Source organism: Schistocerca piceifrons, chromosome 1 (assembly GCF_021461385.2).
Source record: "Schistocerca piceifrons isolate TAMUIC-IGC-003096 chromosome 1, iqSchPice1.1, whole genome shotgun sequence".
Classification (NCBI taxonomy): domain Eukaryota; kingdom Metazoa; phylum Arthropoda; class Insecta; order Orthoptera; family Acrididae; genus Schistocerca; species Schistocerca piceifrons.
In genome coordinates this window covers 334,285,702-334,357,790 of record NC_060138.1, presented here as the reverse complement: position 1 = coordinate 334,357,790, position 72,089 = coordinate 334,285,702, and the positions used below count along the sequence as shown (strand labels likewise).

Below are 72,089 nucleotides of genomic sequence, written 5' to 3'. Positions count from 1 at the left end.
CTTGCTCCGGACACTGCGAGAGGGCTGTACAAGCAATGATCACACGCACGACACAGCAGACACACCAGGAACCGCGGTGTTGGCCGTCGAATGGCGCTAGCTGCGCAGCATTTGTGCACCGCCGCCGTCAGTGTCAGCCAGTTTGCCATGGCATACGGAGCTCCATCGCAGTCTTTAACACTGGTAGCATGCCGCAACAGCGTGGACGTGAACCGTATGTGCAGTTGACGGACTTTGAGCGAGGGCGTATAGTGGGCATGCGGGAGGCCGGGTGGACGTACCGCCGAATTGCTCAACACGTGGGTCGTGAGGTCTCCACAGTACATCGATGTTGTCGCCAGTGGTCGGCGGAAGGTGCACGTGCCCGTCGACCTGGGACCGGACCGCAGCGACGCACGGATGCACGCCAAGACCGTAGGATCCTAGGCAGTGCCGTAGGGGACCGCACCGCCACTTCCCAGCAAATTAGGGACACTTTTGCTCCTGGGGTGTCGGCGAGGACCATTCGCAACCATCTCCATGAAGCTGGGCTACGGTCCCGCACACCGTTAGGCCGTCTTCCGCTCACGCCCCAACATCGTGCAGCCCGCCTCCAGTGGTGTCGCGACAGGCGTGAATGGAGGGACGAATGGAGACGTGTCGTCTTCAGCGATGAGAGTCGCTTCTGCCTTGGTGCCAATGATGGTCATATGCGTGTTTGGCGCCGTGCAGGTGAGCGCCACAATCAGGACTGCATACGACCAAGGCACACAGGGCCAACACCCGGCATCATGGTGTGGGGAGCGATCTCCTACACTGGCCGTACACCACTGGTGATCGTCGAGGGGACACTGACATCCAAACCATCATCGAACCCATCGTTCTACCATTCCTAGACCGGCAAGGGAACTTGCTGTTCCAACAGGACAATGCACGTCTGCATGTATCCCGTGCCACCCAACGTGCTCTAGAAGGTGTAAGTCAACTACCCTGGCCAGCAAGATCTCCGGATCTGTCCCCCATTGAGCATGATTGGGACTGGATGAAGCGTCGTCTCACGCGGTCTGCACGTCCAGCACGACCGCTGGTCCAACTGAGGCGCCAGGTGGAAATGGCATGGCAAGCCGTTCCACAGGACTACATCCAGCATCTCTACGATCGTCTCCATGGGAGAATAGCAGCCTGCATTGCTGCGAAAGGTGGATATACACTATACTAGTGCCGACATTGTGCATGCTCTGTTGCCTGTGTCTATGTGCCTGTGGTTCTGTCAGTGTGATCATGTGATGTATCTGACCCCAGGAATGTGTCAATAAAGTTTCCCCTTCCTGGGACAATGAATTCACGGTGTTCTTATTTCAATTTCCAGGAGTGTAGTTCCGCCAGAGTTCACCACCTGTTTGCCTGTCCTGTTTTACCAATCTGCCCAGTTCAACATCTGTAATGAGGGTTGGCCACCCTACCACAAGACGTCTGGTTGTGGTTTCGCCTTGGTTTCGTCATGTGTTGAAGATACTCATAACAGCACCCCTCGAACACCCGACAAGTCGTGCAGTTTCCGAAACACTCATGCCGAGCCTCCAGGCCATCACAATCTGCCCAGGGTCAAACTCAGATAGATAGCATACCTTCCCCTTTCTACACATGGACAGCACACTCACTGATACTACATGCACCATGCGTGTGGCTGAGTAGCGGTCATTCCTCTCCAGGCGAAGCTGCTGTTGCCTGGACGGATTTATATCGATAGTAGGCCGATAGTCATGATGTTGTGGCAGATCAGTGTCCTGTCTGTAAACGTTGATCGTGAAATAAGCGTTTCATTTTGCAGAGAAAGAAAAGCCAGGTAGTCACAAACTTACCTTAATGTAATCATACAATGAAGGCATAAGAGGTATAAAATTCCGTGTACTTGTGGCAAGGTCTATATTGGTACTACGAAAAGAAGTGTGAATACGAGGCGTAAAGGAGCATAAAAGTCTTTGCCGACTGGGAAAAATAGATAAATCGGCCGTTGCAGAACATGCATTTCAGTCAGGTGACCATGTAGTTAAGTCTTCTGGGACTACAGTTTCAAGTGCTACCACGAACTATTATCCACGACTGTATAGGGAGGCTATTGAAATTTATAAACATGAAGATAATTTTAATTGAAAAGAGGAGGCCTTGAAATTAAGCGACATATGGACAGTGGCTTTACAGAATCGATAGGTGATTTTTATCTATGACGGACTATTATCGATAGTTACATTTTATCTTTGACTAGTTTCTCTCTGCTACTATGTGCAAGCTAGACCACGCCCACTTTCCTCGGTATTTGGGCCGCTCTCCGACGCCCGACTCGTCAGTCAGCAGGACCAGCCATACCTCTGAGGATGTCCAACGTAGTATTGGACGAAACGTTAGGAATAGAATAATTCCATGGACCACGGCCATATAACCCGGAAGAATTATCAACAACATTACCTTAATGTAGCTTTCATGGGATTTCACCAGTGCCTGGCAAACTCTGGGATGATGCTACATTTCTATGCAGTAGATACCTTGAACTGGAACTTAAAGCTGGGATAATTATCTTCGGTAGCAAAAATTCGAAGTGTCATACCGAACATCATCGCCACTGGTATAGCATCTCTGTGTTTTGAATTTTCCTTCACTTTCTTGTGGTCTGACTTAGTAGAGGCAGAAGACAAGGAAATGGGGCACAAAATGTTGGGTAGCAATAGCTCTAGGTTTACTCCTGTAGAACAAACGATGGAAAATTGAGCATTTCATAAAACGAGATAAATGTAGTATCCTATGAATGTAATATCAATGAGTCACTGTTGCAATCGTCCACCTCATACAAATACCTGGGTGTAACGCTCTGCAAGGATATGAAATGGAATTATTACACAGGCACAGTCGTGGGTAAAGCAGGTGGTAGACTTGATAGAACACTGGGGAAGTGCAGTCAGTCTACAAAGACGATTGCTAACAAGACGCTTTTGTGTGGCACCCATACCGAATAGGATTAACAGAGGATATTGAACATATACAGAGAAGGGCAGCACGAATGGTCATAGGTTTATTTAATCTGTGGAATAGCGACAGAGAGATACTGAAGGAACTGAACTGGAACACTCTTGAAGGTCCTTCTAAACTTTCTCGAGCAAGTCAGTTTCAAGAAATAGCTTTAAATTGTGACTCTAGAAATATACTACAATTCACTATGTATCGCTCACATAGGGATCGTGAAGATAAGATTAGAATAATTACTAAACGCACACAGCCATTCAATCAATAATTCTTCCCGCACTCCATACGTGAATAGAATGGGAAGAAACCCTAATAACTGCTACAATGAAACGTACACTCTGCCATGCACCTCACGGTGATTTGCAAAATACAGATGTAGATGAAAAACAGTGCTAAAAATTTTCAAGCCTGCCTAAAACGCAACCTCAGAGTAATCGATTACGTAAAGCCTGAAAATTACGAGACCCTTACCCCACACTCAGGGAATCGAAGTGAAAGTGATCACGTAACTTCCTTTGCAGAATACAGTTCAAAAAAATTAGGAACCTTAACTGAACACACCTCCAATCTGTAACAGAAATGCGCGTCATTAAAGTACTTCTTGATTTACAAATGAAATCAGAGACCTAAATCTAATGTCTGGTATTTCTTCATTACCCTCCAGCGAGTTATTGTAGGTTGCAGGTACATATACTGCAGAAACACTCCCTCTTTGCTTTACAAATTGCGGGTACCGTAACATCTAGCTTAGCCAGTAAATCGAATTCATCAACAAAAAATGTCCAGGTGTTTCAGACTCCATACCTTTAGCCTACTACCTTTCCAAATGCAGCAAAAATATGCATTCATAATAGACTCTACGACAAAGAAAACGATGCATCAACCACAGGGACATAATCGGAATGGAACGGAAATCGTTAGATGTGAAGCACATGTACAGACAAACAAATGATCACAATTTCAGGAAAATTGGACAATTTACGGTATTCACGAGAAAGAGCTGCACAAATTAATCAAGTCAATAACATAATGGTCCACCTCTCACCCTTTAGCAAGCATTTATTCCGTTAGACATTGATTGATGGAGTCTTTGGATATCATCCTGAGGGATATCGTGCCAAATTCTGTCCAGTTGGCACCTTGTATCGTCAAGGTCCCAAGATGACTAAAGGGCCTTGTCAATAATGCTCCAAACATTCTCAATTGCAGAGAGATCTGGCGACCTTGCTGTTCAAGGCAACCACGAAGACAAGCAGCACAAATTCTCGCCATGTGCGGACGAGTATTATCTTGCTGAAATGTAAGCCTAGGATGGCTTGCCATGAAAGGCAACAAAACGGAGCGCAGAATATCTTTGACGTACCACTGTCCTGCAAGGGTGCAGCGGATGACAACCTATGAAAAGAAATGGCACTCCGGACCATCACTCCCGGTTGTCGGGAGATATGATGGGCGACAGTCAGGTTGGTATCCCACCACTGTCCAGGATGTCTCCAGAAAAGCCTTTGGCTCGGAATTGACTGGAGTGGAATTGTCTTCCCTAATGAGTCCCACTTCGAACTGAGCCCAAAAGACCAGCGAAGGCATGTCTGGAGATGCCCCAGACAGTGGCGGTATACTAGCCTGACTGTCGCCTGCCATATGACCCAGCAACCAGGAGTGATGGTCTGGAGTACCATTTCATTTTATAGCAAGACCTCCTTGGTTGCCATCCTTGGCATCCTTACAGCACAGAGGTACATCGAAGATATTCCACACCCTATTTTGCTGCCCTTCGTGGCAAGCCGTCCTGGGCTTACATTTCAGCAACATAATGCCCGCCTTCACACGCGGCGAGAGTTTCTAGTGTTTGTCTTCGTGCTTGCCGAATCCTATCTTGGGTAGTAAGGTCACCAAATGTAGGTCAGAGGTGGGCCAATGCGTTATGGACTTGCTCAAATTGTGAAGCTCATTGTCTTGAACAAGTCATCCAATTTTTCTGAAATTGTAGTCACTTCTTTGTCTGTACATGTACATCATCTCTAACGATTTCCGTCCCATTCGGATAATTCCTTCGTGATGCGCCGTTTGTTTTCTCTTAGTGCGTACACTGAAGCGGTAAAATTTATGGGATAGCGATATGGCCCATATACAGACGGTGGCATCATCGTGAACGAAAGGTATAAAAGGCCTGTGCATTGGCGGAATTGTCATTCGAACATAGATGATTCATGTGAAAAGATTTCCAATGTGCTTATGGTTACACGACGCGAATTTACTGGCTTTAAACGTGGAATTGCGATTGGAGCTACACGCATAGGACATTCCATTTCGAAAATCGTTAGGGAATTCAATATTCAGAAATTCACAGCATCAACAGTATGCCGAGAATATTAAATCTCACCACAGACAATGCAGCGGTCAACGATTTTCACTTAACGACCGCGAGTAGCGACATTTGCGTAGAGTTGTTGTTGTTGTGGTCTTCAGTCCTGAGACTGGTTTGATGCAGCTCTCCATGCTACTCTATCCTGTGCAAGCTTTTTCATCTCCCAGTACCTACTGCAACCTACATCCTTCTGAATCTGCTTAGTGTATTCATCTCTTGGTCTCCCTCTACGATTTTTACCCTCCACGCTGCCCTCCAATACTAAATTGGTGATCCCTTGATGCCTCAGAACATGTCCTACCAACCGATCCCTTCTTCTGGTCAAGTTGTGCCACAAACTTCTCTTCTCCCCAATCCTATTCAATACTTCCTCATTAGTTATGTGATCTACCCATCTAATCTTCAGCATTCTTCTGTAGCACCACATTTCGAAAGCTTCTATTCTCTTCTTGTCCAAACTATTTATCGTCCATGTTTCACTTCCATACATGGCTACACTCCATACGAATACTTTCAGAAATGACTTCCTGACACTTAAATCAATACTCGATGTTAACAAATTTCTCTTCTTCAGAAACGCTTTCCTTGCCATTGCCAGCCTACATTTTATATCCTCTCTACTTCGACCATTATCAGTTATTTTGCTCCCCAAATAGCAAAACTCCTTTACTACTTTAAGTGCCTCATTTCCTAATCTAATTCCCTCAGCATCACCCGACTTAATTAGACTACATTCCATTATCCTTGTTTTGCTTTTGTTGATGTTCATCTTATATCCTCCTTTCAAGATACTGTCCATTCCATTCAACTGCTCTTCCAAGTCCTTTGCTGTCTCTGACAGAATTACAATGTCATCGGCGAACCTCAAAGTTTTTATTTCTTCTCCATGAATTTTAATACCTACTCCGAATTTTTCTTTTGTTTCCTTTACTGCTTGCTCAATATACAGATTGAACAACATCGGGGAGAGGCTACAACCCTGTCTTACTCCCTTCCCAACCACTGCTTCCCTTTCATGTCCCTCGACTCTTATAACTGCCATCTGGTTTCTGTACAAATTGTAAATAGCCTTTCGCTCCCTGTATTTTACCCCTGCCACCTTTAGAATTTGAAAGAGAGTATTCCAAACAACATTGTCAAAAGCTTTCTCTAAGTCTACAAATGCTAGAAACGTAGGTTTGCCTTTCCTCAATCTTTCTTCTAAGATAAGTCTTAAGGTCAGTATTGCCTCACGTGTTCCAGTGTTTCTACGGAATCCAAACTGATCTTCCCCGAGGTTGGCTTCTACTAGTTTTTCCATTCGTCTGTAAAGAATTCGTGTTAGTATTTTGCAGCTGTGACTTATTAAGCTGATAGTTCGGTAATTTTCACATCTGTCAACACCTGCTTTCTTTGGGATTGGAATTATTATATTCTTCTTGAAGTCTGAGGGTATTTCGCCTGTCTCATACATCTTCCTCACCAGATGGTAGAGTTTTGTCAGGACTGGCTCTCCCACGGCCGTCAGTAGTTCCAATGGAATATTGTCTACTCCGGGGGCTTTGTTCCGACTCAGGTCTTTCAGTGCTCTGTCAAACTCTTCACGCAGTATCATATCTCCCATTTCATCTTCATCTACATCCTCTTCCATTTCCATAATATTGTCCTCAAGTACATCGCCCTTGTATAGACCCTCTATATACTCCTTCCACCTTTCTGCTTTCCCTTCTTTCCTTAGAACTGGGTTTCCATCTGAGCTCTTGATATTCATACAAGTCGTTCTCTTATCTCCAAAGGTCTCTTTAATTTTCCTGTAGGCGGTATCTATCTTACCCCTAGTGAGATAGGCCTCTACATCCTTACATTTGTCCTCTAGCCATCCCTGCTTAGCCATTTTGCACTTCCTGTCGATCTCATTTTTGAGACGTTTGTATTCCTTTTTGCCTGTTTCACTTACTGCATTTTTATATTTTCTCCTTTCATCAATTAAATTCAATATTTCTTCTGTTACCCAAGGATTTCTACTAGCCCTCGTCTTTTTACCTACTTGATCCTCTGCTGCCTTCACTACTTCATCCCTCAAAGCTACCCATTCTTCTTCTACAGTATTTATTTCCCCCATTCCTGTCAATTGCTCCCTTATGCTCTCCCTGAATCTCTGTACCACCTCTGGTTCTTTCAGTTTATCCAGGTCCCATCTCCTTAAATTCCCACCTTTTTGCAGTTTCTTCAGTTTTAATCTACAGGTCATAACCAATAGATTGTGGTCAGAGTCCACATCTGCCCCTGGAAATGTCTTACAATTTAAAACCTGGTTCCTAAATCTCTGTCTTACCATTATATAATCTATCTGATACCTTTTAGTATCTCCAGGGTTCTTCCATGTATACAACCTTCTTTCATGATTCTTAAACCAAGTGTTAGTTATGATTATGTTGTGCTCTGTGCAAAATTCTACCAGGCGGCTTCCTCTTTCATTTCTGTCCCCCAATCCATATTCACCTACTATGTTTCCTTCTCTCCCTTTTCCTACACTCGAATTCCAGTCACCCATGACTATTAAATTTTCGTCTCCCTTCACAATCTGAATAATTTCTTTTATTTCATCATACATTTTTTCAATGTCTTCGTCATCTGCAGAGCTAGTTGGCATATAAACTTGTACTACTGTAGTAGGTGTGGGCTTCGTATCTATCTTGGCCACAATAATGCGTTCACTATGCTGTTTGTAGTAGCTTACCCGCATTCCTATTTTCCTATTCATTATTAAACCTACTCCTGCATTACCCCTATTTGATTTTGTGTTTATAACCCTGTAGTCACCTGACCAGAAGTCTTGTTCCTCCTGCCACCGAACTTCACTAATTCCCACAATATCTAACTTCAACCTATCCATTTCCCTTTTTAAATTTTCTAACCTACCTGCCCGATTAAGGGATCTGACATTCCACGCTCCGATCCGTAGAACGCCAGTTTTCTTTCTCCTGATAACGACATCCTCTTGAGTAGTCCCCGCCCGGAGATCCGAATGGGGGACTATTTTACCTCCGGAATATTTTACCCAAGAGGACGCCATCATCATGTAATCATACAGTAAAGCTGCATGCTCTCGGGAAAAATTACGGCTGTAGTTTCCCCTTGCTTTCAGCCGTTCGCAGTACCGGCACGGCAAGGCCGTTTCGGTTATTGTTACAAGGCCAGATCAGTCAATCATCCAGACTGTTGCCCTTGCAACTACTGAAAAGGCTGCTGCCCCTCTTCAGGAACCACACGTTTGTCTGGCCTCTCAACAGATACCCCTCCGTTGTGGTTGCACCTACGGTACGGCTATCTGTATCGCTGAGGCACGCAAGCCTCCCCACCAACGGCAAGGTCCATGGTTCATGGGGGGGTTGCGTAGAGTAGTCAGTGTTAATAGACAAGCAACAGTGCGTGAAGTAACTGCAGAAATCAATGTGGGACGTACGACGAAAGCATCCATTAAGACAGTGCGGCGAAATCTGACGTCAACAGTAGCAGACGACCGATGCGGTTGCCTTTGTTTACAGCACGACATCGCCTGAATCGCCTCTCGTGGGCTGTGACCATAACGGTTGGACCCTAGACGACTGGAAAACTGCGGCCTTGTCGGATGAGTCCCTACTGGAGTTGGTAAGAGCTGATGGTAGGGTTCAAGTGTGGGGAAGACCGCACGAAGCCATGGACCCAAGTTGTCAAACAAGGCACAGTGAAAGCTGATAGTGTAGTGTTGGCAGAAGAGCCAACACTGTGTTTCTAGAGGAGGCCAAAATGCACGCGTTTAATTACACGCTGACTGGTGTGAGGTCTGGAACAGGACAATATCTTGAGAAGTGCAAATAAAGTACGTAGATGAAGTAATACTTAACTTTTATCCACAATTGTAGAACATCTCTCTTGATGATACATGCTTCACATAATAAAGATCAATTGAATATGGCGCCTTGCTAGGTCGTAGCAAATGTAGCTGAAGGCTATGCTAGCTATCGTCTCGGCAAATGAGAGCGTAGTTGTCAGTGAACCATTGCTATGAACGTCGGCTGTACAACTGGGGCGAATGCTAGTACGTCTCTCTAGACCTGCCGTGTGGTGGCGCTCGGTCTGCTATCACTGACAGTGGCGACACGTGGGTCCGGCGTATACTAATGGACCGCGGCCGATTTAAAGGCTACCACCTAGCAAGTGTGGTGTCTGGCGGTGACACCACAGATAGTGGCTCCACAATGGTGTGGTATATGTTTACATGGACTGGGTCCACTCGTCCAACTGAATTAATTATTGACTGGAAAAGGTTATGTTCGATTGCTTGGAGACCATTTGCAGCCATTCATGGACTTCATGCTCTCAAACATGTCACTGGGCCACTGTTGTTCGTGATTGGTGTGTATAATATTCCGGACAATACGAGCGAATGATTTGGCCACCTGGATCATCAGATATGAGTCCCATCGAACATTTATGGGACACAATCGAGAGGTCAGTTTATGCACAAAATCCTGCACCAACAACGTTTTCACAATTATGGATGGCTGTAGAGGCAACATGGCTCAATATTTCTGCAGGGGACCTCCAACTACTTCTTGAATCCATGCCACATCGAGTTGTTGCACTACTGTGTTCAACAGTAGGTCCTACATGATATTAGGAGGTATTCCACGAGTTTTGTAACCTCGGTGTATAAACTGAAGGATTTTATAAGCCTATTGATTTTATGACTGTTAATTTTCTTTTAAACATTCAGTTTTTCTCGTATTTGAAATTGATCATTATGATATGATGTTTTATGAGCTAAATAATACACAGATACCTACTTGCATAGTATTGAGCGGTTCATTATAAATGTTAAAAATCTAGCAAGTTTTTTGTTTTTCACAGAAGCTTTGTAAGTAATGGTGAGTGGTTCTCAGCCTTCCTTTAGAGGGCACGCTTATGTTGCGGCTTCACTAGTGTACGTCGCTAGCAAACGTGTATGGCACTGGTAAGCAAACCCATTGTCCAATGGCCAGTCACACAGGTGCATTTAAACTGCAACTGCAACTTGATTATTAGAGAAGGGTGAGTGTTTATCTCTAGTGTGGATGTAACCACTGATCTATACGTCCTGAAAAAGAAGTAGGACCTAACGCACGCCACTGCTTTCGTTAAGGAGCGACTGCAGGGGCACAGCGACTAGGCGCAACGAGCACGTATGAAAATGCAGCTTTAGTCTGGCCAGCTAATACTGTTATACTCGAATGATTTCTATTATATGATAAAACAGAACGTCTTTTGTCGAAAATATTGTTTCAACCCAACATTCAGAACGTGAAAAAAAAGTAAAGAAGATGCGTAGTACTTTTCCGTAGCATGTCAGAGGATGTGATGAGACACTCCTAGAACCCCTACTGACTCTCACCAGCTACATAAACATAAAAGATAACTGATTACGCCCTCTAAAATAGCAAATTACATCTAGAAAAGTGTATCTAACAACTTGCAGCAAGTTTTAAAAGACGGATTTTTCTAGAGGCTTAGAAAAATTGTATTTGTACGAAGTTAATAATTTCGCACATTCTATGGTTTATGAACTACTAGCAGATAAACATGTTTGTATAAATCTGTCAGTAAACATACCTTATCTTGCAGACGACAGACGTTTTGGCACCAAAACGTTGTTGTGTCTGGAACAAGCATCTAGCCTACAAGACGACGGCGTTCCTTTGCAGGGCCAGTCCAACAGTCTGCCATTGTAGAACGAAATTCTTAAGTGCTGGGAATGTAAACAATAATAGTAGGTACGGTAGCTCTGTTTCAGCGCTATTCTGCAAAGGTTCGCATCTTCATTTAGATTAGATGAGAGCAAAAACGCAGCTACGCCGGGGCAATGGCGTAATTTCCCGTGAACAGTGTGACAACCAAACAAACGTAAGCTATGAAGCTATGCTGTGGTCGTCTACATTTTGCTAGAATTGCCTAAACCTGATGTTTAGCGGAATCATAGGTATATATTTCTAGAAGTATAAAAGAATTCTGTGGTGAAAAGATTCCAGAATGGGAGAGGGGACAAGTTCTCCCATTTGTGGACGCCCAGCGAAGTAGAAATTCCCAGTAACAGACTTGAAAAAAATTGTTAAAATGAATAAAACGTTAAAATAAGGTACGTCAATAAGTAGCAAAATTCTGACATCGTGACTAAAAGACTCATTGAACTTATGCCATGCAGCTGACAGAGTGTGTGCACCAAGCTCACTGAAAAACGTAACATCATGTAGAGAATTATATGTGCATTACAGAGTGCCAGGACAGGCTGTAGTGGAATAAGTGATGAATCAGAGGCTACCTGATTCACAGCTGTACATTTGGTGGTATCAGTTTCAGGCGCACGTGAGATTAGCACCCTTTACCACACCACAAGTGAGAATCAGCAAATATGTGCACCAGATAAAAGTGGCGAGCTCTAGATAAGGAGCCCGTATTGATCCTCCAAAGTGAAGAGAAGAGCTCTTCCCTTTGTGAAAACACGTTTAGTTCTGAGTGGGAGGCCTCGCGTGATTCGTCGGAAAGGCTAGATGGAACAGTCAGACCAATTACACACCGAAACGCAGTGAAGGTGTATTACGTTAGATGAGATTAACTAGCCGCCTATGTCTCAAACATAATGGTTCTCGGGTTGTGAGTTGAACAACCAATAGCTCTGCTCCCCATTCTTCCCGGAAAAAATTTCTGAAAATATCCAAAAGAGTTTCGGAATGCAAAGTTCAGGATGTCTTATAGAGCTGTAAAATCGTTGACATATTATGGGAGCGGAAGAATGCGGTGGTAGTGTGCTCGTCAGAAAAACTGACTTAAGGATACACATACAGCCAATATTTCTGTGCCAAAAATTGGAATAGAAGCTTTATGTGATACAGTGAAACATCATGGTAAGCATAAAATCGATTGAGTTTAGTCTCGTTCGCCAATTTGTCAAGAGTGGAATCACTGACAAGTTTCTACACATTTAGGTAAAATCGTTTGAACGATTTGAAGCAAATAGTATGCATCGTTTCTACTTACCGCCAAAAAGGCGCTTCGTGTATTCAAATGGTGACGAGCACATGGTTTTGATCACCTTCAACTTTGAAACTGACCTTCTTCCACTTATGTCTGTGATCATAATTGATGGGTACATCCTCGGTATTAGGAAAACATTCTTTGACGTTTTGAAATCGAACTCATTTCAACCTGGCAAAATTGCGTTAACCATTCTTTTAAAAGTAGTAGTAATTTTGCCAACTGAAGCGCGGCACATTCGACCGAGATGTGTCTCGGAATTTGACGCGAGACAGCGCTTGGCTTGAGAAATGAGTATTCCATTAGTTCATATCAGCTGTCCACTGACAAATGCGGCCCAATAATCCAATAAAAAACACTAAGTCTACGCTTTTTACGAATTTAGCGGGTCCGCGCCACAGTAATAAAACAAATACTTTCATATTTTACGTTTCTGTGATGTGGCCGCCTAAGCTTCAGCCAAATTAGCCTGTGAGGAAATGCGGCCCTGTGATAAGGTGTAGGACGTTCACGCCTCATCGCTGAACGCGCAGCTCAGAGGTCTGCCTATACTTTAAGTAGAATAGGCAGATGAAAAGACAGTGTGGAATGCTGTTACAAGCAGAAGTGTTTCGGAGCACACCGTTTGATGCACATTGTTAAACGGTAGACGACCCCTACGAGTACTCACGTTAGCCTATCGACATCGTCAGTTACGATTGCGGGGGGCAAGGAGTCATCGAGACTGGACCATGGATCAATTGAAACGAGTCGCGTGATGGATTAGTATTTTCTTCTTACACCACGTCGATGGTTGTGCACAGATACATTGTAAAGTAACACTGTTTTGTGTATATTTTGAGTGTAAGGATTAGCGAATTTCGTTGGCAAGCTGAGTCTTTTTGTCCCCTAAAAAATAGAAATGTGTTTCAAAAAAACTTTGTAGAAAAAGAGGGAGTAGAAGCTAATCATCTTTTTCTCATGCCGCAAAATAATGTCTGCTGTACACTTCGGAGAGAGAGAGAGAGAGAGAGATTTGGTGTGAATGATAATGACATGAAAGAAAGAACATTGAAAGTCGACGCGAGTGACAGCTAAGAGCGAGTAACATGAAAGTGAAACCAGTAATTTTTAAAATGTGTTGCAGCAGTGTAATCATAATTAATTAAATGTATTTTTGCTTCAGGTACATAACAATCGATTTGTGGCGCTGACCACCTTAAATGTCTAAAACACACCATCGTCGATTTTGAGATCGTAGCATGCATGCACGCTCCTGACAACTGTAGGTCTTAGGGTGAACCAACTACATCAGTGCTGTATCCCCACACTATATATACGAACATTTGTGCAAAGTTGTTTTCCTGTTTCGCTAATATTTACTTCCATATGGACCAAAGCACAAATTTTCTGTACTGCAGGAACACTCAGTGACTACACTGACACCTACTCTTCATAAAAGCTGCAAGCTCTTGAAGGAATGCCCCACTGTAACCTCACATTCCTTGGTTTCAGCATTCTAGTCTGTAAAATGAATGACAAGGATTTCAGAATCCTTAAGACTGTTACTGATCTCGCTACCAAACTAAAAGTTATGTTCTTGGTAAAAATGTACATTTGAGAAATTTTAAAATGTTGAAGTTTTCAACAGGTTGGTATAACTGTGTTTTAAAATAACAAATTCTTCATTGGAGTAGTGGAAGTCCACAATATTCTTCAAGTCACGTTGAGGGAGACCATAATTTGTTATTTCCCGCAGTTCGTAGATGCCTTGCAAAATCTAGTGTCCAAATTCGTAGGTGGAAGGGAAATATTAACGTTGAAACTCAAAGGTCTAACAAAACTACTAGATCAAGCTTGAAACACATGATTTAACAAAACTACTGCTACATGCTGAAGTGAATACACAGTTTCATCTTAACCTCAAGCCAGAGAATGTGCTTAATGGGACAGGTCATAATAATTTGTGTGGTACATGTAGTATGTGTTCTTTATGTTCTGATTATAGTTTCACATTAATTATGAACTTCACAACAGTCAAAAAAACACAATTGCCACTAGCCAACATATGAAAATGTCATGAATTAACATTAATAATAATAATCCTAAATATTAATTAAAGTTTCATAATGTAAAATGAGCACATTATTTTTTTTTTAGGAAATCTAAGATTTTGAGACTTTGGTGAAAAATCAGTCAAACATATGAGACTTGTGGTTTGCCTATAAATTTGGTTTTCACAAACATCTATTTTTCTTAAAACTTTGTGTCTATACTTCCAGCCCTTGTGGTCCTCAGTGCCTCGGTTATGATTTAGTTTATGTATTTTCATGTTACGATGGAGAAATTCTGGGTTTTTCCGAAATAATGATGTTTGTGAATGGTCATCGAAAAGGATTTTTGGAGATTAAAAAAGGAGATGGGATTGAGCGTCCGTGACTCGAGGTTACTAGATGGCATGGGATTCGCATTCAAAAAAGTAACCTGCAAAGTGATTTTTGTGTTTTTTGGGACAGAGACCATTATTAAGTTATGTTTGCTCCTTGGGGCTGAGATTAATTTTTATTCAGCTTTGACAGTTGTAAATTAGAGCAGTAACGTGATTAATTAATTTGCTACATATAGCATCATGCAAGACAAACTACAAACTGGCGATCCCAAAAGCAAGAAAAGGAACACGAGTGGAAGAAACTATATGAGGTATTACAGTATCAGCGTATCAAGATGCAAAGCAAAATTAAATCGAAATGCAACTGCGTAAGATGCAAGAAGAATTACAGAAACAAACTGAAGAACTACAGGCAGATTAAACATGCAGCATAATAAAGTCGGCTCCACGATTATTAGAAATTTGATGAATGAAGGTCCGAGGAGTCTCAAAGTAGCGATCATGGAGGATATGGATGGGGATTATGGATCGATGGCGCTAAGTAGGAATGTGTGTCGCCCGAAAGGTGTACCGAGACAGTCAGCGCAGTTGTGACAAGCACTGTATCCGGGTGGTGGAGTGGTTAACGCAACTGCCTAGTAAGCAGGAGATCCTGGATTCGGATTCTCGTCCAGCACGCACTTTCACTCGTCGCCGTTGATTCTTCTTGACGTACCAATGCACTGACATCGAGAAGTCCTTCCATTTCGTTTCTCTTATCCTCCTCCACCTCCAATTTACGTAATACTTACTTAAGCTCGTTTGCCATCTTGTCACGTGACACAACATCAAGGCTCTTAGCACATGAAATCAAAACTATAGCGTCTATGACGTTAGTGTTTATGGGATAACGGACCGATATGAGTGGTAACCATTTTCCTGCCACGCTAAAAAATTATGCCTCTTGTTTTTGAAAGAGCATTCATCTTACGTCCACCTCATCTTCAGATTACATTTATTTACATGTCGTGAATATCGTTTGTTTACTTATGACGTTTTACAAGAGCTGTCTTAAAAACTTCCATTGCAAAATTCTGCTGCATCTCGCTTTCTCTCCCACGAATTGCTTCCAAGTGCTGGACCGGGTGCACAGGCCACCAGTAGTAATGTAGAGGACAGAGTGGCTAGTATAGCACTGGGTGTCATACTGGGGCGAAAACACTAATCAAGCATCTACGCAAGCTGGTAGAACAACAGCAGCATCAAGATGCTGAACAGAACTCTGGCGCCGCAAACAAGGGATTGTAAGTGAAGAAGATTTGTCAGACATAGTGTTGTGGCAGATATGGATGGCGCAACTCTTAGTAACAGTCAAAGAAACTGTGGCCACATATCAAGGAACCAACATCACCTGGTTCACTGCAAAACCAGAAAAGATAGTAGGACAGCAGTGTCGATTCCTGCCCTGAAAACGATCTTATCACATTTGGTCTCATGTTACACATCCAGAGTTGTGTTACACATCCAGCGTCAGGCTACACAGTTGAACGACTTATATTCAAGGTCACCCCCACTCCCTCTCCCCAGGGAACCACTGAGAATTGATCACAGTCACCCAGGCAATACCCTCACAGACATTACATAATCGTGTGAGCTATATTCAAGGTCATGATGTAACTCTGTATAGTGCTCATGTGATCCTACCCACATACCATATGCAAGTAGACTCCATACTGATCACATGATATCAAATTGGCAGGAACCTCTCTCAGCTAATGGGAGCACAATAAAATAAGGAGAAATCCAATAGACCGATGAGGATTGAGCTTTCCCTCCTCCTTACCTTTATCATCCTCTCTTGTAACTGGGACACTTGAGTGAGAGGGATTCACTTTGCAGTTGAGCAGCATAGAGAGAGGATGAGATTGTGTTTATTGACCAATAACAAATTACGTGAAGTTATGTCACTTGAGTTCCATTTGTTAACAGCAATTTAATATTGCTTCATCCGGGACACCAGCAAAGACCAAACGCAGGTAGATGTGTAGGTACTCTCGTATTTATTCATGTTTTTCGTATTTTCCCCAATTTTACGTATTTTTTGCCCAGTTTCGTATTTTCCCAGATTCTCCACAATTGTACGTATTTTTACACGTTTTATCCAACGACCCTTCCCACTGTTCCCGACGTCACGCCGACATTATGGTTCTCTCAGGCAATCACAATGTGGTATGTCCTCCACTTAGTTATCACTGCTATTGAAGCGCATCTCCCAATCTTTTTTTTTTTTTTTTTTTTTTTTTTTTTTTTTAACTGGGACACTCTGCACCTTAGCTGCAAAGGGAGAGGAGCAGACTGTGTCCTTTTGTTAGTAACAAATTACGTTGGCTCACATCACTTGAGGTCTAGGCTATGATTGTTTGTTAATAGCAATACAATATTTCATCATTAGATGCACCAGCAGAAGGCCCACCCAGTCAGATATGTAAATACTCTCATTCTTCTCAAATTTTACGTATTTTCCACAATTTTACGCATTTTACCCAATTATGTGAGTTCTCACCCACTATTCTAGACATCACATTAATATCGCGTCTCATCAGGTCAAAACCTTGTGTTGTGGCATCAACAGCGTCATGTCAAGTCTCGTAGTGCCACAGAGTCATGTCCCGTTGACGTCATGATGCTGTCAGCCAAGCACAATGCAGTATGATCCCGATTTATGTATCATTGCTAAGCCAACACTCCATTACTATTGTGTATGTGTGAAATCATAGCTATGTGTGTTAGAAGTTGATATTTAGTTAGAAATAATTACATCATATCATATAAATGACGTCATAGCAAATTCTATAATCATCAGGTGCAGATCCAAGGAAGGTTTTCTTTACTTTTGTAAACAGAAAAAAAATTGATCGTGTCTGGAAATACGGATGTTGGGCATCTTTACAGTATTTTTTGGCCTAAAATTTGCGAAAAACCTACAAAGTGTGAGCAGCTTATTATCGTGATCTGAAAGCCATGATCTGTTACGCCACAAATCCGACTGTTATGTCGTTAAACTTGTAAGTAGTCTAGATGTAGTCATGATACATGTTGGGAACCTGTGAAGCATCTTCGATAGAAGTAAAAAATTATTGAAGTTCAGTCATTTATTCATAATGTTAACAAGTTGTCGTTCTCCGGCACCAGATTTGGCTGTTGCTCATCCAGCTGTGTACTGGATTCTAGCTGACATTCGTCAAGTCACCTCAATTTCTTCACGCCCTGAATAAGAAATTGTTCAAATGGCTCTGAACACTATGGGACTTAACTGCTGTGCTCATCAGTCCCCTAGAACTTAGAACTAGTTAAACCCAACCAACCTAAGGACATCACACACATTCATGCCCGAGGCAGGATTCGAACCTGCGACCGTAGCGGTCGCGTGGTTCCAGACTGTAGCGCCTAGAACCGCTCGGCCACACTGGCCGGCCCAGAAGAAGATGTCAGTGACCCTGGGGCCACGCCAGATTGTCGGCAGGCAGACGCTGCCACTGCACAGCAAGAAGTGATTCTTGTGCTGGCTGCTGGAGTGTCCTCAGTCCCACTCCAAATTCTTGATGACCCTTAATGACCCAGGGATGATGTATCTGGGCCGGCCAGTGGGCCCGAACGGTTCTAGGCTCTTCAGTCTGGAACCGCGCGACCGCTATGCTCGCAGGTTCGAATCCTGCCTCGGGCATGGATGTGTGTGATGTCCTTAGGTTAGTTAGGTTTAAGTAGTTCTAAGTTCTAGGGGACTGATGACCTCAGATATAAAGTCCCATAGTGCTCAGAGCCATTTGAACCATTTTATGTGTCTGGTATTGGCAGTCTTGAGGTTGGTTGATCTCCTTCTTAAACCTGGTAGGTGTCAGCATCTGAAAGTACCTGAGTGTTGAACAGGAACATGGACCTTAGAGGCCCTGTTCCTGGCTTCTGTGTTAAAGTGTAGTTCTGCCAGTACCCTACGATGTGGTGGTGTCAGAAATGAGGCAGTTCCTCCATCAGTAGATGCCAGGCAGCGAGCAGCACATGTTCATCAGGTGAGGGCCATCATCTTAAGTATATCTTTGGCTAGTTCATAGATTGTGCTGGAGCATCTAGGACATAGATTCATTACTGTACCATAATCATGGAATCGGGTGCTATTATCGTCAATGCCATCAATCCCAATGATCAACGCATAACGAGAACTGGAGAGCTGAAGTATTTAAAGCTAGCTAGCAAGAGGCTATGATGCTGGGCTCAGTTTGTAATGTTCGTATGTGTTCTCCTTATTCTGATATATTCGCTCAACAGGTGTTAACTACTGTGTCGAATCCTTGTTGTGTGCTTTTGTGAAACAGACAGAGTTTCTTGCAACATGTCTTATGTGCTAAAAATATGCATGTCTTGCTTCCTTCAGTATTCTATTGCAGTCTCCTTTGTGTTGAATGTGTGTCCTCACTCAGTAGATCGTGGTGTAATTTGTCATCGGCCTGGCCCACTCGTGAACACTGGCTTACTTCCCGCTTCTCCATCTATCTCTGGCATGACTTGAGTTTGTCTGTGGCAGAGTGAAAGAGCTCTATCAAAATTCCCTAATTTCTAGTGTTTAATATTTTGTGCCATAACACATCCCTTGTCTTTAAAAAATCATCTCGAGTTTTCCTTTTTTTCACTTACTACTAATTAGTCTATATCTGCCTTTTATTTGAAAATTTGTCTTGAACTGTCTACTTTGTCATTCTGTCCTCATTGCATACACTATCTACACTTTGCTCTTACATTACTTATGACTAATTCATGTCCATTTTGCCAGTATATGATGTATCGTTGCCTAATTTGGATAAGATATCTTACTCTATTACACATAAATAAGTTGCACAGGTGAACACTAGAACCAAGATTAGGATTGTCATTCGTACATTGAAAACAATTGATTTTCTCTATGTTTTCACAATGTTGTATCGTATGTTGCATTATTTGATTGTTTGAAATTTGTCCTTCTTCTAAAATTATCAGTTCATCTAGGGATTGTAGCAAAGTGGTACCTATGGTATCATTAATAAAAGTTAAGTTTTATTAAGGTAACATGTGTGGTGGTTCTTCAAGCCAATACAACACTGGTCGAGACATGTCAATTATTGTTGCCTCCTTGATGGTAGCTGGAAGGTGCAATTTTCTTCCTGCTATTTCATGTCTAGTTCCATTAATCAACAATCTGTTGCACTTTAATTCTACTTTAATTACCCTGGTTGGTTTACCATTTCCTTAGCAAGTGATAAGTACTGCTTAAAGTACAAACATGGAGTAAATCCAATGCTCTCCCATTTCTGGAATTTTGGCTGAAGAGCTAAAACATTTTTCTTCTATTCCACTGCTTTCATTTTCCCTTAGAACAACTGCATTTACATGACTGGTTGTTCATTTGTATCACATTTGTTCGACAAATAATAACATCTTCTCTAATGCAGTCTTTTAAATCTGCTGCAGACATAATGACATGACCATCTCTCCATCTTGAAACTAATAACGCTTCACGAGTTTATATCTGTATTCATTTCGAAACTGTGCTGTTTAAATGTTTGATATCTTCGTTATCCATTGTTGCGAACACAGTTTTAAACAGTTCCCCTCCTTCATCTGACAAACATCGTTTTTTATGTATTAGTATTTGTGGCACTATTTCTATCAACTGTTGCAACTGAGTCCTTAGTTTTTCACAAGAGAGTTTTAATTCCTGAGAGGAAAGGAAGTACCATCAATGCCCTCCCTCCTTTATACAAGTAAATAAATACAAAACACGACCATTAAAGAAAATTAAGACTCACCTAAACAACTAACAAATGCTATATATGCATTTTACATTAAAATTGCACTATTTCCTAGACCGAAGTGCATGAGGGTCATTTCTCTGAAGTTCCTTTCTTCTTGGTAACTCATCTTTTTCCATGACAGTTGCAAAAATCTGTGGCACTGCATCAATACCACCTCTAAACGGTTTGACTGTACTCACATGGACTATAGAAGCTTAGGTTGTCAACTGCAATTTTACGAGTGTAGTAGGGCAAAGGGGATATGGGTGCATTCGGTTTGTGCACATTCAGGGGCATGCATACAATCAGGGGCAAATGTATTGTTCTATTGTTCTCTTAATTGATTTATGACCTCTGAGAAATCCTACATCCCCTCCCTCTCCACTTCCAGCGTCCCCATCCCTGTAGGAAACTCCCAAGCCCCCCTCCCCCTTTGCCATATAAGCACACTTTTGATATCTGCCTAATTAATTAAATAACCCTGACCACTCTTGGAAATCCCCCAGTCCCTCCCCTTCACCACTTCTCCTTTCCCTTTTACACCAGGAAACTGGCAGGAAAAAGTCTCAGCCTGTGCTGGAGAGGAACGATCTCGTGATATGAAATTGAAATTGATGTCAATTACATAGCATGGGATATATTGTTTAATCATAAAATTCAATTCACAGGAGTTGGACCTCTCTTTTATTTGGTGGGAATAGCTCATCATCCTCTGCTGTTTATTTAGTTTTGCAAGATACAGGTCTGTAAAATACATCGAAAAGAAATAATTAAATAGCTCACCTTTTTCGACTGTGCAAGGAATACCATCACGAAATCGACGTCATCATGACTCACTGCACATAATTACACTGATGAAAACCTCCCAGTTGTGTCTTTACACTTGTGTACATGCTGTCCTCTCGGCTCTGCCCCCCACCTCTGCCCACCATAGTGCTTCAAGCCACCACAAAACTTGGACACACCTTCTACTGGAAGTCGTGGCACACCTGGACTCGCAACACCACACTGCACCACAAAGGACTGCCAGTCATCTACCGTTCAGTGCACATCTCCCTGTATTATCACACTGACCATACAGAGACTGTCAATCAATATTGAAATTACATGATGTGTAGTGAGCACCCAGAGAGCTCTACTGCCTGTGATAGCTACACAAGAAAAATTTTCTGTGACTGACTGGCAGCCAGGTCACCCCATAGCTGCAGTCTCCTTTGCTCGTGGTGGTGTCGTTTGCTGGGGAATTCCCATCTCAAGTGGCTACTTCCAGTTGTACCATCTGCACAATCTGCTTCCATACACACACCTTCACCCCTAGTCAGTGGAAGCAGCTGCTGAATGTGCTCATCCTAATATGCAGATACTGACTGAGTTAGTTCACGATACCACCAGCAGAGGAGAGTGTATGATACAATCTTCCCAGCCCTCCTCCCTCCAATTCCCCCCTATCCTTCTCCTTGTTCCTCCAGTTATTTCCTGTTGGACAAAGCTTCAGGTGGCAGCAACTATTTGATATTGATATCTGCGAAATTCGTGTCGAAACACATACTCTCTCTCTCTCTCTCTCTCTCTCTCTCTCTCTCTCTTTCTCTCTCTGTCTCTTTCTATTTCTTTGTCGCCCTCTCTCTCTCTTTCAAATGCGTACTTCCCACCTAGCGACAGTCTATCATGTATTGCACTAGCTGGTCTATTGTCCTGAACAAAGTAGTGGATACCTGGCAAATCTCATGGCGAGAAGTAAATTCATGATTACAAACACAGGATATACTGCTTATACACTCCTGGAAATGGAAAAAAGAACACATTGACACCGGTGTGTCAGACCCACCATACTTGCTCCGGACACTGCGAGAGGGCTGTACAAGCAATGATCACACGCACGGCACAGCGGACACACCAGGAACCGCGGTGTTGGCCGTCGAATGGCGCTAGCTGCGCAGCATTTGTGCACCGCCGCCGTCAGTGTCAGCCAGTTTGCCGTGGCATACGGAGCTCCATCGCAGTCTTTAACACTGGTAGCATGCCGCGACAGCATGGACGTGAACCGTATGTGCAGTTGACGGACTTTGAGCGAGGGCATATAGTGGGCATGCGGGAGGCCGGGTGGACGTACCGCCGAATTGCTCAAGACGTGCGGCATGAGGTCTCCACAGTACATCGATGTTGTCGCCAGTGGTCGGCGGAAGGTGCACGTGCCCGTCGACCTGGGACCGGACCGCAGCGACGCACGGATGCACGCCAAGACCGTGGGATCCTACGCAGTGCCGTAGGGGACCGCACCGCCACTTCCCAGCAAATTAGGGACACTTTTGCTCCTGGGATATCGGCGAGGACCATTCGCAACCGTCTCCATGAAGCTGGGCTACGGTCCCGCACACCGTTAGGCCGTCTTCCGCTCACGCCCCAACATCGTGCAGCCCGCCTCCAGTGGTGTCGCGACAGGCGTGAATGGAGGGACGAATGGAGACGTGTCGTCTTCAGCGATGAGAGTCGCTTCTGCCTTGGCGCCAATGATGGTCGTATGCGTGTTTGGCGCCATGCAGGTGAGCGCCACAATCAGGACTGTATACGACCGAGGCACACAGGGCCAACACCCGGCGTCATGGTGTGGGGAGCGATCTCCTACACTGGTCGTACACCACTGGTGATCGTCGCGGGGACACTGAATAGTGCACGGTACATCCAAACCGTCATCGAACCCATCGTTCTACCATTCCTAGACCGGCAAGGGAACTTGCTGTTCCAACAGGACAATGCACGTCCGCATGTATCCCGTGCCACCCAACGTGCTCTAGAAGGTGTAAGTCAACTACCCTGGCCAGCAAGATTTCTGGATCTGTCCCCCATTGAGCATGTTTGGGACTGGATGAAGCGTCGTCTCACGCGGTCTGCACGTCCAGCACGAACGCTGGTCCAACTGAGGCGCCAGGTGGAAATGGCATGGCAAGCCGTTCCACAGGACTACATCCAGCATCTCTACGATCGTCTCCATGGGAGAATAGCAGCCTGCATTGCTGCGAAAGGTGGATATACACTGTACTAGTGCCGACATTGTGCATGCTCTGTTGCCTGTGTCTATGTGCCTGTGGTTCTGTCAGTGTGATCATGTGATGTATCTGACCCCAGGAATGTGTCAATAAAGTTTCCCCTTCCTGGGACAATGAATTCACGGTGTTCTTATTTCAATTTCCAGGAGTGTATATAACACTCCATTCACAGGGATTGGATTTCTCTTTTATTTGCTGGACTAGCTCATCATTCTCCACTGTTTATTTAGTTCTGGAAGATGTAGGTCTTGTAAAATACACCGAAAAGGAGTAATTAAATATGTAAATTGCTAACTTTCTCCTCATCGCCCAAGGGAGACTGTCATGAAATTTACGTCAACATATTAAACTGTTAAAAATCTCCCAATTACATTTTCACACACATGCACACAGGCCGATGTCCAGCACAGTGCTCCAAGCTGGCTGAGTGGCTTGCACACGTCATCCACATGAAGTCACAGTGCGCCCAGGCTCACAACACCACACTGCACCACAAGGGACTGCTGGCTATCTATCATTAAGCACACACCTCCCAGTATTAGCACGTTGATCACATAGAGAATGTCAGTCAGTACTGAAATTACACAATGCATGTGATGATATGCTTATATCAGTGAGGGGAAGGGGGATAGGAGAGTGATAGGGGAGGTGGAGGGGGAGGAAAATGAGTGTGGGGTTTTCTCAGAAAGATTGATTATCCCCAGGGGGTCATAAATCAGTTAACAGAACAATAGAGTTGCCCCTGAATGTATGCAACCTTCACAAACAAAATTAACCTGCATCTCCTTTTTTCTGCAACTTATGATGGCTGGCAAAGTGATTTTGATAATTTGGTAAGTTCCACAGCATTTCCCATATGTCACCCTGGGAGAAGCCAGTTCTGACATGAACTCCTAATTACATGCACTGATGATGAAACTTACATAGACATCTCAAACTGAATGCTGTGCATTTACATAATGGCTAAGCAGTTTGGATAATATATGATGAACATGTTCTGTCTGTCCATTCGTTTGAGGATGGAATCAGTTTTAGTTTCAGTAATCGGCATAATTGTTCCATTACTTTGGATATGAAGTTATTTCTCTGATCTGTAATAAAGGTTTCTGGTGCACTATATTTCAGTAACCTGTTGTTTGTCATGATCTGTGCTACCATATTCACCTTCTGATCTGGGATGGCTACCATAATCAAACATCATATAAATGATCTATGATCATAAGGACACATTTATTGCCCACTTCTATCCTATTGGCAGGTCCTAGGATATCCAGTCCTAGCATAGAAAGCGGTTTGTCAACATCTGGTATCTCTCTAGCTCAATTTTCTGATGACTCCAGTCTGCTCTTTAAGCACACAGGATGCAATTTCTTACATATTGTTATACATCACTGCAATGCATTTTCCACCAAAACCTTTCAGCTGCTTCTCTATCAGTCTTCTTTTCCTTCCATGACCTGATAAGACATGGTCGTGTACTTGACGTAATACTTCCAGTCTTAGCATTGCAGGAATTACAATGTGAGGTCAGCTCTTTATAAATTTGTATAGTAAGCCTTCTTGTATTTTAAACTGTGCGTCTGTTCAAAATAATTGACACTCACTTTCAGCTGATTGTGGCCTTATCCAATTAGCCTGACTTCGAGCCACTACTTGAAAAACTTCTATCTTCCTCCTTAGGGTAGGTCTGACTTTTGGATTTTTAGCTTCTTCATGGTCGAATTCAATTTTAACAAGCATCCCATTAGTCGACTTGATGGATCTTTCAACCCTAGTAACCATTTTAAATATGTATTGTCTGTAATCACTTTGAATTTCAAACAGTAAAAATAGCAAACAAAAGTAAGAGACTCTGTAAGTAACTGCTAACTTTTCTCTTTCAGTTGTTGAATAATTAGTTCCAGCCTTATTCAATTGTCTGGAGATATATGACACCAGCTGTTCTTTCTCATCAACATTCTGACTTGAAATACAACCAAAAGCATTGCTGGAGGCATCACATGAAAGCATGATCTCCTGTTCGATGTCAGGAAATATTAACACAGGGTTTGATATTGATCTGAAACCACACCCCTGATGGACATAACAGCAGAAACGATGGCAATGGCATAAACTGGTATATGGATATCACACATCAGCTGCCAAGGATGTCAGGTTGAATTGGTGCTTTTAATGAGTGGTGTAACCTTTGTAGTGTGCAGCACAAAGGAAAGATTAGTGGCACCATACACTTAGGGCTGCACTAATGAGTCACACTGGCCACTGTACAGAGTTATTAGCTTAGGTGCTGCTAGGTGTATGCTCCACTTACAAAGAAGATCTCCACACCTCCATAGCAGAGGTTCTATACACTGAGGCACTCAAGCTGCCAACAGATACTGTGATACCTGTACAACCTCAAGAGACCATAGAGCTACCTTCCTGCATGAAATGGGCTAAACAACAACACCATCACAGGTGCACAGCACAACAAAAGTTTTTATTCATAAAGCACTGGCAGACTGTGACTCCATCATGTTACAGGTTGACACCATCTGATTCATACTGTGGCCACCTTACCCTGGCCCATACAAAGTCGTTAAAGGGGGTACCAATACATCCAAGACCATTCTCCAAGGGAATCATACCACCATGACTGTCAACTGTTTTAAACCCACATGGACCTTGTACACCATCATAAATACTGATGACATGGAGGCTGCACAAACTGATGTCACCATACATGTCACTCCAACAGCGCTTCCCCCACTACAAATATCAACAACACACTCACAGTAAAACTCGATATACAACAATGCCTGCTGGATGATATTCAGATCAAACTGGTAGAAAACTTCCTCGTGGTTAAAGGGAAACATGGGGAACATGAAGTCAACACTGGCTTTATCACTAGACATATCACTCATGGTTATTAACTTCAGCCATGATAACATGCAGTTTTTCGATTGATGGTTTTCTCACCATTACAGCCCCCAAAACACCATGAGCAGCTACTACAATTACTATGGATGCTGATATCACCCCTCCCCTTCCTTGCCACACACACAAATCAGTTTTGCATTAGTACCAACAATTGTAGATCATTTTCACTATGTCCACAGCTCATGGTCTACTAGCTAGCATTGCTGCCTCTGGATCATGAGGTCCCGGGTTCGATTCCTGGCTGGGTTGAGGATTTCTCTGCCTGGGGACTAGGTGTTTGTGTTCTCCTCTCATCATCATCATCAGTGAACGTGGCTACATTGGACTGTCTAATGATTGGGACTTTGTAAAGGCATTGATGACCCTGCAATTCAGCCTCCCACAAACCAAACATCATCATCGTCATCACAGGCGCCGACTATATGGGGCCTGAGAGGGCCCGAGCCCCCTCAAAAATTCGTTTGGGGGGGCGGAGCCCCCACTAATTTAAGAAAATATAATTAATAGTTATATTATGTTTTGTAAAATTACAAAATTATGTTGGAATTTTTTATTTTCCTTGTTTGACACTAGTTACCTTTTAAAATACATTCAGTAATGAGTTAAAACAAATAGTCATTATGGTAGTATGCAGGTTAACTGAAAACGAGTGGTGTGAATCGTAATAGCGTAAATGTACTGCAGACACACTTAGAATTTTTCCCGGTGTGCAAACCTTCAGGTAAAGTCTGGCGACAGTGGGCCAGCGTTGCGGCCGCCGCGACATCAAAAGAACTGGAACAGAAGTGCTTGGAACCCTCCGCCTTGCGTCGCCTTGACGTTTCGAGACATTACAACGCCATAGTTATATAAACGCCACCCTGCTGTCCCAGTCATTCAATGTGGATAGTTTCGTTCAGTGCATGCTGCAGACGTGTTTAGTGTTCCGACTTTACTGTCTAGTGGACTATTTTACATGACTATATTTTATTCGTTTACTTTAGTCACTTAGTGTATTGTGAAGTAAGTTTGCAATGGATAAATTTGTTACCAAAAAGGTGCGCTTGGAAGTTGATAATACTGCAGTTCAACCTCCAACAATTATTGCGTCATCAACTGCTTCATCATCTTCAGGCGAGAATGGTTCACTGCCAAAACCTGGGCAATCCTGTAAGGGAAGATCATTTCAGAAGTCTTGGTTGATCAAATACATGAAACATCTACCGAAAAAGTTTTTCGCAAAACCTTGGTTGATCAAATATATGTGGCTAGAATATGAAGCATCAACTGAAAAAGTTTTTTGCAAAACCTGCAAAAAACAGATGCTACAAATCTATTACAATTTTCTTCAAAAAAAGAAGATGCACTTCCTTCTGTTGAGGTTTCTAACTGGAAAAAGGCTTTGGAAAAATTATGTATTCATGAAAATACTTTTACGCATAAAGAAGGTGTTCTGAAACAAAATTCTGTCACTAACCGAAGTGTGGCATCCCAATTGAATTAACAGTGAAATTAAATGATTGTATGGCATTTGTTGGCTGGTATATCCCCTTCGGGGTTAGGCCGCCTTATTGCAAGTTTTTTTAGTTTTCGCAACTTTGGCTACTTCCATGTCAATGATGATGAAGGACACACAACACCCAGTCCTCTGCTGGTAGGCAGTAACACTACCGCTGCACTATGGAGGCAGACAGTGAACAGTTAGATAGTGATACAAAGAAAGGCCATTTAGCTCTTGAGACAATTTTTGCTACCATGCAATTTCTATGCCAACAAGGACTAGCAATAAGAGGGCACAAAGATGTAAACTCAATTTTTTTTTCAATTGTTAGAACTCTGAAAGAGTGACATAACTGAGTTTAAAGATTGGTTAGGGCGATTGGGGTATAAGTAGAAGTCCCACGATATTCAAAATGAGATCTTTGATCTACTAGGAAAGTCTGTGTTGAGGAAGGTATTAGCTTCAGTCAAGAAGACTGAACATTTTTCTATTATGGTTAATGAAAGAAGTGATTCTTTCATTCACAAACAAGTGTCATTCTGTATTTGTACAGTCGATGATTTCTTAATCATCAATGAAGACTTTATTGGCTTATATGAGACCCACAGAACAGAATCACAAACTCTGTTTAGTATTTTAAAAGACGTTTTTGCTCCTCTTGATTTGTCAATGGATAACTTAAAACGACAGTGCTATGATGGTGCCTCGAATATGAATGGTAAGTTCAAAGGAATAAAAAAGCTAGTTTTGGATATACAACCAAAAGCATGTTATATGCACTGCACTGCTCACAGTTTAAACTTGGCAGTTATAGACAGTCTCCACCATCTTACATACATGGAGGATATTAGGGCTTTAGCCAAGGACTTAATAAACACCATAAAGGAACCCAACAAAAGGATGAGACTTTTCAGAAGCATACATTGTGAGAGCACCAACGATCAAGCTGGCCTACAACCCCTTTGCTTGACTCAATGGACTACGTGAGCTGAAAATATTGTAAAACTTTGAAGAACTTCTAGAGTTTTTTGAAACATTTTCTGCAGAGGACAAAACAGAGGCAGGTTACAAATGTGCAGGCTACCTTGAGTCAGTGTTACAATTCAAGACTTATTTCTTTTTACGTCTTTATTGCCATGCAATGAACCCAGAAGAGGACGAAAAAATTCAGTGCCCTCATCTAAGTGTTGCTGATCTGTGAAAAGTATATGAGGGCTTGATTTATATATTGAATGGAAGGTGTGATAGTTTTGAACACTTTTGGGAATTGTGTTTAAAAGAAAAACCTTCGCAAGTTGATGATCCTTAGCTTCCTCGGAATTGAAGCATACCACAGAAGTATGATAACAATGAAGCCAGCTCACCAGACACTTTAAAAACCACAAATGAATACTACAAAGCAGTTTACATTGAAGTTTGTGAAACAGTGCAATCTTGCACTACTGAGCGGTTTGCCTCGACTGTACTCACACAGGTCATTGCAGTTGAGCAAGAGTGCTTGCCTTTCGTAAACAGAGGTGAACAAATTTGGAAAAATCAACTGACTTTTTCAAAAATGAACTAGACGTCGAGATACTGCGCTTATACTTGACTATGTTAGCCGATATCGCTAATAAAAAACAACTGGTCTTAAAAAACATGTGTGATGTAAGAAAGTACGTTACACAGAAGCCTGCAGTTGGAGAAATGTTATGTGAAGTAGTGAAGTGCATTAAGCTTCTCCAAGTAGTTCCAATCATGACAGCAAACAGCTGAAGGGTCATTTAGCGCTCTTAGACATCTGAAGTGATATCTCTGATCAACAATGGAACAGAAGTGATTGAACAACTTGGCTGTTCTTCATGCCCACCGAGATGTTTTGGATGAACTGGATATCCGACCAGTCATCAATGACTTCATATTCAGTAATCCAGTCAGACGGTCGACATTTGCTCCATTCTAAAGACACTCTAGGCCTAATAATGGCATGTAGAGCAATATTAAAAATCTTTATTAAATAGAGAATTAAATATATACAAGTTAAATTTTCAGTTTCGAAATATTAGTACTAGTTTAGTACTGAATTATTACTATAGTACTGCATTAGTTGCTTTCAAATGCTTAAATATTTTTAGGGCGTAAGACCCAATTAAAACCCGCTACTTACATACTTTTTGACTGAAAGAAATCAGCAAACTGTATTGACTTTATCAACTATATTAAAGCATTAACTTTGGTATGTTGTTTTTATTTAATGAACCCTGATACTTACTCAAAGTAAGCTTAAATTATCTATTTCACTTATTAATCAAAGTACTATTACTGTGTGACAGCAATATTTTATGTTTTATTCTTTTAATGATAGTTTAGGATTTATTTAAATATAATTTCAGTCTTCTCAGAGCTATATATTCACGGCTCTGTAATAGTCTATAAGCATGATTATTACAGTAAATTAAATTAGCTTTTTACGAAAATAGCGTGCATGTTTATGTTTAGTTTCTTTTTTCAAAGCCAAAAAATGTGTCAGGCTTGTCGAGTTTCCCAGAGTGTCGAGTTATCGAGAGTCCAGTTTTTGGGGTTCTAAAGGTGATCATATGACTCTAAAAGGCTTTAAAAAACTTTAAAACTCACTATTTTTCATCTAAAATTTAGAAAATTTTCTGGGGCAAGACCTCCAGTATCCCCCTCAGTATTTTTTCTAAGTCGGTGCCCCTGATCATCATCATCATTACCACTATGGCATCCACTCTGAACAACCTCAACCAATACCACCCATATACAGGTGAACATCATCATGCTCTCTCTCCTTGCTCATGAAGAATTACCACAGCCATGCCATAGCAGCCGGCCCAGAAGATGTTGGTTACACATACAAGTGTGTAGACAGGGTCACAGCACCAAATGGTTTCTGAATAGCTCCTTTCCCAGTGCTTTGCACTCCCAGAGTGAGGGGACAGGGGGTCCTCTGTAGTGATTTCACCAGTGGTAGCGGCAGGGAAGGAGATAAGGCTCTCTGATCAGTGCAGCAGTGACCATTACTGGAATATCTAGAGAGGAGAGTAGTGTGTTCTGAGCTTTGTGCCAGTATGGATGTTTATCGGGTTGTACTGGTGTAAATAATAAAGTGGATTTTGTCCTTGACCTTGCCATTATTATTCTTTGGTTTCACCCTTTCCCAGTATAAAATCCACACATGTAACAACTGGAAGCACCACACATGTTAGTGGGGTTGTGGCTGTAACATAATTTTGAAAGTTCATGTAAATACCAAATAGTAAATCAACCCAATTGTTTTTAATTGTGAATCTCCAAAACTCTACCCAACTCAAGGAAAAGGAACTTCAGCTGTAGATTTAACATCATGCTTGGCAACTACATCCAAGGAATTTGAATGGAAAGTGATTCCTAACACAGTGGGCTCTAATCAACAGCAATTGATTTCTATAGGACTTCCACAAAATTCGACAATTAGTATCAAACCACAGAACAAGCTGAGTGTTAAAAAATCAGATTCAAAAATAGTAAGGTAAAATATACTGAAGAGCCAAAGAGACTGGTACACGTGCCTAATCTTGTGTAGGGCCCCCCTGAGGCGACAGAAGTACTGCAACATAACATGACATGGATTCGACTAATGTCTGAATTAGTGGTGGAGGGAACTGACACCATGAATCCCACAGGCCTGTCCATAAAGCCGTAAGGGAACGAGAGGGGTGGAGATCTCCTCTGAACATCACATTGAAAGGCTTTCCAGATATGACGAATAATGTTCTTGTCTGGGTGCCCAGCACACATGAGCAGTCCCCTGCTGACATACAGGGTCTATGGATTCATTAAGTTGTCTCCACACCTGTACACGTCCATCCACTCGATACAATTTGAAATGAGACTCGTCTGACCGGTCAATATGTTTCCAGTTATCAACAGTCCAATGTCAGTGTGTGACAAGCCCACATGAGGCATAAAACTTTGTGTCGTGCAGTCATCAAGGGTACACGAGTGTGCCTTCAGCTCCAAAAGCCCATATCGATGATGTTTTGTTGAATGGTTTGCATGCTGTCACTTGTTCATGGCCGAACACTGAAATCCGCAGCAATTTGTGGAAGGGCTGCACTTCTGTCACACTGAACAATCCTTTTCAGTTGTCATTGGTTCCGTTCTAATAGGATCTTATTTCAGTCACAGCAGTGTGGGAGATTTGATATTTTACCAGATTCCTCATATTCATGGTACATTCGTGAAATGGTCATACAGGAAAATCCCCACTTCATTCCTACCTCGGAGATCCTGTGTCCCGTCGCCGACTGTAATACCACATTCAAACTCACTTAAGTCTTGGCAACCTGTGATTGTAGCAGCAGTAGACGATCTAACAACTGCACCAGGCATTTGTTGTCCTTTATAGGCGTTGCCGACCGCAGCGCCGTATTATGCCTGTTTACATATCTCTGTATTTGAATACACATGCCTATACCAGTTTCTTTGGCGCATCAGTGTATTACAAACTACATTTGATACACATGTGATAAATGATACATCTTTTTGAATCTCAGTAATGATCTGTACTGCACTTATCACATAGAAAAAAATGTTAACAACTAGCACACACGCATTAGTGTCATGGTAGGGCTATAAGTGCTCTAGAATGGATCCAAGGAGATAACAGGCATTCAGACTTTTTAAAAAGCATACCATGGAAAAAAATCTTCCCTGGCTTACAGATAGATGAATGCAATCATCAAAAAATTTCTCAGATTGTGAAAAATAGAGCAGAATGCTAGAAAGACAAAAATAACCCATATTAGCATAGTTCTATTAAAGGTCAATGTGTTAAAGAGAAAACTCAAGCCCCCTAGGACACCACGGAAACGAAATGAACAATTTGCTAAGATTATATCTTCCATCTCACTGTCATAAGAACAAATTACCTTCATGCAATAACGTAACAAAGAAGTGTCCTCATTATCCCATTTACAACCAGTGAGCTGGAGAAATTTCTGAAGCTATCATGTGACACTGCAGTTTCAGTCAAATTCATTATACCATAATTGCCAGTATCTCACAAAAGCACTTAGCATTCTGGTTTAAATTTTTCACTGGTCTCTGGATAACATTCCCAGGAAACTAGACAATGTAAGTCGTTGTGCCACTTCGAAAAACAGGGAACGATCCCAGCTAAGTGGAAATGAAATGAGCGTTTGGCGTCATTGGCCAGAAGGCCCCTTGCAGGGCAGGCCAGGCCGCCATCGTATAGGTCTTATTACATTTGACGCCACATTGGGCGACCTACGAGCTGGATGGGGATGAAATGATGATGAAGACAGCACAACACCCAGTCCCTGAACAGAGAAAATCCCCGACCCATCTGGGAATCAAACCCGGGCCAGTAGGATGGCAGTCCGTCATGCTGACCACTCAGCTATCGGGGCGGACAACCCAGCTAAGTAACAACATAAAAGTCCATTACATTCTTGTCCTGCACAACTTCTGAAAGTCTGTTTAGAAATGTCTAGAATGGTGGCTAGTACACTATCAACTGCTGCTGCAAACACGATTCAGCATTTGTAATTTCAGAAGCACTCTTGTTGAACCTGACCATGTTGGCTATTGAGAGGAACAATATTTTTACTGAATAAATATAGAATTTCTGTATCCATAAATATACCAGGTTCTTATGACAATGTCAGCATACGAATTTTGATCCAGAAACTGAACACTCTAAATATTTCAAATGTATTCCTATGTATCATAAACCAATTGCTTATATTTGTAAACAGAATAACTAAATGAATGGGCCTCATGTTTTGACAAAAGGTCTGTCCCAAAAGGGATACAAACTCTAATACCACATGCTATTTATACTGTTGATTTAAAAAACATATTCAGCTCGAGTATTAACATTTGTCAGTATATATGGACAACATATATATTTATTTATTGTCGCTAAGTTGTATATCAAAAAGCTATAATTCAATATGGAGCCCAAATAACCTCCTCAGTGAAGATGAATAATGGAGTATGTCTGTAAGTCCAGAAAATTTAGTGTGTGTTTTTTATACAAGGGAGAAGCGAAGGTACATCAGCCAAGATTGTAGCTTGGCCACATTGTTTCCATACTCTGTAATTACCTAACTAAGAAAAACATTTTCTAATTTATAAAATTTAACAACATATTACAGTTTTAGACTTGGCAGTGTGGTTCAAGTATACCCAAAATTTTTATATTTCGTTTTCACAGGAAAAAGTACTCATAATTGAAACATAGTTCCTACTCAAACTTTTTATTCAGATATTACAAAGCATGTTCTTGCCTATGTTTTCACCACAAATTAAACTCTGTGCACGTATTATAGTTGACTCAGTATAGTAAGATTTTTACTTAGTTTTTTTTTAAGTCAACTTCAAAGTGTCAAATGCATACCAAAAAATAGATGCAACTATTAATGAACTGAAGATTGTCATCTGAAGCTTCTGAAAACGGGCAGCTCGTAAAAATAAGTGATAAATCAAATACATGTCAAGTGTAGCCATCATGACAATAATCATCCCTAATGTTCAAATATACCTGGTGCTTCAAGTAACTCCAGTTCACAGTAATTTTAACACTAACTGTGTTTGCATAAGGCTGATTTCCAAAACAACCCAGTTTTTAAATGGCAGACACGGAAGAACGAAAAGAGGAGCTTCGAACCTTAGTAAAATGAGTGTCAGTGATTAAATTGGTTCAATTGCATCATTAATGTCTAATCGGCGTGTTTTAATTGGAAACTGCTGAAAATTTGACATATGTTCCTCTGATCGGATACAGACTCTTCAAAGTTTGTCCTCGGCATATATTTCAAGAGGAAACTAACATCCCCAGGTGCACAGTCTTTTATTTCACAAGGAAACCAACACCCGCAGGTGGGCGCCCCCTGTGGTCGTGACACAGACTGTGGTTTCGTCAAGTGGCATTGAGGAAACCAAGCTCTTTGACCATTATTATATACGCTTGAAACTAAAGCTTCAAAATTGAAATATCTGTACGTTTGGTGTCTTTGACTTACTTGATCCCTGCCGAAGGTACTTGGGGTCAGATACGTAGTTAAAAGTAAGAGGTGGATGAAATGCTTTCGACAAGACTGATTTCGAAGCGTTTGCAGCCGTCTTTGTCGGCGATGAGGTAATTTCTGTACTTCAGCGCTTCACTAAGTATGTCACCGTGTTATTTTTAACGTATTCAATAAAAGATTATTAAAATTATTCTAAAACGAGCAAACAAGTACCGAATTGGTTCCCCCACTATTTTTCTTTCATGCGATGTACTTACAAAGTTCTGTCTTCCAGTACAGACGCAGAAACAGTATCAGAATAGCTAGAGAAGATTACGGAGAGCGAAGTTTTTGGGATGAAACTCGATTTTAATTGGGTATCTTTAGTCCCCTATTAGAAGCAGACGATGTAAAAGTGGGAAATTGCGTGTGTACTATGCAAAGAACAAAGAATTAGTTGACAGTCATTACTATTTTCTTGTGCTCCAACGAGACAAGCTGCATGAAGTAAAAGTCTAAGATCCTCATTACCAAGTGGAAACTATAAAAAAATTATGCGGTTACATATTCTGCATTAAGCTCTTCAGCAGATATTAAGCACAGCGTATTTACTGTGTAGGCCAGTAGTCTCACCAGATTCGCTGTCACTACTTTACTCTAAGGACGAATGTTCTGAGGCATATGTAAAGATAAGATATACACTTCTGTTTATGCACTGATTCAGAAATTCCTATTGGGATCATGCAGCCAACATTTGTATGGAAGGGATGAGATGAAGATTTATTTCATGAAAAGAAGCAAGGTGTTGCAGTACTGAAATACATACCGATGAGTCAGTGGGATTCACATAGCGGCCAGGCAATCTTATGCTTAAGTGTGATTTCCATAAATAAATTTGCATCAGTGTAGTGGTGTGTGGTGGGTTTATTATTCCATACGAATCTGAACCCGTGCCGTCTCTAGCAACATTAGCATAATTCACATCATAATAGTAATCATTATGTGTGAAACTGTCAGATAAGTTACTGACATTCACTCCACACTGTTCCACCTACAGAGTGATGTGGGAAACTTGTGCACTAACTCTCATTCAGGACTAGCAGTTATTATTCTTGATATGTCAGTATTTAGATTTCCTTTGGTTTGCATTATTCAGTTTATTTTACTGCACAAGAGAAACATAATTTCAGTGATCATACTAGGTTTATCCAAACTTCAGCTCAGACTCATACCTTGTCTATGAGTTTAACCCATAACCTACCTACTTTCCTCACTGGAACAGCAACCTCTCCACCAAAGATCACCAAAGCAAATGTCAGCCAGGACACTTTGCCTCTATGGTATGTAGATGGCGATATGTGAGTTTCATGTGGCCAGTGGAGGGATAGGTTTAGATAACTGAGAGGCAAGAAAGGAGGTTTTTTGTATTGCATGCCAAAATTGAAACCATCTGTACTCACAGAAACTGCAGGAGAACCTACTACAGCTAAAAGGATGGAGTCAAGACATAGGGCTTGTTTTTAGGAAGAACAATAATGGTCCATTGAGTTCCTAAGCCCAGTGCACATTCCATATAAGTGAATGCACCTCATTGAACATCTATAGCACAATTGACCACTTGAATTTTCTCCCTTGCCACTGTACGTACCAGGATTGGAACTGGCTGTGTAACGTCTGTTGTGCAAAAGTAGAAGAGGATTTACGCCAACCTTCCTCTTAATGTGTGAGATTTTGCGTGTAGTAGGTTTTATTAAAAATGTTGGATTTGTTTGTCTGCAGATCATGACAAGAATGATGTAGACTTTGCCATCAGTGTCTGTGTTTCTAGTCAAACTCTGTACTAAAACCCATGAAACAGTGATTGTGGAAGATGCACAAACTTGAGATGTACGCAGTGCAGAATTTGTCTCCGTGGAGAATACAGACTCTGGTGGCCCATTGTTGAGACACTGGACTCTTATTTGGGAGGGATGTGGTTCAAATTTGCTTCTGATCATCCGGATTTGGTTTCTCTGCGATTTTTCATAAATGGCTGAAAACAAATGCCTGTATGGTTCATTTGAAAAGTATACTGCCAATTCCATCACCCACTCTCGCCACCCCCATTGGAGCTTGTGCCCTACCTCTAATGACATTTTTGTTGGTGTGGCATTAAACTTTGAATTTCTTCCCCCTATCTTACAGAGAAGGATGGGTGTGTGCTTGCCACTTGGTAGAAATTAATACCTCCTCTACAGGAGTATTTGTTCATATAAGAAAACACTCACTTGTATTGAAGCCAAGAAGTCAACTAAGTGTGCCAGTCAGTCTGAAGAGAGATAAGTATTATGTGGACAATTATTCCAGGACAAGACAGCATTGTATTGTTACATGTCCATTGTCAACCATTTGGGCAGCAGTAGGAGACTGGAAATTGCCAATAACGTATCTCCAGAGACAGAGGTGTTTCCAGTTTGTTTGTGGGGTGTAATCCAAAGAGTCGTATTTGAATATGCTAGCGTAAGTGCAGCTGGCCCTTGACTATCAATAATTGTAAAGATTAGCTGTCTGTACGGCTCTTTCACCAACAGTGTGAAGCTTAGTTATCCGTCTGTTTGGAGATGGCTGCTGCTTTGTATGCTTGAAAGTCACACAGCTTGCCACAATCAGTAGTTTAATACTCTTTATATAGATTTTCACTACAAACAAAGAATTTCCCATCACTTTTCTTTACAAAAGTTGTTGCAAGTCATTTCCTACATGGAGGAAGGTTGATCCAAATCAACTTTAAAGGCCTCTACTATGCCAAAATATTTTATACTGCAACCTAAATACTTGGTAAGTATTTAAGCGAAGTGCAACCTTAACTGGTAGTTGTGCCCTAAATATGTTCCCGGTGCTTTTCTACATGAATAAGATTTTTTTTGCTGGGATGCCATTAATTACAAAGACTGACAAAAGTGGTCACTCTAGCATGTGACTAGACTGTCCAAAATCTGTAAGTGCACGAAACATTATCGCAACTGTCTACCAGGTACATTCTTACACAATTTTTTCTAGTAGGAAGATTTGCTGTTTGTATGATTGTGTTGTATTTTTCTGAAGGATTTTCATTTTTATGTTGCAGTCAATTGCAGTACAGTAATGGCAGTGGTCAGTTGGGTGACCTGGGCAGTGGTGCCGGAAAGGGTGGTGGTGGTGGAGGTGCTATCAGGGAAGCTGGAGGAGCTTTTGGAAAGAGGGAAGCAGCCAAGGAAGAAGAATATTTCTATAGGAAGGTATGCAAACACTTCTATATTGGACACTGATGTTTTTTTACATGGTAGTGTGCAGCGAGTGTCATCAGCATTTCTAACAAGGGAACCTCCCCATCACACCCCCCCTCAGATTTAGTTATAAGTTGGCAGAGTGGATAGGCCCCGAAAAACTGAACACAGATCAATCGAGAAAACAGGAAGAAGTTCTGTGGAACTACGAAAAAAATAAGCAAAATCTACAAACTGAGTAGTCCTTGAGCAACATAGGCAACAACATGGACGACGGAAGTTCAGGAGCGCCGTGGTCCTGTGGTTAGCGTGAGCAGCTGCGGAACCAGAGGTCCTTGGTTCAAGTCCTCCCTCGAGTGAAAAATTTACTTTCTTTATTTTCGCAAAGTTGTGATCTGTCCGTTCGTTCATTGACGTCTCTGTTCACTGTAATAAGTTTAGTGTCTGTGTTTTGCGACCGCACCGCAAAACCGTGCGATTAGTAGACGAAAGGACGTGCCTCTCCAATGGGAACCGAAAAAATTTGATCGCAAGGTCATAGGTCAACCGATTCCTCCACAGGAAAACACGTCTGATATATTCTATACGATACTGGTGACGGCATGTGTGTCATATGACAGTAATATATTGTCGACCCACCTAACTTGTACACTTGGCGAATGGGTAAAAAGATTCTTCTACCTTGCCCGATTTAGGTTTTCTTGTGGATGTGATTATCACTCCCAAAAAAGTGATCGCATTGGACGGACAGATATAATTGTCTGAAAACAAAAAATTTAAATTTTCAATCGAGGGAGAACTTGAACCAAGGACCTCTTGTTTCACAGCTGCTCACGGGACCACGGCGCTCCTACGCTCACACTCTCCTTGATATTGCTTATCTCACATGGACCACTCACTTTGTGTATTTTGCTTATTTTTTTCATAGTTCCACATAACTTCTTCATGTTTTGTCGATTGATCTGTGTTCAGTTTTTCAAGGCCTATCCACTCTGCCAACTTATAACTAAATCTGAGGGGGGTGCGATGGGGAGGTTCCCTTGTAAGCCTATCCTCAAAATGTGCCTTTGATTCATTACTGAGTTGGATCTTAGAATGCTGACCAATTTGATTATTTGTAAAAAAGCTATTAAGAATTCTTAGTAGTTACTAGAATTCTAAATGTGGTTTAAGTCATTTGTGAGTAGGACATGAAATCTGCATTGAAACTGAGAGATTGCAGCAACACCGCAGTAAATGCTTTGGTGATTCAGAATGTGGTCATTAGGGTGCAAAAAAGATGTAAATGGAGGTCAATAAGAAACAGCTAATACATCTTAGGGAAGTTACCGTTTTTATTAGTAATACTTTCATTACGAAAACTGAAAGAATATTTATCAGAGACAGATTTTGGGCATCCATATGCACTTGATTTCTAATGAATGGAGTGTAAGCAAAAGATCGGAATACTTTTCCATCTCATGTGCGGTGTTTTAAATGCCAGCACTTCGGGCATTTGTCATCCTAGTGTACAGGCAAGTTGATATGTGGAGGCTGTAGCCAGCCACCTCATGAAAATTCACTAAGTGCACTACCACTTGTATTTCAGTTGCAGGAAGAGCCATGCTCTGTAATCCTCCAACTGACTTAACCTACTCAAGGAATTCTGAATCCAGGAACTGAAAGTTGTAGACAGTGTGTTATATTTTGAAGCTGGGAAAAAATATTGTTTGTAACCAGTACCAGTTACACCCACACTTGCAATTACTGTGACCAGGTCATCAGCAATACCTGGTGTATTTCTTCCCCTTGCATCAACATTCAAAAGCTGCACAAATAAACTTGACTGTTTAGGTTATAGACCTTCCCATGGTTCCTGTGACACCATCTTTGGGAACAACTCCTCGCACCCATCTAGAGAAGCAGCTTTCTCCTCTATCTTACCAGTGACATGGCTCCATCTCAGTAACCCTGTCTCTGGAAATCTGCAGGTCAGAGGCTTGACACCAGTCATTGGTTGAGGGAGCCTGCTCTTCTTCCATTCCTACATTCACAGTGGATAAGCTCTCACTATAATTGTCAACACCAAAAGTTGTAAAAGAGGAGAAGAAATCCCAGGAGAAAGCTACTCCGGTAACCCTGGAGACGACAGATGTCCCCGCACCATTGTACTCAGAACCAATGTTGATATGATCTGCCCCTACTGGTGACAGGACAGTGCTGCCCTCCTGATCCTTTCTTGTGTGACAACCCTCAATGTGGTGATCCAATGGAATTGTTTTAGATTTACTGTAATTTGCAGGAACTACAACTAATTTCCTCTTGCTCTTCAATCTGTGTTGGTCCCCAAGGAGTGCACTTCATTGGTGACAACTCCCAGCTCATTGAGGTTACTGTGCATTATGTTGGAACTGTATTGGCCCCAAAAGAGTATCAGGAGGGTCCATACTTTGGTTTCCACAGATGTCGTCCACGAGTACATTCCCCTCCATTTCACATTGGAAGCAATAGCAGTGTGTGTGCAAACTCCCAGCCAGCAACATCTGTAATGTTAAGTTTCATCCAGACTATGCACTTCCTTAACTTTGAATCACCATGTTAATCAAACTACTGTTTCCCACTCCTCGTCTACTTGGAGACTTCAGTGCATACCACCTCCTGTGACAAAATTCCACTTCATATGGTAGAGGCCTTCTGATTGACCATCTTCTTCCATATCTTGACCTCTGTCTTTAAATGGCAGTACTCCTGCCCTCTCACTGTTCAAGGCACCTTTTCAGTCGTCGACTTTTCGATCTCTACAACCAGTCTTGCAGCTTCACTACAATGGTCACTACATGATGATCTTTGTGATGGTGACTACTTTCCAGTGATACTGTCAGTTCCGTGTCAGAACTTAATGAATTACCATGTTTGGCTCTCCAAAGGACAGACTGCTAGTTGGCATGCAGTTATATTGCTCCACCTCTTCCGTGTCTACAGTCAGATTCCATTGGCAAGGTTGTGGAAGATGTCAAGTGCCTCCCACACAAGCTCCTGTGCTGCTGGAACTGTTGTTTCAACAGCCCCCATCCCATGCTGCTGCCTGCTGGTGCATAGGACATTGCTACAGCTACTCACAATCGTCAAATCGGCCCCCAAAATCGCAACCTATATCCTTCACTGACCGCTGTCATCACTTTTAAGGGGCTTTGTGCTGAGGTGGTGTATTCCAAAACTGAGGTGCATTAGGAAAAAAAAAAAATGTGGGGGAAAGGTTTCTGTTGACAGTAATATTTTACGACATATCTACTTTACTCCATATAATTGCCATTCACGTCTATACATTTTCTGTAATACTGCACCAGCTTTTTTAACCCCTGTGTGGCTGCACTGTTAGAGGTGCCATGTCAGTGATTGCATGGCCACTCCTGCCAGATGTTAAGAGTCCTCCCTCCAGCATCGGTGTGAGTGTTGTTCTTAGCATAAGTTAGTTTAAGTAGTGTGTAAGTCTAGGGACCGATGACCTCAGTAGTTTGGTCCCTTAGGAATTCACAACTCCTGCGCATAAAAGTGTACTGCGTGGGAACTGAACCAGTTGGTAACACAAGTCTAGAATTCGTTGTCGTTTTGAAAACTTTGTCCACCCAGACACTTTTTCAAATGCAAGAAAAGGAAATAGTCTCTAGGTGCAAGGTTGAGACTGTATGGAAGGTGATCAAAAAGTTCACAACAAAAATATTGAATGTTCTTGGTTTTTTCAAAGGTGTGAGGGTGTGCATTGTCATGGAGGCCAATTACTCCAGGCGACAGTTCCCTCAGCATCAATTTTGGATCGCATGTCTCAGTTTGGTTAGTATTTTACAATTTCTTTCTGCTGTAATTGTTGACCCGCAGTCCATGAAATCAATCAAAAGGACATTATTTTTGTCCCAAAAAACAGTAGCCATCATTTTTCAGTTAGACTGGAGACTACATAAACTTATTTGGTTTGGATGAACTGGAATTGCATCACTGCATTGACTGTTGTTTAGATTCTGTGTTGGTGTAATGGTATCCACGTCTTGTCACCAGTAACAATGTGGGAAAACAAGCCATCTCTGTCTTATCTATAGCACTGAAAGACTGGCATACACTAAGCATTCTTTGTTCATTGTGCTGATCAGTGAGTACTTTCGGAACCCGCATTGCACAAAATTTGTGGTAGTCAGCCTGTTCCATGACAAACCAGTAAATTAAGGTTTGAGCAACATTTTTGAATTCATTAGCAAGACCACTAATTGTCAGTTGTCAATCACTTTGGAGTTTCTGGTTCATTTTATAAACTATGTCATTGGTCCAAATACTGTGCCCGCCCTCTGCTGTTCATCATGGTCATTCGCAGAGCCATTTTGAAATTCTCGAAACCAATTTAAAGCTTGTTTGTCACTCATTATTTCTGATTCGTATGTTAGACACAACTCAAGATGGAGTTCAGCATCTAAAGATCGTTTTGCCTCCAGAAATCTAATTGCACTGCACACCTCACAACTGGCGGGATCTAAGATTGTCTTGGCCATTGCGATCTGCTCTCACTGACTGCCAAATAACTTCTGAATCAAACCAAAACTGCAGTAGCTTCCTAAAGAGTTTGTAGAAAGCACTGCATGTGTGACACTTCACTCATGCCTATCATCAGTTAAACATTGGTTACCAGACCTTAGTTTTGGAGCACACCATGTAAATGCAGTAAGAATGAGTGCAAGAAGCACTACTTATCCTCCTTGGGAACATGTCCATTGTCATCCCAAGTGTGGGCCAAGCTCTGTAATCTTCGGGGTTGACAAAGTGAACAATTGTTGCAGATCTCCATGTTGTTATTTGTACCGGTGCATCTGCCCTTCCTTAAACAACTTGCAACCCACTTGTGATGACATCGGTGTCCTCTTGTTATACGTCTATCTTTATAATGCATAAAAGAGTTGGACGTACTGTCCTTCACTCCCTGCTGCCAATGCTCCCTCTCTGCCGCTGCACCAATTATGTAATGAACCTTTTGCTGACTGGAAACTGCTATAGACTCTTCATAATCAGATGAGTCAACATGTGAATGTTATGCAAAGGCTACATCCACTCAGGGTCTTCAACAATAATTGGCTTGAAAATGCCTTCTCTTCGCAACGGTGAGATATCATTGCCCCAGTCCTTAAGCCAAGTAGAAGCCCAATGTCTCAGCAGCTACTGACCGATTAGCCTCTGCAAACTCCTTGGAAATATTGTAGCTCGAGTATTATTCTGGGTTCTCAAATCATGGCTTCTGGGACGGACAATCCACAACTGACCATCTGGTTAGGTAGTGTTACTTAAACATCAATAGTTGACTCTTGCAATATTATCAATAGTATTCTTAAATACTGTCAATATATTGATTAACTATTGATTGCTTTGTGCAGGTGTTTCAAATGAAAAATAGCTTTCTAAGAATTTTTATTGTTTAAAATACAATAATACAGGATATGTAAATTTTGTTTTTATAAAAGTAAGGTATTTAAATTCTTATCCTTTAGTTTATTGCATTTTTCAGTTATTATTTGTGCTGCACTGGGGAAAGCACCCTCTACCGGAATGGAAGTCGCTGGACACCACAAAAATTTAGTGGCTATTACACATATCATACTATTAGATTTTCCACAGTATTCTAATGCACAAGCATGTTTGTCTATTACAGATTTTTCAAAGTATTGACATAAGTCAATTACAGAATCACTGGCTGGTGTAATGACATCGATGTTACACTGTTGCTAATTGGGCAGAAAAAGTAGATCATATTTTGAACTGTTAGACATATCAGTAGATGTATTAGCACTACTCAAAGATGCTTCTGTTTCAGGTAATATTCTTGGTGTTGATACAATGATAGCAGCATACTCTTCCTGAAGTACTTGTGCAGTGTCTCTGCCTCTTGAAATGATCTGAAACAGGTTTCTTAAACCTGGGCTCTAATAATGTCACAAGCATATTAACAATCAGTTAAATGGTTTCACTCTTTCTTTGACTAATTTAATCAAGGAATCCAGAACATGTGGCACTTTATTAGTTATCAAGCTTTCCAAGACTGACAACTTTGCAGCAATACCTCATATCTACATCTACATCCATACTCCACAAGCCACCTGACGGTGTGTGGCTGCTGCTGCTGCTGCTTCAAAAGTTTCAGAAGACCTATTATCTCTTGTATAGCTAAGGAATTTTCTGCTGTGAGAGTAGGCAGTGCTTTGGAACTTTCATTGATCGCGATCGCAAGCTCACTCCGTACTTCCATAATTCTTTTGAGCATGTAGTGTGAGCTTTCCATCAAGCAGCGCCACTTGTATCAGTCCCGGTTCTTTTTTGTTTGCTCTTTTTTGAACATTGCGCAGTTTGTAGCTGGTTAGTGTAGTGTTTTGAAAGTCACAATATCCTTTGTAAAATTTTGGAAAATATTTCTGCTTTGAAACAATGTTCTACTGTTAAGTTGATGCAGTGGGCGAAACAGGTGAATGTCAAATGCTTAGGATTTCGACAGCATTGTCATATTGTAGAGTTTTCTGTGACCACTACTACTGTCTTATCATGAGTATTGTATTCCATTAAGATCTGAATGATGACCTGGAAAAAATGTAATTTTAAAATCACCTACCAGTATGTCCAGAATTTTGCACAATATTGTCAAACAAGTTTGTTTCAATCCTTGAAACCTGAAAAATTACTTTCATATTTTTAAAAAAAATTCTCATAAAGCTTTGGTCAACATATTACTTGTCAATGTTACATTGAGCTTCATCGTCTTAAGTGGCAAGCCAGTGCCAGTATACCTTCATTTGCATTGCTTTTCCACATGTCCATTGTAACACTAAAAAAATACCTTTTGTAAGAGCTTTTTCTAATTTATTTTTTCTCTCTTCATATTGTTATTGAGATCAATGAACAGTGTGGTTTTATCTGGCAACTCATATCTGCTCTCTAAACAAATTTTTTAAAACCCAGATGGTCGGAAGTTCTGTATGGAATGGTATCAATAGCAACCGTTTGTGGACAAATAGAATAAAATTCTTTCTTTACTTTTGAACTGGCCTTGAAATGTGATTGATGAACTTGTGATCTAGATACAGTGCAAGAGGTGCAACCGAAAGAATTGAGAAGCTCTTAAGAGTTATTCTAACAGAAGAGCTAGAAGCTTTAGAGGCAGAATTCTTCCTTATAATGCTTGAAAAATTATTTGTCAGGTCGCACAATGATGTCAACTCAAAAACATAAAAAGAAATTATGGTGAGCTAATCCACCAACTCCACAAGTTTTAAACAAGAGGCTTCAGAAACTTTACAGCAGATTAAAACTATGTGCCAGATGAAGACTCAAAATCGGGACCTTTGCCTTTCACGGGCAAGTGCTCTACCAACCGAGCTACCCAAGCATGGCTCATGAACCGTCCCGCGAAAGGCGAAGGTCCAGAGTTAGTCTTCGTCTGACACAGTTTTAATCAGCCAGGAAGCTTCATATCAGCACACGCTTGGCTGCAGAATGAAAATTTCATTCTGGAACTGTTTTCACCATTAATGGGCAAGAGCTCAAGATATGTGTATAGGATTAAGAGTTTTTACAAAACATTCACCATCTACTCTTGACAAAAGAGATTAGTTTTGTCTCATATCCATTGAAATATTCACATTTCGCGTGCATTATTTATGAATATGCCCTGAAATACTGTGAAATCAGATAGAATGTGAACACAGCTGTATATTTTAATGACTATGTCCAGCCACCATGCAAATAAAAAAAAACTTGACACTTGACAGGTTGTTTTTTAACTATCTTCAGTTCTGCGGGAGCTGGTGTGTCTTTGAAGGAGCAAAAAAAAAAAGGTGACACAGGGGTGTTAGGATTGTCAGTGTTTTTTGTTTTCGAATCATCCTATACATTAACATGTACAACTGAAAATACTTGGATGTACAATGAGGACTCAGAAACAGAAGAGAACAGTAGCAGGTCTGTTTAATTAATACTGATAATAATTGTATTTATTTTAAAATGCTTTATGCAGTCTAATTACAAACACTTAACAAATCTTTAAAATGTCATTTTTTTTCCTCTTTACTAACTGTTGTATTACACCAGTCTGTTACATTTTTATTCCTTGCTACAAGCAACCAAGCTCTCTCAATTGAAGATGACAATCTGTATAATGCACATTCACAAATCCATGTTATTTACATGTGTAGATTTTACCAGAAGGATGAGCCCATGAATTGTAATTACTGGAAGACAAACAAGAAAATTCTTTCTCGTCCCCTCCCCCCACAGCGACCACTCTGTTAACAACATAATTTATAAACAGCATAGACTATGGATAGTTAAAGCAGGCGACCGATTGTGAAGATAGTGCAGGTATTATCAATTAACTGATGTTTAAGTAACACTATGGTTAAGCTGGAAACGGCAGTCTGACAGACTTTTCTAAATGCCAATACCTCATTGCTGCCTGACCTACATAAGGCATACGACACCCCTTTGTGCCTGTTTTGCTTACCCTCTATGACTGGAGCTTTTAGGCTCCCTATACTTTTTATTCATCAGTTTTTATCTCACTGTTTTTTTCAGATTAGAATTGGTACATTACTCAGCACCCCGTGAGGTCAAGAAAATGCCGTCCCGCAGGGCCCTGTGCTGATTGTTACATCCCTTCGTCACCTCTCAAATTGGTTAGTGACCTCTGTCAAGCTACTGTTCCCCCCATACTGTAAGTTGATGACTTTTGTATTTGATATAGCTCTGTCTGTGGTCCTCACTGAATGCCAACTTAAAGGTACTATCCGAAAGGTCTCCATGTGGCTCTTTACCATAGCTTCCAATTCTCTGTTGCAAGAACACAAATTAAACATTTATAATCATGCCTCGGTCCATCCTGACCCACAGTTCTACATGGATACCACTGCAGCACTTGGACATTATTGCAGTCCATATTTTTGGGATTTCTCTTTGGTAAAAAGCTGTCAGTGCTTCCTGATATTCATTAACTAAAGGCTAGCTGTGTGTGGAAGCTTAACACTATCTACTTCCTTGCCCTCACCTCTTGGGGTGCAAGTTGGGCTGCTGACCTCCATATTTACCAGGCCATGATCTCGTGTTGACTGGACTGTGATTGAGTATACGGCTCAGCAGCACCTTCAGCTTTCAAATTGTTGAACCTAGTCCATTATCATAGAGTAAGACAGTCCACTGACACTTTCTGGACTGATCCTGTAGACACTCTCATTCCTGAAGCAGGCATCTTCTCATGCAGTCACTACCCAGCAATTTTGCTGTCAGCATTATTAAATTCTTTTTGCACACCTGGTGTATAGACCACTAAAACTGCCCTCAATGAGATTACTAGTTGGTAAGCACCTCAAGGCCCTTTACTGAAGTCTCTGACTAACCACCTCAGAATGTGCTCTGTGTTCCCCACACCCCTTCTCCTGTGCCCCCTAGGGTAGTACCCAGACAATGAAATTGGATCAATATATTTCAAGGACCTAAAGTTTGTCATCCCTATTACCTTTCGGTGTCTGTTCCTCTTGTTCTTAAAGATCAGGGCGCTGTCATAATTTACACTGATGGCTCTAAAATTGTGAATAGGACATCTCCCACTTTTCAGGAATATCTGTTGCTGGGAACATGTAGTCTTTTTACTACAGAGCTAATAGCCATTGATGGAATCCTTAGTTATATTAAAAGTATTCCCCTCAAGTGCTTTTTAATTTATTGTGACTCGGTAAGCAGTCTCCAGGCTATTATTTACTCTTGTCACTGTGTGATACCTGCTGTTCATGACCTTCTATTTGACCTTAGTTGTGCAGCCTGTTCATGACCTTCTATTTGACCTTAGTTGTGCAGCCTGTTCAGTTGTTTCTTTTCTTAAGACATTTGTGTATTCAAGGAGTGAACTGGTGGACCATTTGGACCAAGAAGCAATTATTCACCCAATATTCTCTTTGATTACCCCAGGTGTGGATTTGCAGGTTCAAATAAGACCTCACCTCTTATGACTTGGAAATGGAGCATCTGGTGGGCTGCTGCCCTCTAATCAATTCCATACTCTCAAGGCAACTACTGCTGAATGGGACGACTCCTCCTATTCCTCCCAGAAAGGAACACACAGTCCTACGTCACCTCAGCAGTGGCCTTTGTTCTTTTTCCTGTCGTCTTCTCATATCATCTTGTGATCAGAATGTTGATGTGGATTTGGCAATGTTAGTGGTAGATCATGGTCAGATGCCCTTCCTATCACCATGTCTTCCCCCTCCTACACATCAACGCGGAATTTGTGTACTCCATCTGTCTGCATCAAGTGTTCTCATGTGAAAGTGAGAGTGAGTTCTTGCGACATTTTTGAATGGTATAAGTGCATTGGAATGCAGGTACCAGCCCAGATTCATCTAGTTGGATGTGGGGAAACCACCTAAAAGCCACATCCAGGCTGGCCGGCACACATGCCCTCGTTGTTAACCTGCCAGTCAGATTTTATCCATGGCTGGCATGTCTCTAGATTCTCAGCTCCCCAGGGGGTCCACAACTCTTTTGTGGATACGTGCGTGGCGAGCATGGGGCCCCGAGCTATTGCAGCCTTCTTTCTCTCCAGGGCTGCATTTCCTTCCCCTTCCCCTCCTCTCCCCTCCTTGCTCCTTTCCCGTCACCCTCTCCTATCCCTCTCTTGGTGTCCTTGCTTATGTTGGCCCCTGCTATCCTCTTGGTTCTGTTGGTTTTACAATCCGGCTTTGTTGCGTAATCATCTCCTCCTTTTGGCATTCCTTGGTCCCCCTCTGGGGTTTGACCTCCATTACAAAATTTCTCCTCCGTAGTGTGAGCCATTTGGGGAAGAGCACCTTACCGAGTGTCTCCGACGTGCGCTCTCCTAGTACATTCCACCTTTTCTTTCACGTCGTTGTCTGATGCTAGGGTGCATAGCCAGCACGGTAGCCAGCCCGTGTGGTGGGGTCGCTATGTACCCTTTTGGTTGAGCCCCCTGAACACACAGGGATCACACTTCTGATACCTGAGCTGTGACCTCCTCATGCATGCCTTGGAGTGGTTGCTCGTCATCCTGGAGCATCGGAACTCCCGGCAATGGCCGCCGTGCCAGACAGCCCTTGCTGTGGCTGGGTGGCGCCCGTGAGGAGAGCCCCTGATCGGAGTGGGTGGTATCAGGGCAGACGCTATGCAAATGAAATGCATATGGGTCCAGAACTCTGGCCGTTCTTCTGTGGCCGTCTCTCTGCGTGGAACTGATTCTTCAAGTGCTTCTTCTCTTGCCCCTTCGGCCTTCCCTTCCATGGCTACCCCCTAGGAGGAGGGTCAGGCCCGTCAGCTCGGGGCGAAACCTTTCCCCTGTTATCTAGTTTGCACCAGGACTGATGGAGATACTTTCACCAATACCAAACCTTTATTCTTTGTGGAACACATTGAAGACAAGTTTGGCAAAGTGGACTCCCTGAGCAAGATGCGGTCGGGTTCGTTGCTGATCAAAACTGCTTCAGCTGCCCAATCTACGGCCCTTTGTGCCTGTACCCATCTTGGCACAATTCCTGTGTCCATTACCCCCCACCAGTCTCTAAATATGGTACAAGGTGTGATTTTTCACAAGGACCTCATCCTTCAAACTGATGAGGAACTTCAGGACAATCTCGGACGGCGGGGTGCTCACTTTGTTCGGCATGTCCAGAAGGGCCCTAAAGACAATCGCATTGATACTGGTGCCTTTATCCTGTCCTCTCTGAGAAAGTTAAGATTATGGTTTATCAATGTGATGTGAAGCCGTACATCCCACCTCCTATGAGGTGTTTTAAGTGCTTGCGTTTTGGACACATGTCTTCCTGCTGTTCACAGGCCCCTCTCTGTGGTGACTGTGGACGTCCACTCCATGAGGGGAGTCCCTGTGTTCCCCCTCCTGTGTGTGTAAATTGTCATGATAGTCATTCTCCACGTTCACCAGATTGCCCAGTATATTAGAAGGAAAAGAAGATACAGGAGTAAAAGTCCCTCGATCGTTTAACCTACACAGAGGCCTGTAAGAAATATACAAGTCTTCACCCTGTGTCCATGACATCTAGTTACGCCTTGGTTACATCTTCACCCCTTCCTCCCCCTTCCTTACCCGCAGCCCGGACCCCTCTCCTCCCCCTCTCCTCCCCCTCTCCTCCCCCTCTCCTCCCCCTCTCCTCCCCCTCTCCTCCCCCTCTCCTCCCCCTCTCCTCCCCCTCTCCTCCCCCTCTCCTCCCCCTCTCCTCCCCCTCTCCTCCCCCTCTCCTCCCCCTCTCCTCCCCCTCTCCTCCCCCTCTCCTCCCCCTCTCCTCCCCCTCTCCTCCCCCTCTCCTCCCCCTCTCCTCCCCCTCTCCTCCCCCTCTCCTCCCCCTCTCCTCCCCCTCTCCTCCCCCTCTCCTCCCCCTCTCCTCCCCCTCTCCTCCCCCCTCTCCTCCCCCCTCTCCCCCCCCCTCTCCCCCCCCCTCTCCCCTCCCCCCTCTCCCCTCCCCCCTCTCCCCTCCCCCCTCTCCCCTCCCCCCCTCTCCTCCCCCCCTCTCCTCCCCCCCTCTCCTCGCCCCCTCTCCTCGCCCCCTCTCCTCGCCCCCTCTCCTCGCCCCCTCTCCTCGCCCCCTCTCCTCGCCCCCTCTCCTCGCCCCCTCTCCTCGCCCCCTCTCCTCGCCCCCTCTCCTCGCCCCCTCTCCTCGCCCCCTCTCCTCGCCCCCTCTCCTCGCCCCCTCTCCTCGCCCCCTCTCCTCGCCCCCTCTCCTCGCCCCCTCTCCTCGCCCCCTCTCCTCGCCCCCTCTCCTCGCCCCCTCTCCTCGCCCCCTCTCCTCGCCCCCTCTCCTCGCCCCCTCTCCTCGCCCCCTCTCCTCGCCCCCTCTCCTCGCCCCCTCTCCTCGCCCCCTCTCCTCGCCCCCTCTCCTCGCCCCCTCTCCTCGCCCCCTCTCCTCGCCCCCTCTCCTCGCCCCCTCTCCTCGCCCCCTCTCCTCGCCCCCTCTCCCCCCTCGCCCCCCCTCTCCCCTCGCCCCCCCTCTCCCCTCGCCCCCCCCTCCCCTCGCCCCCCCTCCCCTCGCCCCCCCTCCCCTCGCCCCCCCTCCCCTCGCCCCCCCTCCCCTCGCCCCCCCTCCCCTCGCCCCCCCTCCCCTCGCCCCCCCTCTCCTCGCCCCCCCTCTCCTCGCCCCCCCTCTCCCCACCCCACCTCTCCCCACCCCACCTCTCCTCCCCCCACGTCTCCTCCCCCCTCTCCTGGTGTCACCAGAGGTCCCTTCCCCGTCTTCACAACCGGATTCTGACCTGTCGTTCATGGATGTCGCCCCCTCCTTGTCGGTGACGGGTGGGGATTGGCAGTATGACTGGCTTTAGTGTCTTCAGCCCCCATTTAAGTCATAATTCTGTGGTTCTGCAATGGAATTGTAATGGATACTATCGTCACCTTCCGGAATTGAAATCCCTTCTTTCGTCTTACTCTGCAGCTTGTGTGGTTCTCCAGGCATCTCATTTTACTGATTCTCACTCACTGACCCTCCGTGGGTTCCGTGTTTTCTGTCGAAATCGGGTCGGACCCCTGCGGGCTTCTGTTGGTGGTTGTATGTTGGTCCGTACAGACATTGCTAGCAAGTGGATTCCTCTTCAAACTACATTGGAAGCAGTTGCTGTTAGGGTCCACCTAGACTCTGCGGTCACAGTTCACAATCTTTATCTCTCTCCTGACAGGACTCTTACACTTGCTGCCTTAACTGCCCTTCTTCAGCAACTTCCTCCTCCCTTCCTCCTCCTTGGTGATTTTAATGCTCATCATCCCTTGTGGGGCAGTGCCTTTCCATCTAGACGAGGTCTTCTTATAGACCAGTTTATTGCAGACCACGACTTGTGCCTTCTTAATGATGGCTCCGCTACTCATTTCAGTGCCGGTCATGGTACCTTTCCTGCCATTGATCTTCCTCTTTCTCTCTCTCTCTCCTCCTTTCATTACACTGGTCGCCACACGACGACCTTTGTGATAGTGACCATTTCCCGTTGATTATCTCGCTCCCTTCCCGCTCCCCGATGGACAGGTTACTTTGTTGGTCTTTCCAACGCGCCGATTGGCCTCTATACACTGCATAGGTCATGTTTTCTCCCTCTTTGTCGGGTTGTATTGATGACGTCCTACGTGACATGTCTGATGCGATTGTTTGCGCTGCTAACCTTGCTGTCCCGCACTCATCTGGACCATTTCGTCGCCGGCAAGTCCCATGGTGGAGCACGGCCATTGCCATTGCCATCCGTGATCGCCGTCGAGCTTTGCATCACTTTAAGAGGCACCCATCCGTAGCCAGCCTTACTACCTTTAAACGCCTCTACGCTAAAGCCCGTTATTTAATCAAACAGAGCAAGCGGATATGTTGGGAATGATTCGTTTCTTCCCTTGGTTCTGCTCTCCCTCTGTCACGGGTATGGGCTATACTTCGCTCTCTCCAAGGTTGCCATCGGCAGTCCACCCTCCCAGGCCTTCACCTCCCAGATGGCCTTTGTACGGACCCATTAGTTCTTGCAGAACATCTTGCGACCCATTTTGCAGTGGCCTCAGCATCAGCCTCGTATCCAGCTGCTTTCCTTCACCTGAAACAGCGGGCTGAAGCTTCCACCTTATGTTTTACCCCTTGTGAGTCAGAATCTTACAACGAACCTTTTACTGAATGGGAATTTCTTTCTGCACTTTCTTCTTCTCATGATGCAGCCCCCGGCCCAGATTCCATTCATAACCAACTGCTTTGACATCTCAGTACTTTGGTGTTTAACCGTATCTGGCTCCAGGGTGACTTCCCTTCTCAGTGGAGGGATAGCATTGTGGTTCCTGTCCTTAAGCGTGGTAAGAACCCCCTATCTGTTGACAGCTATCAGCCAATTAGTTTGACCAATGTTGTTTGTAAGTTACTTGAACGGATGGTAGCCCGTCGGCTCAATTGGGTACTCGAATCTCGGGATCTATTGTCCCCTTACCAGTGTGGCTTTCGAGAGGGACGGTCTCCAATCGATCATTTACTTCGCTTGGAATCCACAGTTCGGCAGGCTTTATCCCAGCGCCGCCATTTGGTTGCAGTGTTTTTTGACCTTCGCAAGGCCTATGACACGGCCTGGCGCCATCACATCTTACTTACCCTTCATCAGTGGGGTCTTCGGGGCCCATTCCCGATTTTTATCCGCCAGTTCCTGTTCCATCAGTCATTCAGAGTTCGAGGTGGTACAGTTTTTAGTTCTCCACGGACCCAGGAGATGGACATCCCACAGGGTTCTGTCTTGAGTGTCCTTCTTTTCCTCATTGCTATCGATGGACTTGTGGCCTCTGTCGGTCCTTTGGTCGCCCCTGCCCTGTATGTGGATGATTTCTGCATTTGGGTTAGTTCCTCTTCGATGGCATCTGCAGAGCAATACGGCGTGCCTCTGCATGGACCCTCTCACATGGGTTCCAATTCTCTCCTCTAAAATCGCAGGTGGTCCACTTCTGTCGCCGTACTACGATCCACAGCTCTATCTTGATGCCCACCGATTGCCTGTGGTCCCACAGTTTCGTTTCCTGGGTTTTCTTTTTGACAACAAGCTCACTTGGCTGCCCCATATCAGACATCTGAAGGTAGGATGTTTCCGTAAACTCAATGTCCTTCGCTTCCTTGCCCACTCCTCTTGTGGTGCGGACCGTTCCCTCCTTCTCTGTCTTTATCGTGCTCTAGTTCTGTCTCGCTTGGACTGTGGTTGTCAAGTTTATGGTTCAGCTGCTCCTTCCACAGTGCACGTGCTGGATCCAGTCCACCATCGTGGTATCCGTTTGGCCACCAGTGCCTTCCCTACTAGCCCTGTTGATAGTCTCCTGGTTGAAGCTGGGATCCCCCCCCCCCCCTTTCTGTTCGGCGGTCCCAGCTTCTGGTGTCTTATGCACTCACTATCTGTTCCTCTCCCACTCATCCTTCCTATTCTATCCTGTTCCCAGACCATGGGCGTCGCCCACCCGACTCCCGCCCTCGGGCGGGTTTACTGGTTGGGCTCCGCCTTGCGTCTCTTTGCCATGATTTTCAGCTTCCTCCTTTGTCCTGCCTTCCTCGCTCCCTCCCCTCCACCCCCCCTTGGTTAGTTCCTCGACCTCGAATTCGGATGGATCTCCGCCGAGGTCCAAAAGATTCCATCCCCCCCCCCCCCCCCCCCCCCCCCCCGGTGGTGTTCCATTCCTTTTTCCACCAAATTTTATGGGAGTTTCGGGATGCTGTTGTTTTTTACACTGATGGCTCTAAATCTGCTGCTCATGTGGGGTATGCCTTCAAGCCCTCTGTCGGAACGGAAAATCATCTGCTGCCACCTACATGTGGGGTGTTTACTGCGGAATTGATGGCAATTTCCCAGGCCCTTACCTTTATTAAACAGTCCCAACACAACAACGTTTTGTTATGTACAGACTCGATGAGTGGCCTTCTTGCTATTGACCGGTGTTTTTCGCACCATCCCTTGGTCTCTGCCATCCATACTTACCCCCGTTTTCTGTAACCCCTCCTGCAGCGGATTTACGGCTTCACATCAAATCCCACTTCACACAGTCATGGGCCAATTCTTGGGAGGCTACTCGCCTGTCTAATAAACTTTGTGCGATTAAGGTGACACCAGGCCCGTGGCGTTCTTCCTTTCGCCTCTCCAGAGAGGACTCAACCACACTGTGTCTTCTCTGCATTGGCCATACCAGGCTGACCCATGGTTTTCTTTTGCATGATGAGCCACCCCCACTTTGTGGTTGTGGAGCCTTCCAGTCGGTAGCCCACATTTTGGTTGAATGCCCCCTTCTTTTGGCTCTGCGTGCTAAGTACAGACTCCCCCACACTTTACCTTTGATGTTGGCTGACGATTCCCGGATGGTCTCTCTGGTTCTCGGTTTCCTCCGGGAAAGTGGTTTTTATTCTCATTTTTAAGATTTTTAATCTCTCTCTGGTATTGGGGCAGGGCGGTGAGTGTTTTGGTGTCTCCCACCGTAAGTAGTGTTCGGAGATTCCCGATTCACCTCCCTGACTGAAATCCTCTTTTCTTCGCCTTTTACTCTATTTTTATCCTTTTTTTTTTAAGGCTTGGTTAGTCTCCTTTTTCCATACGTACTTCTGCATTCTAGCGGTTGCACCTTTTAAGTCACAGGTGGTCTTGCCTCTGCTGCTTCAGCATAGCGTTGGGTTCGTTCTCTTGCTGACTTCCCTCATTTTTTTACTATTGACATGACTGCCTTTTTACGTTTTTAGTTTTTTCCATTTTATTGTTCTTACTTTCTTCAGATGTCCCATTAGCGGAATGGAACATATTTGAAACAAGGGACTGATGACCTTGCTGTTTGGTCCCTTAAACAAACAACCAACCAACCAACCAACCAACCTAGATTCTCAGAAGCAGCATGTTATCATACGCTTCTCTGTGCGTGTATTGCTTCCACATTTGTCATGCTGTATTAACTCACACATTTATATTGTGCAGTGAAGCTCCTTATGTTGCGGTTACAGGCAATCATTCACATCCTGCTAGAATATTCCTTCCTCCTGGTCCTCCATGCTAAGCATAACCTTCCAGATTCTTTGCCTCTGATATTGGCATGCGAGTCACGCACAATTGAATTGGTTCGTCATTTTCTCCTTAAGAGGTTTTCTCTCTCTGATACAATGTTTTAAACTGCTTTTGAGGTGGGTGTTGCTTCTTTGGGTTGGGGTGTCTCCAACTGCATGCTAAGACTGGCAACCCTCAAGCATCTCTCTTTTACCAGCTGCATTGGTAGTCCCTTTTTCTTTTGCACTTTATTAGCTGTTTCAGGGGTAACACTCCAATCAATAGTGGATGCTGTACCGCTCTTTAACCTATTGGGGGTGGGACAACCCGTCACAAGCAGAGCTCTGGAGGAAGCTCACATGACCCCACCCCATTGCTGACCTGCTTAGTTCTCACACATTGTTTTATTGTTGTAGGTCCAATTGATAAGTATTATGTTGTCAGCTGTATCACTTTTTATTGTTATTGCTCTCCTGTGTTGAACTGTTACTGTATAACTGTCAGCCTTAACAGCACTAGCAAGGGGTCAGATGTGGGTGGGTTTTATTCTGCCGCAGATGAACCCTGGGAGAACCCTCATTTGCTCTCACCTAAGTACTTTCCCAACCCAAATACTTTTACTTCTCCAATTATGCCTCAGTTCTGGCAAAATATTGTTCTCAGTGTCACGTATTTCCCACTACTACATACTTCTATAATGTAGTCAGAATTTCTGGTGGACGTTACTAACTTCTAATGAACTAACTCTTGACGGAGTGACAAATGATCTCTGTTTAGTAACTTAACCTCCAACGAACCAACTGAAAGATGAAACAATGAAAGGAAAATCAGTGTGGTCACATCATTTAAATACAGGGTGTACATAAAGTCCACAATCACTTTCAGTTATTTATTGCATGAGAACCAAACATTGTACAGATATCATACATATGTCATTTTGAAGAGAAACCCTGAAAGTTTCTCCTTCCCCCCCCCCCTCCCCCCCCATGTATACTGCAACAGCGCAGTTTGGTAATTTGCCAATAGTCAGAGCTAGTCGCAAACATGGCGAGTTCAGGTGCAGAGTGAGCTTTCTATGTGTTTGAGTTTGACAAAAACAAGTTTGCTACAGCTGCTCAACAGATGTTTAGAACCAAGTATGGTAAGAAGCCACCAACAAGAAAGGCCATTTACCACTGGCATAACAAATTCGTTACAATGGCTTGCTTGTGCCTGGCAAAGAGAAGCGAACATCCCAGTGTGAGTGAAGTAAATGTGGAGTGCATACCAGAGACATTAATAATGAGTCCAAAGAAATCAGTGTGCCATGCATCCCGTGAACTCAAAATGACTTCAGTGATGGTGTGGAAAGCCCTACGACAGAAGCTGTCTATGAAACCATTCAAATTGGAGCTAGTGCAGAAGCTCAATGACTATGACAAAGGCAAGCATTTCAAGTTTTGTTCACAGTTGCAACAACTGAACAAGGATTGTTGATTGCTTAATTTTTTAGCTATGAAGCCACTTTTCATACTAATGGTAAAATGAACACGCGTAATTGTCGAATCTGGGATACAAAGCATCCACACAAATGCATTGAATTTGAGCATGATTCCCCAAAGGTACATGTTTTTTGTGCCTTTTCACATCAAAAACTGTATGGGCCATACTTCTTTGCTGAGAGCCATTCATCTTTCAAGAGGATGGGGCTCCACCCCATTTTCATGTGAAGTTTGTGGGTACCTGAACACGGAGCTGCCATGTGGATGGATCAGCCATGCTACAGAAGGGGCAGCCATTTCATGAAATGTCCTTCCTGATCACCAGATCCCACTCCATATGACTTTTTTCTGTGGGGACACATTAGAGATCTGTTGTATGTACTATCTCTACCACATGATGTAGCAGAGCTCTGGGAGAGATTACAGGAAGTGACTGCCACAGTCGATGATGCCGTGCTGGGACAGGTAAAAAAAAAGTTAAAGAGTTTCTCTTCAAAGTGCAATGTGTATGACATCTGTACAATGTTTAGTTCTTGTGCAATAAATAATTGAAAGTGTTCCCACACTTTATGTACACCCATCATATAGTACCAACAAGCAGGAAGAATGGTACTGTCAAAAAGCCACTAATAGGGAAAGTGAATGTAAGATTTGGATGTATTTGAAGTTCCTTGGGAAGTACAGTGCATCTGTGAAGAAATTAGTAAAACACTATTGTGTGATCATTTCTAGAGTATTGCGCCATTGCTTTAAGCCTGCAAGGAGGCAGCACAGCAGACATCAGATGTATTCAAGGATGAGCTGATAGAATCTTAACATTTTTTGTAGACCATTTAGAATTGTAACCCTTCATTTTCCCCCTTATCAGTATGTTACTGGAACAGGACAGAAAATCTTTACTGTTACTGCAAAGTACACTCTTCGATGTACTGTACATGACTTCAACAGTGTATATGTAGTTAAAGATAAAGCACATGGCATTGTGCATTTGGTGGTGGTCAGACCATGGGCACCTAATGCTTGAAACACACCATCTTCAGAATTTTTGCTTTTCACTATTGATGGGAAACTACTACTGCCACCATGAATTTCTAGAGGATAACAACACATTTGTGTGTCACAGGAAACTATCTTGGCACTAAAATTGGCCAAGAGATAAAAGGACTTGATCTACGAACTGAGTAGCTATCCTGATGCATTCTGGAACCAGTTCCATATGTTGTAGCTAACCATTTCTCTGTAATGTCCTTTCTCCCGGAATGCTAGCCCAATGAGGTATGCAGGAGAACTTCTGTGAGTGAGAGAGATGCTGGTAGAAATCAAGCTGTGAGGGGTGGGTCTTGAATAATGCTTCGGTTCCTCAGTTGATAAGAGCAGTGTTTGTGAAACGCAAGATTCAGAGTTTGAGACTCGACCCAGCACACAGTTTTAACCTGCTGGGAAATTTTATGGCCTTTTTAACAGTCTAATGCATAAAAATGAATATTTGTCTTTCAGTCATCTATGTGTTTCTGTGCCATTAATCAAATAACGATGAAACTACAGTGAGTTGTTGTACTCACACCTGCACATGTTCCTGTTGGTGTAAGAACCACCTACCACCTGCAGAGGTGGGGACTTACTTTTGAATACATTGTGGGAGCAACCAGTGATCAGTGTTATTACTAATATTTACTATCAAAAACAGTCTGGATCACAAATTATTTATTCTGGTGACCGGTTTTGACCACAACTGGTGGTAAATCACTAGTGATTTGCCACCAGATGGAGGTTCTTGCTCATTGGTCTGAAGATGACCACAGTTGTGGTTGAAACCGGTCGCCAGAATAAATAATTTGTGATCAAGACTGTTTTTGATAGTAAATATTAATTTGGGAATGCCTGCAATTTCAAATGACACACTAAATGCATAAAAATACTGCTGGTGTAGGATACCCCTACTACCACTAGAGATGCGGTGACAATGAGAAGGGTTGACATGTAGAAATGTCCAAAAATGTCCTTTAACATCTTCCGTGTGATTAGTTGAATTGGAATACTACATAAGTATGAAGTACACTTGTCTCATTTGCATTGTTCAGTGCATCAATTACATCATCTTTCAGGGCCAAAGATTGTGCCACCAGACTCTATACTATAGGCACATTTAATGTCTTCTCTACGGTCGCATGATATAAAACACTGGAGAATTGGACAGTTGCCAGTGACTGTTCTTTGTCAAACAACTACCAGTTAATCTCAAAATTATAAATTTTCTAAGAATGCTGGTGAAATTACAGTGCAAAATTCGGTAAATACGGGGGAATTACTTGTACAAGTGTGTGTGTGTGTGTGTGTGTGTGTGTGTGTGTGTGTGTGTGTGTGTGTGTGTGTGTGTGTGTGCGCGCGCGCGCCATTCATTCGTTCATTTGTTCATTTGTTCCTAGTTACTTACAGAGAGAGAAAAAGTCACTACAACACACGCTGCACACAGCTGGTTTACAGTAAACTGAATGTAAGATATGAGTAACTTAACCTGTGGATTTATAGTATGAAACTTACTGAGGCACTAGCCACAGCTTACCGAAAAAGTAGCTCTGTTGAAGGTTGTGTACAATCTCATTGTTGTGTTCATGGAATTTACATGTACCATGTATTTCCTAAAATTCATAAAACAACTATTCTTAGGTCTCAGTTTAGACATGGGTTCACAGAAGTTAAACACAGTGTTCACAGTACATTTTCATAATTATAAAATATTTAGTATGTAAATTGCTTTCTTCAGCATATGGAACTGTGATCTGTTGAATGTATAATTTAGCCAGCCTGTCTTCTATTCAGAGGTTTTTCTTAGCCAAATTGCTTTTTCATACTTAGTATGTTTACCATATTAATTTTTTTCAGCAAAAAGAACAGCTCACAAAATTAAAATCAGACCTTGAGGATGAGATAAGTTTCCACGAAGAACAAATAAAGCGTCATCAGGAGGCAATTAGACGCCACAAGAAGAGGGTTGAGGGAATTGATGACAATTAGCAAACCTCGAGCAGTAAGTATTATGTAAAATGTTTTTAAATGGTATTTTATAAGCTACGCTTGCCATCTTCTAACTCAGTTAAGTCATATAATGAAAGACAAAGCTGCTGTTGGATGGAAAATAGAACATTATTAAATGTCATCTTTGGCCAGAATGCTTTGTGCTCGCTCTCTCCCTCTCCCTCTCCCTCTCCCTCTCCCTCTCCCTCTCCCTCTCCCTCTCCCTCTCCTCTCCCTCTCCCTCTCCCTCTCCCTCTCCCTCTCCCTCTCCCTCTCCCTCTCCCTCTCCCTCTCCCTCTCCCTCTCCCTCTCCCTCTCCCTCTCCCTCTCCCTCTCCCCCCCTCTCCCTCTCCTCTCCCCTCTCCCTCTCCCTCTCCCTCTCCCTCTCCCTCTCCCTCTCCCTCTCCCTCTCCTCTCCCCTCCTCTCCCTCTCCTCTCCCTCTCCCTCTCCCTCTCCTCTCCCTCTCCCTCTCCCTCTCCCTCTCCCTCTCCCTCTCCCTCTCCCTCTCCCTCTCCCTCTCCCTCCCTCTCCCTCTCCCTCTCCCTCTCCCTCTCCCTCTCCCTCTCCCTCTCCCTCTCCCTCTCACTCTCCCTCTCCCTCTCCCTCTCACTCTCACTCTCACTCTCACTCTCACTCTCACTCTCACTCTCACTCTCACTCTCACTCTCACTCTCACTCTCCCTCTCCCTCTCCCTCTCCCTCTCCCTCTCACTCTCACTCTCACTCTCACTCTCACTCTCACTCTCACTCTCACTCTCACTACAAAAGAGGCTATGAGCTAATGCCCGGGTTTCCACAACCTCGTTACCACCTGTATAGTTTGCTTCAGAATTGCAAAAGAGAGAGGGAGGTGAGGGAGATAATGAATTACAGTGTCTTTTATGTTGGATATTTCATTGGAAATAAATATTTAGTGTAAGAACTGGCAGACAGCTAATCTTAGAACATTAGTTTTTGTTGAAGAGTTACTAAAAGTAATTACCGTGGCACGTGGAACAAAGAATTAAACAACTAGAAATGGTTGGTGTTTATTGCAGCAAAGTTACCCGAGATTGAATTGGATAATATTGAGATGTTATGAGCAGAGAGAAGTGTGTACAGAGAAGATGGAGAATATGCAGTATCTGTAAAAGTGTTGTAAAGTGAAACCCCTATTTTACATTTTCGTGCAGTCCAGGCTTTAAAAAATGCAAAATTGAGGAAAATGTTACCTCCTCCTCCTCCTCCTCCCCCCCCCCCCCTCCCCACAAAAAAAACCGAGCAAAAACACATGTAATTGTCATATATGATAAAAAAAAAATCCCATCCTCTCAATACTTCATATGAAATCTGTCCAAGTGAAGGAAATTAAATGTACAATACAATGTTTATACAATGACTTGTGGTTTCATCAGTTCTTAAAAAATCACAGATGGGTAACAGCAAGTAAAAACTCATCAGGGTACAAGGTAATGGAGCTATTTTCTGATGTGCTAAGACCACAAATTATATGTTCAAAACATGCTTTTTTGAGAGATCATCCTTGGCACTCATTCAGAAAGAGCAAAAACTAATGAACACATTGAATTAAATCAAAAACATCGCAGCGGCGAAATTGTTAAACCATAAGCATAAATGCAGACTTATGTTTAGTGACATACTTTGTCATCATTGCTGTTATTGTTTAATGCTTTTCTTACGAAGTGCGACATTAAAGTAATGAGACTGATGTGGAAAAAAAATGTTGCATGCCGTTTTAGTCAAGTTTAGTGTTGTCTCCTTCAAAGTAGTTCCCTTCTGATTGCACACACTTTTTCCAGCACTCCTGCCGTTGATGGTAACATTTCTGGAACTCATCTTCTGTAATATTCTCAAAGACCTCGTCACAGCATTTTGAACATCTTGTGTTGTTTGAAAATGGTGCCCTTGACCACCATTTTGACTCTTGGAAATAGAAAAAAGTCGCATGGAGTGATATCTGGTGAATAAAGTGGCTGTGGTATTACTAAAATTTGTTTTGAGGTTAAAAATTGCTGTACTGACAGAGCAGTATGGGGTGGCACATTATCTTAATGCAGGATCTACTTCTCAGCAATGTTGGCACGGACACGAAGAACTCTTTTACGAAGTCTTTCTAACATTTCTTTGTAGTAATATTGGTTAACTGTTTGTCCAGGAGGCACCCACTGTTTATGAACAATTCCCTTGGAATAAATTAGCACACAAGCACTCATTTCACTTTTGACTTTGACATGCAAGCTTTTTTTGGTCTAGGTGATCCCTTTGAGAACCATTGCGAACTTTGTCTTTTTGTCTCTGGATTGTACTGAAAAAACCAACTTTCACTACCAGTGGTAGCACAGCTCAACAATTCTGAATTGATTCCCATTTGCTCTAACACATCACCTGCCACATTTTTCCGTGTTTCTCGCTGTTGTGGTGTGAGATTTTTGGGCACCATTTTTGCACAAATCTTTCTCATACCAAGATCTTCCGTTATTATTAGCTGAACCATTTCTCCGATTGACGTTCAGTAGTTCTGCTATCTTTTTTGCGGGTAATCTTTGATCAGATTGTAAGAGTACATGCACCCTAGCCAAGTTGACATCCATCCATGAGGTTGATGGTCGTCCACTGTGGTCTTCATCTTCAACATTCATTCTGCCTTCACTAAACATTTTACGCCACCGAAAAACTTGAGCTCTTGACATAACCCCCTCTCCAAAAGCCTTCTGAAGCTTACCGTAAGTTGTCGTCATGTTTTCACCCAATTTAAGGCAAAAAGAAATGGCATACCGTTGTGCAATATTATGCTGTTCCATTTCCGTGACGAGAGACACAAACACATGTTAACTTATTACAGCACAACTCACGACTGAGAAGTTGCATCAATGTGCTGCTTGGATTAGAAGCAGCTTATAGATGAAGGTCAAAGATATTGTGCCTATGCAAGCCTGCAGGGTTGCCATATCTTACAAACCCCCCAGGGGGTCCACAACTCTTTTGTGGATACGTGCGTAGCGAGCACGGGACCCCGAGCTAATGTGGCCTTCCTTCCTTTCCAGGCTGTATACCTTCCCTTTCCGCATCCTTCCCCATCCCCCATCTTCCCCCCCCCCCCCCCCACCCCACCTCTGGCTCTTTCCTTCCCTTTCTCCCCCTCTGGGAGTATGGTTTGTGCCTACGTCCGGAGACGGACGCTCGAAAAAGTAACAAATTCTTTGCTTTCTCCGCTTGCAAGTCTTCGTTCTTCTTCTGTCCTTCTCTTTTCCTTACCTCTTCTCTTTGCCCTTCTCTCTGCTGTGGCATTTGAGACCCCTCTTCTTTCCTTTCCCTTTCTCTTTTTTCCTCCCTGTGCGTGTCTGAAGGCCGACACATGCATTTCCTTGCGTAGCCGGTGACGGGGTAACGCATAATTCCCCGCCCCGGGTAGACAGGTAGGACACGTACGTACCCCCTGGTAACGGCCAGGCCCAGGGAGGGGTGATTACCCGAGCTAATACCTTCCGAAAGTGCCGATTGGTCCCTCCGTCCATTTGTCAGGAGGTGTGACCTGAGGTGCGAACAATCACCTAAGGCGGGAGTGCCCTCAGAGGGCCCCCACAAGGGAGGAGCGTGCCATCGGAGACACCGGTAATCATGGGGGATTCTTCCGCAATGGTTTCCTCACCTTCCACTATGTCCGCCCACAAGTGTAAGTTCACTGAGTCTCAGCCACAGACAGTTCTTCCATCGTTGCCACAGTTCCTTGTTGTTTCTCGGTCTGACGAAGGTCACGACTTCTCCACGGTCAACCCTTTCATTATTCAGAAAGGTGTTGACGCAATTGCAGGTCCTGTAAAGTCTTGTTCCAGATTACGGAATGGCACCTTGTTGTTAGAAACAGTCAGTGCCCTCCAGGCACAAAAATTGCTGCGTACTTTACTTCTCCACACCTTCCCTGTCCAGGTGGAACCGCACCGTACTTTAAATTCCTCGCGTGGAGTCGTTTATACACACTCCCTCGATGGATTGTCTGACGACGAAATTCAGCAATTCCTGTCTGACCAGGGCGTAACGGCTGTTCATAGAGTTATGAAAAGGGTTGACACGAACATCATTCCAACCCGCACTGTCTTCTTGACATTTGACAAAGTTCAACTCCCATCGAAAATCAAAGCAGGCTGTGAGATAATTTTCGTTCGCCCTTACGTCCCAAGCCCTACGCGTTGCTATCGGTGTTAGCGGTTCAATCACACCAGCCAGTCCTGTTCCAATCCGGCCAAATGTGTTACGTGTGGCAAGGACGCCCATGTGGGTGCTTGTCCACCTACATCCCCTCGCTGCATCAACTGTATGGGTGACCACGCTGCATTCTCTCGAGATTGCCCCATTTTTAAAGTTGAAAAGCTCATCCAGGAAATCAGAGTGAAGGAAAAGGTGTCGACCTTTGCTGCTTGAAAATTATTCGCCAGTCACCAGCCCACTGTGCCTCAGACAGGAAAATACAGCACTGTGCTTGCTTCTCCTCAGCCAACAAAGGAGGCGGCCACGCAGACTTGCGACCTCACCTGTAGTATCACGGTCGTCAGATCGGCCAGTGCAAAGATCGCCCGTTCAACCTCACCACTTTCGCCTGCCCACTCTATGGCTCAGCCTTCATCGGGTTCTGCTAAATCTCGAGCCCAAAAGTCAGACACCAAAGACTTCGATAAAAGAGCATACTCATGAAGATTTTTTACGCACCCCAACTTCACAACCATCGGTTCCTCCTTCATCTAAACATCATATTTCCAAGAAGGCTAATAAGAAGCCCAGTTCATCTCCTTCTCCGCCAAGGTGTGTCCCATCTACAGCACCACATGGTGGATTTCGCCCTCGGCCGTCTTCTGTGTTGCCGAGGCGCACTGCTGGCGGCCGATCAACCGGCCAATCGCTGGTGGCAGGAGCTGCTCCTGAACAACCTATGGATCAGGATCTTCTGCCTTTGGCTGAACGCCATTCCATGCTGTCGGTCGCAAGCTCTGAGCAGTCGTTGAGTTGACGCCAACCTTTGTCACATTCCTCCATTTTCTGTTTACCCTATGTCCATTATCCACTGGAATATCCGCGGCATTCGAGCCAATCGGGATGAATTGTCGATCCTCTTACCATCCTACTCGCCGGTCATCTCCTGTCTTCAGGAAACAAAGCTGCGTCCCCATGACCGCTTTGTTCTCCCCCATTTTCAGTCTGTCCGATTTGATCTCCCCTCTGTTGAAGGCACTCCATCCCATGGTGGACTCATGATACTCTCCATTATCACCCAATCCCCTTAACCACCACCTTCCAAGCTCTCGCTGTCCATCTCTCCCTTTCTGGATATACCTTTTCTCTTTGTACTGTATGAATTCCATTGTCCACACCAATGGCACGAGCTGATCTCATCTTCTTGGTCAGCTTCCACCCCCTCTATTAGCTGGTTGGGGACTTCAATGCCCACCACCCGCTTTGGGGATCTCCACATCCTTGTCCACGTGGCTCACTATTGCTAGACGTTTTCCACCAAGCGGATCTAGTTTGCCTCAACACTGGGGTCCCTACATTTTTGTCTGCCTCCACGACAAATTTCTCTCATTTGGACCTTTCGGTCGGTACTGTTCCGCTAGCTCGGCGCTTCGAATGGTTCGCCCTTGATGATACACACTCGAGTGACCACTTTCCATGTGTCCTTAGACTGCAGCCTCAACTGCCATATATGCGCCCGCGATGCTGGAAGTTTGCCCAAGCCGATTGGACACTTTTTTCGTGTCTAGCAACATTCGATGACCGTCACTTTCCTAGCGTCGACGATGAGGTCACACATCTTACCGACGTTATTCTTACAGCTGCGGAACGTTCAATACCACGCATCTCCGAACTGCCCCGGCACCCCCCAGTTCCTTGGTGGAATGAGGCATGCCGTGACGCAATAGTGAGCGGCGACATGTTCTTCGCGTTTTCCGCCACCATCCTACTTTGGCCAACTTTATCCGCTATAAGCAGTTCCGTACGCGATGCCGTCGCATCGTCTGCGATAGCAAGAAGGCGAGCTGGAAATTCTTTACTAGCTCATTTAACACCTTCACTCCCTCCTCGGAAGTTTGGAGTCAAATTCGACGGTTATCTGGCGCGCCTAGTTTCACCTCGGTCTCTGGGCTCAATGTCGCGCGTGATACGTTAGTGGATCCCATCGCAATTTCTAACTCCTTGGGTAAACACTTTGCTGAGATTTCAAGCTCTTCAAATTACCCACCAGCGTTTCTCCCGAAGAAACATGCAGCAGAAGTGCAACCTCTTGCTTTCTTCTGTCAAAATCGCGAAAGCTATAATACTGTTTTCTCCATGCGGGAACTCCAACATGCACTCTATTCTTCTCGCTCCTCCGCCCCAGGACCGGATGGTATCCACATCCAAATGTTGCTGCATTTATCAACCCATAGTCTGCGTTACCTCCTTCACATTTATAATCGAATTTGGACCGACATTACTTTTCCCAGACGATGGCGGGAAGCTATCGTCGTTCCTGTTCCGAAACCTGGAAAGGACAAACATCTCCCCTCTAGCTATCGCCCCATTTCTCTCACAAGTAGTGTATGTAAGGTTTTGGAGCGTATGGTGAATTGCCGTTTATCTTGGTGGCTGGAGTCCCGCAGTCTTTTAACACCTGCCCAATGCGGTTTCCAAAAGCATCGTTCTGCAGTTGACCATCTTGTTTCTCTCTCCACTTATATCATGAACAATTTTCTCTGGAAACGCCAAACAGTAGCAATATTTTTTGATCTGGAGAGAGCATACGATACCTGTTGGAGGACCAGCATCCTCCGCACACTGTTCTCTTGGGGCTTTTGAGGTCGGCTGCCACTTTTTCTTCACGAATTTATGGCAGAGCACACATTTAGAGTGCGGGTGAACACTACACTCTCCCGTACTTTCTCCCAAGAAAACGGGGTACCCCAGGGCTCCGTGCTAAGTGTTGTACTGTTTGCCATTGCCATAAATCCAATTATGGACTGTCTCCTTCCTGATGTCTCGGGCTCTCTCTTTGTGGACGATTTTGAGATCTACTACAGCTCTCAACGGACCAGCCTTCTTGAACGACGTCTTCAAGGCTCTCTCGATCGCCTCCACTCTTGGAGCATTGAAACAGGCTTCCCCTTTTCTCCCAGTAAGACCGTTTGTGTTAATTTTGGCAACGTAAGGAGTTTCTTCCACCCTCCTTACATCTAGGACCTGTCAACCTTCCGTTTTTGGATGTCGCTAAATTCTTCGGTCTTATGTTTGACAGAAAACTGTGCTGGTCCTCCCACGTTTCCTATCTTTCGGCTCGCTGTCTGCGATCCCTCAACACCCTCCGTGTCCTGAATGGTACCTCCTGAGGAGCGGACCGAGTGGTCCTTCTCCCTCTATCGCGCCTTAGTGCGCTCGAAATTGGACTATGGAAGCATAGTCTACTCCTCTGCTCGGCCGTCTATTCTTCGGCGTCTCGACGTTTAGTGTCTGTAGCTTTTTACACCAGCCCTGTGGAAAGCCCGTATGCTGAGGCTGCTGAACCTCCGCTGTCCAATCGGCGAGCTGTCCTTCTGAGTCGTTATGCTAGCCATCTGTCTTCCATGCCTGCTAATCCAGCCTATGACATTTTTTTTCGACACCTCCTTGGATGTAGGGTATGCAGGCCGCCCCTCCTCCCTACTACCACTGGGAGTCCGCTTCCGTCAACTGCTCCATTCTCTTTCCTTCCGCTTTCCTAAAACCTTGACAACTTGGGGTACAGCACCGCCTTGGCTCTGTCCCCAGATCTGCCTGCTCTGTGACCTCTGTCAATTTCCCAAGGATGGTACCCCTTCACTTGTTTATCGTCGGGCATTTGCTGCTCTATGTGCACAAATGAAGGAAGCCACATTTATTTACACTGATGGCTCGAAAACATCGTTAGGTGTAGGGAGTGCCTATATTGTTGGCGACACCCCAAATCAATTTTGGCTTCCCGACCAGTGTTCGGTTTATACTGCGGAGCTTTATGCTGTTCTCCAGGCTGTCCACTACATCCGCCACCATCAGCGGATACAGTATGTTATCTGCTCAGATTCTCTCAGCTCTCTCCTCAGTCTCCAAGCTCTTTACCCTGTCCACCCTCTGGTCCACCGGATTCAGGACTGTCTGCACTTGCTCCACCTGGTGGGCGTCTCGGTGGTGTTCCTCTGGCTCCCGGGACACGTTGGTATTTGTGGAAATGAGGCGGCCGATATAGCGGCCAAGACTGCAGTCTCTCTTCTTCGGCCAGCTATTCAATCGATTCCCTTCACCGATCTACGGAGCGTTTTATGTCGTCGAGTTGTTCTTTTATGGCACGCACATTGGTCGACACTTCCCCATAATAAATTGCGGGACGTGAAAGCTCTCCCTTGTGCTTGGACCTCTTCCTCCCGAACGCGTCGTCGGGAGGAGGTAATTTTAACTAGACTCCGGATACGGCACTGTCTTTTTAGCCATCGACATCTTTTAAGTGGCGATCCTCCCCCACTCTGTTCCCATTGCTCTCAGCTGTGGACGGTAAGACACCTTTTAATTGAGTGCCCCTATTTTACTCCGTTACGCGCCTGTCTACAGCTGTCGCCTGATATATCGTCAGTTTTAGCAGATGACACGCGCTCGGCCAATCGCGTTCTCGAGTTTATTAGTGCCAGTGAAATGACGTCAGTCATTTGAAGCTTTTTTTGGGGACCACCAACCCCTTTCTGTAGTGGATGTTTAAGCCTTCCTTCTGCTTTTAGTTTCTCCAATTTTTTTAGTTTCATTCCCATTTCTGCTGGTTTCCATTTTCGGTTTTTACTGTTTACTAAGTCATGGACCGGGCGCTAATGACCATAGCAGTTTTGCACCCTCAAACCAAAACGAACAAACAAACAAAAAATCTTACAAAGAAAATCAGTCTCATTACTTTATAGTCGCACCTCGCGTGAGCCACATTTCATATGCTCTCCACTGTCAGTGTTATTTTAGGCTTTATGGGAGAAACAGATATGAAAAACTGAGTTTACTTCACCAGTTCATGTTACAAGCTTATTAGAAGTCAGCTCAGTGAATTTCTGTACACTGCTTAAAATGTAAATTTGAAAGCAAGCTCAGGTGCTACAATTTGGCTTCATGCCCTCTATCACTGCTGCTAATCTTTATGACCTACAGTGTGTGGTTCAAAGTATTTACATCATTAGTGTGTGCAGTTGTTGCAACTGTATCATGTCAGATTAGAATACAAAGTTCTTTAAAATGTGATGTCGCAAAATCTTTGTTCTGTTTCTGTGTGACATCTGTCATAGCACACCACCTACATGAAAAGTATATTTTCAGCACTTCACAAAATGCTTTCACTTCTACCTGCACTCCCATCACTCAAAGCCTATTCCTCCTCTCCACACATCCAGTAGGTGAGCTCATTTTACATGTGTTAGTGTTGTGCGGTGGCTGCGCTGGCTATTGGGTGACTTAAAAAGTCACCAACCAGTAAGAGTTCACTAGGCAGAAATGGGCGACGTTTCCTTGATTATGACTGATCATATTCTTAGAGATTCAGTGTTTGAATTTAAAATGTTAACAATTGATTTTGTTGGTGAATACAGCACACCGGAAATACATGCAAAAAGGTGAGACTGAGTTATAAGTGGCACAAGAAAAGGTGAAGGTTGGCCCCTCTCGTCTTGTACTGGCTGGGTCTGGAACACTTGGTGTCGATAGTCTTCTTTAACCATTACCACTGCAACCCAACAGTAGTTGTATCATAATTATGTGATGAAGCTAAATCTTGCAGGTTGTGTTGGCTACACCGATACTGGATTATGTCATCTTTTCCTCTCTCAAATCTCCCCTCTCCAAAACAGCCTAAAATATTCCCTTAATGTAAAAATATGGAATTTTTAGCATTTATCTTAAGAGTTTGCACAGGGGCTATGAATTTTTAGTGAAGAATTGTGAAAAACGTAAAATTGAAGTTCCACAGAATTTAAAAAGAAAGGGTCCATTAGTAAGCTAGTAACTCATTGTTGTCTGTAACCCTTCCTCTTTTATAGCAATGATAATTGGGTTAACTGTGTGTTGTTACATGCTAATTCAGCATGCAGATAGTTAGCCATTGCAGTCTGCATTTACTGTGCCAGTCTGATGTCCATATAGATTTTCTGTTGTCTGAACCAAGCAACCAATCATTGATCCCCCTCATAAATAAGTACAGCAGTTTATCACTCATCACAAAATTCTACACTGGCTGAGAATTTGTTATGTAACTAAGACACCAGGAATAGGTTTTCTATAGTCGTGCTCAGATTCCCACACTACCCCCTATTCTCCCCTCTATCCTACACTGTAGAGAAGCATTTGTGTTCACGCCTTTATGGTCAATTTCATTTTATTTAAATATTTAGTTGTTTCAGTACTTCTGTAGTTAAAGGTAAGAGTATTAGTCATGTGCCCTTTCCGTAAAGTATTCCAGTAGCTTGAAATATTTAATATAATGATGAAGAAAAGCATTGTGAAGGAAGTAGTACATAAGTATGTGAAACATGTTTTGTTGTGAATCACCAAATTGGTCTTTCCTCCTCCACAGGACAAAACAAAATTTTATATGGTAATATAATCAGAGGAATGCATCACAAGCTATCAGCAGTCTTGTCTAATAGTTTAGATAATTCATGGTCTTTGTGTTTCATTCATTGCTAAAGCTGTAATCTAACAATTACTGAATATTTTTTAAATTTAGTCTGTGAAATGGGTTAGATTTCATAGTTTGTTGACCTGAATGTAACATGACTTACCTGCAATAAACATCAGATTTCACATACACTGTAGTTCTGGATATCATCTACATTGCTTTTTCTTCATTTATTGAAAGCTGCCATTATCATTTGAGTTCACTCACATAAAGTGTCTATTCTGTTGTTTATCCTTTCATATGATAGTAATAATAGTAACATAGTGTAACAAGTGAGACCCCGTGCAGGTTTTAAAGTGATAATGGGTCTAATGAAATAATGCAAACAATTATTTATGTAATTTTTAGTGTTTACTGTAGTATCATTAAATAGTTTGTGAAAAATCTTAATTTATGAAATATTCATATTTATTATTATATTTGAAGAGGTAAGCTACTGTTTAAGTTCAGTATTATAAGTGAATTTAAAAGCATCCAAGAGTATTTCATTGTGAACGTAATATGCATCAGGTGCTTTGAATACAGTTACTTTTCTTGTTTTCAGAATGCTTGGCTAGCTGGAATGGATATTTTGGAGTTTTTACTCACTAGTAAGCCTCATCAAAAGTACTGATTTTTATGTACTTATTAATTTTACTTGGCAGCAGTGTGGCACCATAGCTATATTGTAATGTACAGTTGTGATGTTAAACTTTGAATGGTATATACTCATTACTGACTGACTACAATAACTAATTAAATGTTGAATGATACACTGTTTGAGTATTTAACTTCATTGAAAAGTCCCAATATGACCTTATTTCATTGTAGTGCCTATTCATATTTGTGCAGAAAATGATTTGAAGCTGTTGACATTTTGTGTATTGTCAAGTCAAATAGCTATTTAGAATGAATTGTTGTCCAGTAATGCCCTGATAACAGGCAATATGTTAGTCATCTCAATACCATTAGCAGTTCCTGCAAATAATAATTCTTGTTTCTCACAGCCCATTGTGAGCCAGCTTGACATCTCTTCATTTGCTTGCGTGTGACCTTTATAAATTTCAGCATAAGATTGAGTGAGCCATACAGCAGAAATCTTCATTCGTTCATTGGTATCCCAAACACAAAATCGATATCAGTAC

General features: G+C 43.4%; 1 protein-coding gene across 1 annotated transcript; it reads left to right on the top strand.

Annotated features, from left to right (window-relative positions):
• Positions 1 to 35,007: 35,007 nt before the first annotated feature.
• LOC124787273 (ATPase inhibitor, mitochondrial-like) lies at positions 35,008 to 71,717 on the top strand. Its single transcript, XM_047254327.1, has 4 exons — positions 35,008 to 35,156; positions 38,132 to 38,282; positions 60,152 to 60,296; positions 71,510 to 71,717. The coding sequence occupies exons 1-3, from the start codon at positions 35,101 to 35,103 to the stop codon at positions 60,281 to 60,283; spliced, it is 339 nt and encodes a 112-aa protein (XP_047110283.1). The 5' UTR covers positions 35,008 to 35,100; the 3' UTR covers positions 60,284 to 60,296; positions 71,510 to 71,717.
• Positions 71,718 to 72,089: the final 372 nt, after the last annotated feature.

What these genes read in the sequence shown, in the direction of transcription:
- LOC124787273 (XM_047254327.1), top strand. Translation starts at nt 35,101, where the DNA reads ATGCTTTCGACAAGACTGATTTCGAAGCGTTTGCAGCCGTCTTTGTCG. An exon ending in CCGTCTTTGTCGGCGATGAG is followed by an intron (nt 35,157 to 38,131) that starts GTAATTTCTGTA and finishes TTTATGTTGCAG; the next exon opens with TCAATTGCAGTACAGTAATG. An exon ending in AAGAATATTTCTATAGGAAG is followed by an intron (nt 38,283 to 60,151) that starts GTATGCAAACAC and finishes AATTTTTTTCAG; the next exon opens with CAAAAAGAACAGCTCACAAA.